The following is a 72089-nucleotide window of genomic DNA, read 5'->3' on the forward strand; positions in this document are numbered from 1 at the left end:
GTATCATGGTGCTGCTGTCTCCCCTGGGCTCTGCAGAGCACCGCTGCAGCACAAATCAGCAGTTAAATGAACGCACACCGTGTGTCAGGATCTGAACTATTGCATTCGGTCAGTTATTGGAAGGGTGACCAGACTGCAACAGAAATTTCTTCTTCTCCGAGGGCAGGCAGCCAAAAGACCAGCGTTTACCAAACAATGTGCAGACCGAGCATCCCAAGCATTCCTCATGGGAAGCGTCAGCCTCTGCTCCAGCCCGTGTGTGACAGGGAGCGCGGGGGGCAGGCCAGGGCGGCCCCACGCCACCACCCTGAGCCACGGGGAGCACACTTGGATCGCTGAGCCCAGAACCAGGCCCTTATGTCCCATAAGGGCACCCAGGGTGTCTGCAGGCAGACGGGTGCTCTGAGCACGGCCCCTCTCCGCATGGTTTTTCAAAAGTTTTTCTGTCATATTTTTTAAATCTTCACTAACCGCTTTGACCCCTCAAGCCCTTCTGTCCCCTCATCATTTTTACATACCCGAGGTCAGGTCCTGTGAGCACACAAAGCCTGCCCTGGAAGCCCGATGGCAGGACTGAGGCGTTGGGCCCAGCGACGCGCTGAGGGGACGCCCGCAGCGGGGCGATGGCGGCGACCCTGCCTGCCTCAGCCGGGCCCGAAAGCTCCAGCCCCGGCCCCGTGCGAGCCCCGAGGTTAAAACAACCGGGCTGGAGGCGAGGGGCTCTGCGGAAAGGCCTCGGGCTGAGCCCTCGCTGGGTGCGGGGAGCCCCCGCAGCGCGGGGCCGGGCCGGGCCGCCAGGGGGAGCGCGGCGGCCGCCCCGCGGGGCCAGCCCGGGCCGGGGCCCGCAGCCCTCAGAAGGACCGAACCGGCCGGGCCCGGCGGCGGGGGAGGGACGGGCACGGATCCACAGGTGTGTGTCTGTGTGTATTTGTGTGTATTTGTGAGTGTCTGTGTGTATTTGTGCAGAGGAGTGTGTGTGCACATACTCACGCGCTAACGCAGATACCTACGATCTGCCCTTTTTTCCCCCTGAGGGCATTTTATTGTTTTGTTAATTCCCAGGGTATAATCTGTTTTGCATTAAGTGGGATGTTAAGCATCTAATTGTCAAGTGCTGATAAGCCATGGGAAATTTTATGACAAGATAGGCATCAGCTGAATGGAGATAAAACGCGTCAGATGGCAAGGTGAGATTTCCAGGTGAGATCAGGCTGCCTACTTGTGAATACCAGAACTGAAGGCATGCCAGGCTGATCTGCAGAAATGCTACAGGTGGAAATGGACAAATTGAGGATTTACAGATCAAAATCTGCTACCACCAACTGCTCCGCATTCCCAGCTGTGCGTGGCATTGATGGTGTGCACCTGGACTGATGGCATCTGTGGGGAAAGGCCGCAAGCTTCAGCATTTGATGTAAAACCTGTCATTTACACCTACAAGTACCACAGCACCTATAAATACTGTCAAGCACCCGTAAGTATCACAGCATGGACGCTAAACATGTTTTTCTGCCCTCTTTTATCTCTTTGAATCAGGCAGAATTTGCAGCATGGCCCCAGCCTGACGGCTGCAGTCTCAGAGCCAGTCCCTTGCCGTCCAGCCCTGCCGTGTGTAGTTCATGCCCTTGTAGATGAACATCAGACACGTTTGCATTTCAAACTGAGCTTATTGTCAGCCCAAGTAATTGCTTGATCGTATGAACAGTAGTGTTACCTTGTGCTTCCTCCTGTATGCGTCACACCATCTCTTAATGTAGGCAGTGAAGTCTCTGAGTAGAGACCCTTCTTCTGTCTGCTGCAGGGCCCCCAAGGCTGTGTGACTCTCAGTGTGCACCATACATCTAGTATCAACATCCAATATTAGGTTGTTACAGGCTATCCTGGGTCCCGGTCCATTGGTTTTACGATTAAAAGTCATCAGTTGTCAGTAAACTGTTGTCTGGAGCAGCACAAACAGAAGGGGAGGAAAATGTGTCCACTCTGCACCGGCTCTTCAATAACAGCTCCTCCATCAGGCTCAGCGTTGCGTCAGCTGGGTCCTGCTTATCTCTGTGACCTCCTGATACTTGCTGCTCTCTGTCATGATTTTGGAATGGCAGAAGTAGATGCAGAGATTGGGTTTTGTGATGCTAACAGACTTTGAGCCTTTTAACCTCAAGTACTATTTGTTTTGCTTGGCACTTCCTCTACAAGCGAACAAGAACGGGGCTGGCTCTCCGGAGCAGAGCTGTGGTTAGCTGCTTCCGACCAGAGCCTGGAAGTGACAGCACGCCTGCCTCTAGCCTGTCCCGCAGATCTCTGATGGCCCTGGCTGGGGAAGTTGCACAGGTAAAAGAATTTACACATGCTCTGAACTTAGTGAGCACACTGGGAGCTAGAGAAGAGGAGAAAAACACTCCTCTGGCAGAGGCCTCTGGCACTGGAAGTGTCAGGGCCTTTAATTCCTTAAACCAAACTTTAGACATCACCCTGCGCTGTTGCTCACCCTGTGCTATCACCTAACCCTAGCCAAAATGATGCTAATTTCTGACTGTTTCATACCCCTCTGCACAGCTGGGAATGGTCATGGCAGGTACCACCCAGGGGCATTTCAGGCCCCAGGTTATTTCATCTGCATTAGCATTTATTTCTCTCAAGCGGCAGCACCTGCTGCTGATGGACTCAAAAACAGCCCTCGTGGGGCACCCAGCTGCTCCAAAACAAGCACCCAGCACCTCCTGTCCATACATTAAATCACGCCAGCACAGAGGAGGCGTTCACGCCCCAGCTTAGTGTGCTCCTGGGCTGCTGAAACTGAGGTTTTCTTGGCAGGTCCCATCCTCAAGAAGTTTTGCATTAAATGAGTGTCCATTTAGTGAATGCTAAACTCATCTTTTCCTCCTCTCTGGACTGCCCTGGCAATTTTCTCCTACTCTCCGGAGACTGGTTGGAATTTCTGTCCTATTTACAATTCTCTTTATTTTTTCTAAAAGATGGCTATTTTCAGGTCCCTGAGATTCCCTGGTTATTCACTGTTGAAAAGCAACTGCCAGTAAGCTTGCTTTTTGTTCTGAATAAGCAGCTTTTTTTCTTTTACTTTCATGTGTATGTGTTTTTTTTTTTTTTTTTTTTTTTCCCATTTCTGCTACAGAAAGTGGGAGAGGAAGTCAAGGAAGCATTTTTTAAATGCTTCCATGTATTTTAGGGACAAAAGCAATTGTCACTTCAGAAAGTATTTTTATGAAACATTCACTGCATCGCTTCTCAGGTGACTCTATTATGCACAGTGCTGCTGCAGGCAAGGTAACGACAAAAACCGAATTACACTGTATGTAAAATTAAGCTCATATTCCCAGCTGCACCAGAGCTGCCTTCAGTTGGGGCGTGTGACAGCCCTGCCTGCAACTGGCCGCTGGTGACTCAGCAGCCGCTGGTGACTCAGCACCCCCAGCACCGGGGGAAGTGCCTCCAGCAGTTCTGACAAGAGCTGAATCAGGCCCTAATTGCATTTTAGCCTTGTAAGTGAAACACTCTTCTGACAGCTGCATTTTGCAGCTCCAAGTCAGTTTTTGTATCTGCTCTAAACTAGCTTCACCTGTCTTTTTGTCAGAGACAACATTTCCCCACTGGCTTCTTGACCCAAAATGGATTGAATTTCAGCACTGGAATTATTTCAGCTCAGATCTTGTGTGTGTTGCTTGCAATTACTATAGGGATCTGAGAGACTTTTGACATGAAATCCTTTGGCTCCAAATCAGCATTTACAAACACAGAACTTTTTTTTTCTTTTTCTCTCTTCTCTTTTTCTCGTCTTTTTTTTTTTTTTCTTTGCCTCAAGGTGTAATGTACATTCTTTGGGTCAAAAAAAGCCATCTACTGCTATTAGGACTTCTAGTACATTGTTATTATATCATTTAACATGAGATCAGGCGCTGCCACAGCGAGTTTAACATGACATGTTTACTGATTTGAAGCTGTCCCTGTGCTGGCTGATGGATCACCCCGTGCGCTGTTCCCTCGCTACAATTCCCAATTCTCCCCATTTACATGCAAACCAAACCTTGCTATCCTAGGTGGTTTTTTTACTGTCAAATAAAATATCTTAGAAATACCTAAGTGCCTGCCAAGCTGTAGCTATTGTAAAGCGCTGTTGCTCCATTAACTAAACTGTTAGAAAGACTTAATCAATTCAGCTGACAAGGCAATCTCTTGCTGGCCTTCCTTTCACAGTAAGCCCTCTCCTAGCCCTATCCCAGTGTGGTGGAGGTGTATGCTGCCTCTCAGACCTTTGCCAGCTTTCTCTAGGATGAAATTCCTAGTGGTAAAGGAAGCTTGTTAAAAAATGTGAGGGGGAGGGAAGAAAAATTTTCAGTTGCTTTATAACTAAGATTCTCTGCTTTGTTGCCCCTGACGTTTCTGGCCGCCTGGCTGCAGCCCAGCTCTGTCTCTTCCCCACGTCCCACCTGCGGGAAGCCCACGAGGAATGGCTCGACACCCCTGAGCCAGCTGTGCCCACAGCTCGAGGGCAAAGTCCTGTTGCAGCACAGGCACCTGAAAGCCACACGTGATATCTGGAGGAGACGTCCTCCTGAGTTACTGACCACCTTTTGCCCTGAATGGAGGTCACCACACACTTGGCATCAGTTTTTGCACTGCCAGGGCTGCCCTTGGTGCAGACGCCAGCCTGGCCGTGCCGTGCCGATGCCAGCCACTCGGCACGTATGTGGGAAAAGCACAGCACACCCACACTCAGAGTCACAGGCTCCGGTCCCAGCTGAGTCAACTCAGCCCCTTATTTTCGCAGAGAAGATATGAGGAATCTGATTGAGCTTATCACGTGTGTACGGGGCAGGGAGTGGCTCCTTGGCTTCAAAGAGCAGATAAGGCCATCAAAGTGATTGCCATCTTTAAACACTGCCTACTTACTCACCAGACCTGAGCTCGGTGGATTCAGACTCCAAGCCTCTCACTCCAGTAACCCAGCGGATGAGTTTGATGCTCCTCTCAGCTCGCAGTGTCAGCGCCGCCCTGGGGAGAAGAGAGTCATTCCTACTTTCTGCTTATTCATCAGCAACACCTTGGTTAGAAGCTTTGCCCTGGGACACAAAACTGCCTCGTACAGATTGCCGGGGGACCCTGAGCCCCTGGGATGGCTGAGGGTGTCAGGCTGCCAGCCTGGGAGCAGGATCTGCCCCCCCTTCTGCTCCCTGGGGACATCACACCGACACGTGGGAAGTAAAGGAGCTGTGTTAGGACACGGTGTGGGGCTCGGCTGTGAAGACAGCCACCTAGGAAGGAGTCCTGTTTGATCCCAGGGGCCCATTCCTACTGCACAAGTGGAAAGGAAAAGCAGGATGGCAAGTTCCCCGCCCTGGGAGACACCACCCTCACAGGGAGCCGGGGTGCCAGCGGGGAGGCAGAAGTGGATGCAAACAAAGTGAACTCTCATGGTTGGCTCAGGGCAGGAGCAGGGACAAGATGATCATCTGCCAAGGGCTCTGCTTCTCCCAGCACCACCTCGCTGGGACTCAGATGGAAAGAATTTCACTTGCGGGCAGGAGGGCAAGTCAGATACAGTATCTCAGCACACTACCCCACCCTGCGCTAGGCTTGTCCTAGGTTTTGATATGCAGTGTGCAAATCTGGAATGCATTCATAAATAAATGTCAAATTCTCAGATGTATTGTCAGCCTTAAAGAAAACTTGCAGACTTAATTAAAAATCCCACTCTTTCTTTGACTCATGACCTGAGTCACATCTGCAGCCTTGCTGCATTTTGAACATGTAACACATGCAGAGAAATAGTCGGTACTTAGCAACTTCAAGAAGCCAGTGAGACGATTGCTCCGGTGTTTGAGAAAGTCGTCTGTGAGCTGTGGCAACAGAGGTTCAACACCTCTGAGGCATCCCTGTGCAATACACTTGGAAGTGATATGCAGAGAGCAGTTTATTTAAATCACAAGATGCCATGAATCGGCTCCCATGGTTCTTACCCAATCACTAGATTTTGCTGCATTTCAGATATTTTCCTGCATCAGACGACAGCACAGACCCACAGGGATCCAGATGCCCAGCAATAAAAATCTCCTCATAGTGGGCTGACACAGGAAACCCCTGGAAATAAATTCCACTTGTTCCAAGATTCCCATCCCTGACAGCTGGGTTTGGGCATCATATCTGACCCCGGGAAGGCAGCCTGGTGCTCGAGGTAGAAGAGAAGGCAGCTCTGACCATTTACCTGCCGGGACACTCCAGGTTGGCCATTTCCCCTTTCCTTCTGGCCTCAGAGCAGCAGCTGAGGGCTGCAGGCAGGACCCTCACTGCTCCACACATCAGCTCAGGTCGTGCTCACAGCCACTGCTGCCCCGCTGCTCGCCCTGACCCCCTGCAGCATCTGCCCCACTTGAGCAGGACGAGAGGCGCTCCGGGATCTCAGCCCTGCCACGACTGATGGAGGCAATGAAACCAGCAGAAGGCACCTTGCCCTCACACACACGGGATGCACTTGCCGGCGCTGTCCTGTGGGAAGGCTTCATCCGAACCACACCAAAGCCCACCACTTCCATGGGCTCAGGACAGGATCTGTCTCAGAGTCTTCCCTTTCCCAGGGCAAGCTCGTTCTGGACCCGTTTTGGCTTGTCACAAAGCCAGTGGCGAACACCCACTGATTTCAGCAGGGGATGTGTTATAGCAGAGCTCACTACAAACAGGGCTAACTCCCTTTGTCACCTCACAGCCCAGCCCCATGGCTGGTCCAAGGGCTTTTTGTGCTGGCCACACCGTGCCCAGCCTGCAGCACCCGAGCGAGGCAGCGCTCTGCTGCCAGCCCTGGCAGGGAAGGCTTTACCCAGGGAGCACACTCAGGCTCTTAACTTCCCTTTAGTCAGTTGATTGAGCAGATGAGACCCGCCAGGCTCTCTTTCAGGCCTATTTTCTACAATAAGAGAGTTTCACCACGTTACTGTGTCTTCTTTGCTGCTAATAAGGTAACAGGCATTTATAGCCGATGTGAATGGGCGTTTATACCTGATGACACACACACAGCAAACAAAGACAACGGGCCAGCTCCTGCCCTGTTGACATCTACCATTTTTCAACACTGGCAGCGTACATGTAAGAGCAAGCAGAACACAGCTTAGTAATTTTGCAAACCAGGCTGTCAACCTTCAGTGCCAGGAAATCTATCTACCTGTTGCAAAACTCAACCTGAACACCACAGCATTATAACATCTGTGCTGCCTGCTCATGACTACGGTTAATAAAAGTCTCCTTTTTTAGTAAAGCAACGTGGTCTGTGTTTAGGGTTGTGTTAGGAGTTTAGCACTTTTCCTATACCTCTTTTTTTCTGAGAGATTAGAGCTCGGTCATAAAAATTTTATTCTGGAGAGATGTTTAGCAGAGACACTGCCCCCGCTCAGATGCAAGCACCATTTGGTAGCAAGCTAAAAATCCTCCATTCTGGCTCCCAAGTGGCAGGACCGTGATACCAGTGTAAGCATTCTTCCAGAGAGGTTATTCGTGGTCCCATCGGTTCCAGCTCACCCCAGCCCTCACAGTGACCATGGTCTCGTTTAAGACTCATGAAGGGCAGGGAGAATTTTCCCATCACCTTCCAGGGCCCTACCAAAAGGTAGCTCTCGGCCCAATTTTCATTCCTTTGCCTCTTAGCTGTGATTTTACCTAAACCAAGCCTAAACTCATCAGGCCAGCTCTGCCCAGTATAACACGTAAGCATGAGCTTCAGTGCCAGGATTTATGAATGGACTTAAAAGCTTTGCTGATGTCAGAACTGAGCATCCTTTTTGGTCATTTTTCACACCCAAACACTGCTGGAGCTGCTTTCAGAGCCTGCTCTGCTATACCGCTTGCGAAGTGCTCAATCTCCAGCCCTTGTTGGCAGCTACAGCGATCCCTCTCCACTCTGGGAATGCATCATTAATTGTGGAATTTGGATGCTAGTGGATGTCCTTACAGTTTCCAGACTCTCGCTGTTGAGAAAGTAGATCCTATAAAAGGACTCCGTGGGACTATTTCCTGCTTAGAAAATAAAGAAAATAAAATCCAGGAATTTAGTCCACTTCGGACCTACTGAAGACTGAAGGTCAGGCTTTAACCTTAGCTACTCCGCTGCCAGTCCACAACACATGCCGGAAAGTTAATGGAATTACTTCAGACTTTCCCCAGCAGAGCTGAGATCAGACACGGGCCCACACTGTCTGGAGATGGAGATATTCTGAGCCAGACTCTTCACCCTCAGCCTTGGGAACATTTTCATAATGGAACATGATGTTTGCAAAAACTAGTCCAGAGGTGGCTTCTCCGTCTGTAAATATGTCAAGAGCAAATTGGCAAGCCAACTGCTCCGTCCCTGGAATGCGCAGGAAATAGCTGTGACTATACTTACCCGTAAAAGCAATGGCTTAATTCCCACCACCAGAATGGTTCCTAACATGTCGTGCTCACGGTAGCTTTGATAAAAGGCCATAACACACTGTATGCCCCTTAAATGGCTTTTAAATCTCAGCCCAAGCGTTTCATTATGAGCTCATTAAAAGATGACTGTTCCCTCAGACTGGCTGTGGTCACACAGCAGAACACGAGGTAATTGGAACCACTTCCCTGATCTTGTATAAATGTGTAATATAGCAGTCAATGTAAACCTTAGCTTCACTTGCCAATGTTGCCATACAAATCAGTACACTAGACTTGGCAGCAGTTCAGCCAAATTTGGCACAAGCTCTAAGCTAGTTCGTTTCACAGTTGTTAAGAAAAACAAATCTGTATCATGAACGTGCTTCAGAGCACTCACATTTCTGTTTTGTTTTCGCAAAAAATAAGGGCAAGATTCGGCTTTGATTCACTTGGGTGTAAATCCAGAGTAACTGCCCTGGTTTTGATTCTTCCAGGTTTCTTTTGGTCTGTATGTGGCCATGAGGTGGCTCTAGATCTGACCTAAGGATGATTCCACCAGGCAAGATACATTTTTTTCACCATGTCATTAGCATCACAAATTTATTCATTCAAACTGATTCACAGTGGAACCAATACAGGAACCAGTATCAGAGCTGGTACGGATACCGGAACACATACTGGCTTAGCAGGGCCCCTGGTGTTGCTAAAATCCTGTGTCAGAATCTAATTTAGCAGTCTTGTTTCAAAAGTTCATTAACTGCAAACAACAAACCACTCTGGCATAAGACAAGACAAGCAAGCAAGAACTAATTTTGTTTTTAACTTTGAAATAATTTTCTAATTTATATCCACCAGGGACAGGTATTTTTTGACTAGTGCTTTTTTTGGTTGTGGTTTTTTTTTTTTTTTTTTCCAAAAAGTATTACTGTCTGTGAAAAGCTATCCTTGTCTTAAATTTGGATTCTTTTTTTTTTTGTAAGAGGAGAGAGAATGCAAATTCAGTACTTACGTTCTGAAATTTCCAATAAAAGAAAACGAAGTTAAATATATCACAGTACAAGGTAATTTTGTTTGTAAAGGATTTGAAGACTAAAAGTGGACAAAGCTACGCTCAGGACTACAGCTTTTTTACAGTGAACAGTATCACCCTTCCATTAAAGTGGGCTAATTTCAATAGCCAATAAAGTAGGTTTAATTTAATTTAGAGACTGATTAATTCCAGCAGTGCTATTTGAATCCCATACATTTAACACAACGCTGATTTAAGGCCTAACAGCACACTTGGCACAGCAGCCAGCCCCTAGCAGCACCGCGCACCACCAGGGAACCCGGCACAGAACGGTGACAGCCTCCCCGTAACATCCAGCAATACATAACTCTTTAAAATACCTCATTTTGTGCTTTCTGCTAACCACGCTGACATTTAGGAAAGACTTCAAACGATCCATAACAACATGCAGCGCTGCACAGAGCCCTCGGCTAACCCTAACACTGCTTGCACTGCCCTGCACAGTAGCGCACAGACACAGCCTGCATTAGAAGTGAGGTAAAACACAGCAAAGCAGCAGAAACTTGGAGGAACACGGCGGCAGTCTGGGGGTGAGGACACATGCCCAGGCCAAGGGAAGGTTTTAACAAGGCACCTTCAGAAGGACTGGGAAGCATCAAACTTCCAAGTCCAGCAGCAGAAGTCCGGTTGCTGCGGCCTTCAGGAACTCGTAGGAGCACGTGGTAGGGTGGAACGAGAGCTCAGCTGAAACACAAGGAGCTTAAGAGAAAGATATTTTCAGCATGTGTCCTGCACCAGAAAGAGTTCCGTGACTGGAACTCGTCTTTAGCATGACAGAAAGAAAGCTACTTTAGGCAAAATAACAGACAACGTGTTTGTGCAGCGTATCGGTAACCTTTGTCACAAGATGTGCCCCAACGCTCAATAATTTGGATCCACATCCCACCCCTGAAATGCAGCTATGCCGGAAGCATAAAATAGCAGCTGCCTAAAATAGATTTTTCTGCACGGCAGTTAGAGGAAAAAAGGAATGTGACAGGCTCGTGCCCTGCCGCCGGGCTTATGTGGACCCTGGGTGGGGAAGGACTGGAGGCTTCCCCTCTGCTGCCACAGCCCCACCGCACTCTGCACTCTCCAGTTTAGCTCAATCAAGCTCCATCTGAATAATTACTTAGGCATTTTGGCCACCTCCTCTGCTGAAGGTGGCTTCTGAACCTCCCTGTTCTCTACTTAGAGACTGTCCTTCATTCCCAGCTTAAATTTATTCATGGCCAGCTTATAAACACTTGTCCTCTGGCCAGGATCGGGGTTCAAACTGATTCAAACCCATTGAAATTAATGAGGTTTTTTTCCCCATTGACTTCAACGGGCCTTAAATTAAGGCCCTGTGTGTGGACAAAAAGGCTCAGGGCAGTTTTTGTAAGAGGAGAGTTTTATCCTGTTGATCTTGGCCTGTCTCTTCAGCCTGCTGTGAACTGTCTGCCTTATTTTAATGCCGTATTCTCATCCTGTCCTAGTGCAAAACTCCTATTGAAATCCAGGACGGTCTTGCCAAGTTGTTATTAATTACCGTGCTTCTCGAGGCTCAGGCCTGCAAACTGATCCGCATGAGCTCAGAGGTCTCTCTTCAAGGATCTCCTTTCAGGATCTGGGCTCCAGGTCTACAAAAAGCAAGCACCAAAGGGACAATCTGGTCGCCAGCGCATGCTCTCTCGGCTCTGCTGGCCGCACTGGTGCCACTGCAGCCCCAAGGAGCACGCAAGCTCGGCGCTGCTGGATTTTAACGGGAGGGCAGGCGGCCAGCAGGGACACAGCCGGGTACGGGGAGCCTTGCCTTGAAACCTTTCTGTGCAAAACAGCCAGGCTTTTGCTTGCCAGAGTTTCAGTACAGTTCAGCTGTGCGGGAGGAGGGCACAGCTCAGATCCCATTCTGAGGATGGCAGAAAGCCGTGCTTCTCTGCAAGGGCTGAGGAAGGGAACAGTTCTGCTCAAGTTGACTTTTTGGCTACAGCACAGACCGCCTCTTACCCTAACAAGCAGCAAGATGTCACGCAGGATGCACGTGAGGCCGAAGTGTATCGATATGTGGGCATTTTATTGCATCTTCAGCACTAGGAAATCCTTCTTTGATTAAAGTGGGGATCTGGATTAGTTTGCCCTGCCTTCATTACCAGACTGGGTGGTGCCAGGACCACATTAAAAGCAAGTTTTGGATACACTGGTGTTGTTCATTTTAGCTGAATGGTGAAAAAAGCTGGAAAAAGCTGTTTTGCAGTGGAAACAGAAAAATCTCAAGTAGTTATTAAAAAAAATTATGAGCTCTTCAATTAGACCACAGGCATTTTATAAGGCAAGCAGGTCAGGACGTACTTTACTCCCTGAACCTGAAATGTTAAAATAATCATGTTAGGTATTTGCATAGAATTATGTAGGGTGAGTTTGGATCTCACTAATCCAGCAAGTCAGATGCCTGTAAAAATAAATAAGAACCTAAAAAAGAATGACATCAGCCATAACTACTTCTGTTCCACATTTGGCAGGTAAAAATCAGCAAGAAACCGACCGCATTATACTGACTGGGCTCTGCGCCTATTTCCCATCATGTAGGGAGCCGTGCCAAACCCCTGACACAATAGCAATTTTTGCCCAATGCCAACTATTCCCAGCCTGGCAGTGCAAACGCGCAGCCGTCTCCTGAGGTCATGGAACTGTAATGGCATCCAAACTGCAACGGGCATCGCTGCTTTAGGAGGTGAAATGGCTGTTGCATGTGAGACCCCTTCCAGCGAGCCCCTGGCTTTGAAGACAAGCTGTCGGAAGACAAGTCACAGTGACACCAGACCAGGGCGCCCTCAGCCGAGTCCCAGCTCATGCCAGGCAGTGGGAGGACATGGAGCAGCAGCCTCCAGAGGGCCTGGAAAACAACTGGGTCAGGAGAACTGCTGGTGCCCCAAGGTCAGGTATCCGTGTGAGCCCTGACATAGCAACTGCCGGTCACGGGAAGTGACAAGGGACTTGTATTTAGATGTGCTCCACTCAGTTGGTGCAGTGATAACAAAAGCACTTTACTGCTCTGCGTCCTTCCATGGGGAAGGGGACATCTGACAACGGCGCAGCAGAATTTAGCGGCGAGCTTGTAATTCACTGCAGTTACCGACAGCTCTTCCTCTCTTTTATGGCCGATCATCATGTCCTCTGTATCGAACGCTGGGTGGAATCATGCTGGCTTAATAATATACTTCTACTGAGACAGACAATCTAAGAAGATGTAATTATGTGTTTAACAGCCAGGAAGCAGCATGCCCTGCACATGTCCTGTCTGTAAGACAGACCCTTGTCTTCCCGCTGGAGCGGCACAGCAGCAGCGCTGAACCTGCCCCGCTGGTGAGGTGCCAGCCCTCTGTAAGCAGCTCAGGAAAGTCGAAGCGTCCTTAAAGCTCGCTGTGGCACGGGGTATGAACACACTGGCAGGCAGAACACAGCACTGCTGAGCAGCCGTGTCCACAAAGCTGCTGGGCACAGGCTGCTAGGGGTAACTTCACGGTGTTGTCACCACAGACGGTGGCCGTGTGGAGCTGGGCTGTGCTCGGGGCCGCGTGCCTCCACCTTCACCACCACCCAGCACCAGCTGCCACCACCGGCACTTTTACCTGGAACAGGACAAGAGGCTGTGCCCTGCGAGGCAGATGAGCACAGCAGGACAGGACAGCTGCAATGTACGAGTGTTGCTCTCTCTTTTTTTTTTTTTTTCATTCCTGGCACCGGTGCTCCCTTCTTGTGCATCTCAGGATGCAGCACGGTCTCTGTGATGCTGCATTGGACAACCTGCTCCTCTCAACCACTGGTACCAAGCTCTCAGGCTGTCTTCAGCAAACCTGCTCCTATCAGCCCTGCTGCAAGAGCAATATTCCTCCCCCTGTCGGGCACCCCAGTTGCCTCTCACTGTCCTTGTGCCCTCCACCACACCACAACAAGGTAACGTGGGAGCAGCCTAGGGCATCCCAATTAAATATGGTAACGAACACCAGGTTGTACAGCCGGCAGCACAAAGCCCTCTGATCTGAATCCCTCTGAAGGGCAGCTTCTGTACAGACTGGACCGAGAGCAAATCAAGTTCCTCTCTGTGTATCCTGGCCCTGGCAGCAGCACTTTGGGTGGATTCAGAAATCCCAGGGCCCAGACAGCAAGCTAGTAAGAAAGGAAATATTCCCACCACCCTCCCTCACTTAAGCGATCCAACCTATATTCTGTGATAAGAAGGAAAAAGGTGAAAGAAAAGCTCTCAGAGCTTCATGGAAAGTGGATTGAAAGTTATCCCGCTGCTTAAAATTTCCTTTTTTAAAACAAACAAACAAACAAAAAGCGCACAGTATTTTGTATCCCCAGGCACAGACCCTGTGGGGGACAGCCCCATCTCGCACAGGGGCAGGTTACCAGCACCAAACCGAGTGCTGAAGGAGTGTGGTGTGACCCACAGGGACTGCCATGGGATTCAGGTAGCCTGGCCAGCAGAGAGAGGGGCAAGAAGGAAATGGCGAGGTGTAGCTGGTAGCTGCAGCGATGCGTATCGCCCTAAGAGCTGATTCACGCGTCTGTAACCCACTTCTGCACAGGACTCCCGGTGGTTCTTTCCAAAGATTAAGCAAGAGTATTCTACTTTATGCCAAAACCATCTCACGGAAGCACTCCAGCGTGCAAACTCGTCAACCAAGTGCAGACACCAGCACTGGCAGGCGTGCAGGAGGTTAGCTCACGCGCAGAGACCAGAAGCTGTGCCTGCAGCCGGTGGGAGCAGGCAGGAGAGGCGGCCGGGCCACCAGCCCCCTGCACTGCCAGGGCACAGCCCCCACGGGATGCTCGTCCATCACCCCCTGCTGCTGCCTCTCCTGCTCTGCTGGGCAGGATGCGAAAGCGTTCCCAGCGCCAAATGAGCCGTAGGCAGGCGGCCAGGAAGATCCTGCTTCAGCTTTCCTCAGTGCTCTGTGATCTTGTACATGCGAGGCTTCGAAAGACTTTTTCTTCCCACTGCACCTTAGCAATTCATTGAGGGGTTTCTACAGGTCTGAAAGGGAACAGATGGACAAACTTGTAGTGTGTGGAGTGCTCGAGTGGAAGAACTGCAAAAACTTCTCCCAGAGACCAGCATCAAGCCACATCAAGAGGGTCGATAGCCTGCGGCCCAACCCAGAGAAGGCAGGGCCAGAGGGAGCTGAGATGGCCACGGGTGAAAGCCGGCGGTCAGGAGAGCCGCGCATCGCCCAAGGCTCTCCAGAAACCCTGCGTGACCCCAGGTAAGTCACTTTTTCCCGGTTTCCTTCTCTGAAAGTGGTGATAAAACTTCCCAGGGCACTCAACTCATGAATGCTAAAAACATTAAAATACAACTGCAAAGATTCTCCCTAAATATGCAAATCTGCAAATAAAACAGCATTTGTAGGGGAGGAGAAGCCATGGGTGGGGCTGAGAACATCCAGATTTTGAAGTTTCCCCCAAGCAATCTCCTCCTCCTGTAGTTTCACGGAAAAGGACTGCTCTGATACACAAACTGCTCCTGTAATGGGAATGTTGGTCACCAGTCTGACAGCCTGCTAGTAATATTTCTACATTTACTAATACTGGACAGAAAGCCATCCACGTTCCTAAAAACCTGCAAGTTTACAAGCTCGCACACAAACAAGCAGTTCCAACCACTGTGCTGTGTTTGGAAGGCTGCTTTGAAAATCTGGCTTAGTATCACCTTTGGTTGCTAAATAAACTTGTCTGGAGATTAACCACAGCCCACACAAAAATAGCTGCAAAACAGTTTTATGGCTCTGAGTAGAAATGGGTGTTGGTAAAGGAGCCTGCTTGATTTTTTTAATTTTTTTTTTCAAAGTTGAAATGTAAAAAAATACAATATGAGCTCTGTAAGCAGATTCCTCATGGTAAATAAATATGCAGAGATTCAGAGAATGCTAAGTGATCATTTTTAGAACATTTATTTTTGGCAGGGTAAACACTTTCAGACCCCAAGCAACTTCTCTGTGTGTACAGAATCCCCAACTGCGAAAACAAAACAAATAGCAGAGCTTCGTTTGCTGCAATCAGGAGGTTTTGCATGACTGTTTAGAATAAAGCTGGATCGCATTTGGAGTAACTTGGAAATTCATTGTTTAGGCATTAGCCTCCAGTGGTAAACATCCTACAATATGTACATAACACAGCAACTATTTTTGTACTTCAAAGTCTCCTCTCTTAACTCGGGAAGGTGCAGGATACACACGAGTTTTTTTCCCTCAGAGGGAACGGTGGCTTTCTTGCTTCCCAGCAGAGATCCCTCGTTGCAGCGCACCAGGCTCCACACAGAAATCAGACAAACACCAGACAGCAAAGTGCACTTGAGACAAAGAACTCTTGAGAAATAGGATTAATGAGGGGACTGCACAGCCCAGGAGCCTTGGAGCCTTCATATTCCCCCCTCCTCTGGGCACAGGCTTTTTTTTTTCTTTTCTTTTTTTGTGTATAGGAACTCCCTGTTGGCTCTTCAGGACTGAATATCCTGCAGGCGAGGCACTCTGGACAAGGAGAGGTGCTCAGCTGGTACAGGAGACCACAGCCCCGCCAGCCCCGGAGCGCAGTCCCAGCTATCATCGTGCCCACCTCATGTTCAGAGATTGCAGATGGAGGAACGCAAGGTTTAGGAGCAGAGTTGACAAATGTGTCTGCTTATTCCGAGCAACCTAGTGGAAATCTGGCTGCTCAACACTTCTGCAAACACCCATCCGACCTGTCCCACGCCGCGCGGCCAGGGGACGAGCAGCCAATATTAGTCAACGAGCTGGGAAATGCCGGCTTGCCAAGGTCACGTAAGTCTGTGGCAGGAGAAGTAACAGGATCAGCTGGCTCCTCTCCTCTTTCTCAGCCACAAAACTTTCTTCCTCCCCTAACAATTACATATGTGGGTTTCCTTAACAGTTTCTTTTTACATTCCTGTTTAAACAGCACAGGGAAAAGGAAGAGGAGACTTGATGTGGAAAATTAGTTTTGGAAATGCTGAGCAGCGCACATTTGCCAACTCCTGTTCCTCCAGTCAATTCATTTTAGCCACTCTTAGCTCTCACCGAAATGCTATTTATAGGCCGCATGTCAGATTTCACAACTGAGACTGACAGGATTTTTCTAAAGGCTTTTCCCTGAGAATTAAAAATGGAAAACAACATGGAAACTCTGCTCTGCGCTGCTGAGGCTCCACCGCAGCTACTCCAAGGCAAAGCTCCAAGGGACAGAAACAGCTTGCTCAGCAGGCACCAGGAGATCACCAGCACGGGGAGATGTGCAGGCCTCTCACAGCTAATGAGGCCACGTGGAGCCTGAAATGCTCCAGGGAGACCCTCTGCAGCAAAACAAGGCCCAGGCACGGAGCGGGTCTTCAGAAAACACAGCTCTGTGATTAAATACCTCAGCTGTTGCTGGAGGTGCCAGGCTGCTCCTTGGGCTTCACCGCCATGTCCTTGGCAGTGTCCACTGAGCTGCAGTGCTTGCTGCTTGAAAGGAGAGAGGCAGAAATGCAGAGCTACACCTTCTGTTACAGCAAAATACCAGCAAGGCCCCCAGCAGGACAGCAATCTCGGTGTACTGTCTGTTGAGCACCCCGCATGCCGTTGGCCGTGCACGTTAAGGAATCACAGTTTCTCCATGGGTATTTCTGAAGCTAACAGGTGTCTGAAGCCAGCCTCCAACTCAGCCTCACCATCCAAACAGAGGGAAATTGCAGCAGGTTTAACTTGGGGTATTTTTTAGGGGCAGATCTGTGGTTACAATCTCTGCTATGGCTATTTTGGTCAGCCCTCACGCCTCCTGACAGCCCTTGCTGACAGAATGGGGATTCAGCGAATATGCATCATCCACACAGAAAATACTGGCTTGACCAAAAAAAAAGTTCTTTCTGTAAAAGCTATAGCACTGCAACATTGTGCAGCATTTTTATTCAATATCCACTTGGATATTTGAGACTGCTGGATGATAATGCAGATCGTGTTTCAAATCTTCCAGGGCCATTTTTGCACAAGAAGCTCTGGACAAGCAATCCAGCTAGCTTTCGGTTTGCAGATCGATGTGCCCAGATATTTGATTACACAGCTCTTCCAGGGAAAGCGGAGAGTCGCTGTGCTAGCTGAGGGCGGTGAGTTCACACAGGTGTAACTGAGCACAGAATCTGTCTCCCAAGGGTTTTCTGGTGCTTCCTGAAGCTGACAAGATTAATTTAGCAATTTGGAAATCTGTTGCCAAGCCCAAGTCCCCAGAAGACTGCATAGCAATAGGAAGATTAAAAGCAGATGGTTCAGCAACCAAGATTTTATAGTCACACTTTTAACAGACTTAAAATTCTTGGGCTTCATATCAGCATCTTCATTCTTCCCTTCAGTTCAGCGTGTTAGTGTCTTCTGAGCACCTCCATAGGAAGTGAAGCCAAGCACACATCACGCTAACAATATGACCTCAATAAAATATATATACCTGTATGATAAGCTTAATAATAGGTTAAAGGAAATGTTGATTCTAGCTCAACCAAAGCACTATGCAATTAGACCATCTCCACGTCGCATTGCTAATTTCCACAAAAGAATGCTGGAATTTAAAATATGAAGAGAGAACATTTCAGGGAGGAGCTTTAGCAGCCGGGCTTGTTGAGCACAATTTAAACGCTGTTGCAGTTGACAAGAGCTTCCTCCAGTAAGGTGAGCTGCTTGCAGAGGACCAAAGGTGGCTCCAGGCCCCAGTTCACGTTCATGAGCATTCACAGGACCCTTTTTGGCTACCCATGTAGAAGCCAAATGCCAGTGCAGGGTCAGCAGGGACACAACTGCCTTTTCTTCATGTCACCTGCACTGAACAACCTCAGGACTTGCTTCCTAGAAGTCATTTCATCTAGATCTCTCAAAGGCACTCTGAGAGGACCAAGCAGCAACTATTTCTTTCCATGAATGGCAATAAGAGGTTTGCATTAACGGGGCTTTCTGGCCCAGGATGCCCCATGACACTACCTGGGTGTGAGGCAGAGGCTGTGCCAAGACAGATTTCCATCTTACAGGTCAGGCCCATGTCAGCACACTCCCCATTTCAGCATAATGCAAGAGAATAAAGCACAAAGCTCGATACCAAAGCCTTCAGTCGGAGAACACAGCTGGCTTGATTCTTCCCATCCTCAAAAACAGACCTGCAGAAGTGTTTCTCATTTCTGGGTGCCCACAGTGAGCTCCTGCTTTCCTCCCTCCAAATGTCAAATTGAAGGCAAAGTTAGTTGCAAGGACAAAAAAATGCACCTGCAAAAACTGAGGAGGCCTGCTTTGAAAATCCAGCCCCCATAATACATTTGGACACATGAATATAGTGGCCAAACCTCAACTCAAGTCTTCCATATGAAGTGCAAGGGATCAAATAACCATCCAGAAAAGATGTCTGCAAAATAACTTGGCTCGTAATATTTTCATTTGGGTTAAATTAAAATAATTGTAAATCTTCAGCGCACACCACGAGAGCTTCATTCTGTGTAACACTGTACATATCCCATTAAGCTTCATACTCAGCTCCATCCTATGAAAATGCTTTGAAAACCAGACTGCGTTGCCTTTCCTCCAGTAGTGAGGCTAATCACAAAACTGCAAGAAAGCAGCCTAAGCTCTGTGAGCAAACCTCCTCCACTGCAGTTAAAGCTAAAAGAGGCAGGGGAAAAGGAGGGGCAGGAGAAACATTCCTTGGAACGAGGTGGAAAAGCATCATTACACACTGATCTCTTTGAGCGGCGTTAAGCCTCAGCTGTGCATGAATTAGAGGCTAGTGCCAAGTTGACTATCTCACACATAAACATGGTTTATCTAATGATCCATCCGTAATGACTTCCAAGTTATGACTTCCCGGGCATCCTGGAGGTGTAAAGAAAGAAGGTACCCAGCCCCAAAGTTTCCTCACACACAAACAATCGAGCTCAGCTTGCTGCAACTGAGCTCTGTGGGGAGCAAGAAGCCTCAGACATCATCTGCCAGGCTTTTTGCTAAATCTGGAGGATCAAGAAAAGCAAAGGAGGTGAAAATCACCTCTACTCACAACTCTGTTAAATCATTGCTCATCACCATGGATCAGATGCTGATAACGTGATGAGAAAGCTCAATCCCCGGGTTGGAATGAGAAGTTACAGCACAGCATGTATGCAGTTGCTTCTGATAGCCACGCTAACCCTGCTGCTGCTCCCTTCACCCTGGATCATCTCACCTGCACCTTCTGCTCCTGACAACCTGAGGGTATTTGCAGACTGGCTGGGGGCAGAACACGGGAGGAAGAAGCGTGCTTGCAGCCCCTGCCTTTGCTGTCCAGGCTCAAGGCAGCCCCAGGCAGGTGACACACAGACACTCACTCTCAGGCATGTGATGAGACCACTCAGCTCCTTCCCAAGCCCAGCGCAGTTGCTTCTGGCCCTGTGGGATGATTCCAAATGCAGACACCACCACAAAGGTACCTTCCACATCCCTGACCACCAGTATCCTAAATACCTGAACTGTTTTGCACCCCATACAGGAAGCTGTCATGGAGACCCCTAGAGAGTGCCCTGCATAACGCAGGAAATTCTGTAGGCTCAGCACAGGGAGCTGCACCTAGCCCTGAGAGTGAAACACACCGATACCCCTGCTGCTCTCCTGAACATCAGCCTGGGTTCTCCTGGCACCCTCAGCTCTTGCTGTCTGTAGCATTGCATCATGTAGGAACTCAGGAACCCTACCCACAGGGGCAAGGCACAGGAGCCGATGATGCCTGGGTCCTCTTCCATGGGCTCTCATTGACTTTGAGAGGCTTGGAAATAATCACACCATTTCTCCAGTCCAGCAGTAAACAGAGTATTAAAATTCCCACCTCACAACTGCATTGGCACCAAGTGCCAGCCTTAAGGAGTGTTAAAGAATCTTTGCTATGGGAGGCACAGAAGGGGAAAGGTTAATGAATAATTGGCACAATTCTGCTCATTAGTTCCTGTAGAAGAAGAGTTCAGAGTAAGTTAAACCCCAACACATGAATTTATTTCCAGAGCTCTTTCTGAAATTGCTTCTTCATATTGGTGCCAATAAATCTTACATTCCAGCCATGCTTTTCTAATAGATACAGGCATAATTTCTTATTTCTAGCTGGCCAGATTCATGATGAAAAAAAAGGGAAGAATAAAGCAAAAGCTGCATCTAGCATTTATCTATCTCTATCCTGCAGCCTTCTTTCTCATTACTCCTGAAGCTCTCGTATTCAAAGGCAGCCAAGCTCTCCACATGCAGCTTTAATGGAACACCTATCCCCCAGCACCAACTGCAGCGCTCAGCCAGGACCACAGCTGCAAATAAAAACCATCGTGCACTTCCCAAACAAGCACAGCAATGACAGTGTGGATAATACCTTGTATCTCTGAAACAAGAGCCATCCAAAGATTTCAAAGTGCTTTACAGACATTCATAATTTAAGACAATCCACATCCTGCTAAAGGCAATGCTGGATCCTCACTTTGCCGACGAAGAACAGAGGATTAAAAGATTAGGGGACTGGGGCAGAGGGGTAAGGCAGCACTGGACAACGTCCTGCTCACAAACCCATACATCACAGCAACTGAATTAGTGACGGCTTCTTCAGGCACTGTAACCATTGCCATATGCCTCTGAAGTTTGCTTTATATCATCAATTTCTCTAGTTTATTTCCTAAGCTACACTCTTAGATATTGTTTTCCTATCGCTATTACCCTCACCTTCATCCCTGACCCAAATATTGCTGTTTCATACCCATTCCAACCACATTGTCCAGTAGTCAGTGGTGCCACTGCAATCCAAGGGCTTCTGCCATTTCCACATCGTGCAGGCATGAGCTGCCTTGGTGAAACAGCTACAGGGTTGTACCTGTTCCATACAATAGATTACGATTTCACTATTAACTCATTAAACATGCGCTACTTCTGACTTTCCTGCCCATACTGAATACTTTCTGACACTGTATAAGCCATGGATTTTGTGACGTAAGCTGTCCTCTTCAGGAGGAAGGTGGGTGCCAGCCGTGTTAAGCAGGGTCTGCTCTACTCAGCACAGGTTGTTTTACTGAATAACCCTCAAAGTTTCAGACCCCAGCTGAAAAGTTTTAATTAATGCATACAAAAAAAGTTTGATGAGACACTGTATCTCCTGACGGACCTCTCCCTGCAGACGGTGGAACTGGGTAGTTTAAAAGCAAAGATTTTGCTCTTCCAGTTGGCTGCTGTAAATCATACCTTTGCGCTCTGTAATTAATCCCAGTGAAATGAAACACAGCAGCCTAACGGATTCACCTGCTGCGGTGCAAAGTGCAAAAAGGCTGATTGAATATACAACTTTAGAGATGCAGTTTGGGTTTTCTGACGTACCTCTTTAATAAGCATCTTGCAGACGAACAGAACGGAGCGCAGGCCAGGCCGGGAAGACAATGGCAACAAAAGGATTCTACAGCTCTAGCTGGAGGTGAAGCAGAGCTGCAGTACGCTAAATTATAAATGAGAAAAGCAGATGTAAAGGCAGTCTGTCTCATGGAAAGCCAAAACCAACTAAAAGGCTTACTCCAGCCAAAGTACAAGCTGAAAACAGAGAATACAGTTTGCTTCTGAGCTGACCTGAAACAAAGGGCTAAACTCACACCAAAGGAGGAACAATGAAAAAGAAACCAAGCCTAGAAAAAGCATCAGGAGCTTGCATCTTCAGGTGCCTCTTGTGAGCCACGCCAAGGAGCTCTACCTGCCACACGAGCTACCTGCTGGCCTCCTCTGCTCTCAGCCAAACTACTCCCCTTCGGCTTGTAATTGCTTCAGGAGAGATCTGTACCTAAGACCAAGCAGAAATTAGTAAGAACTCTGTGGAGCTTGAGACAGCAGGGAGATCCCAAAAGAGAGGGCTTTTCCTGCCAGAAATCAATACAAAATTTCCTCAAGGCTATGCGAACAGTGTACTGTGGACCAGCCAGGGAAGCTCCAGGCTGACAGCTCCAGTTCAACTGTAATACTTAAGACCCAGTTTCTGATGAATATACACCACAAAATGATACTGCAGATGCTGCTAAGTCACTGTGCAGTAGGATCAAGCAGAGACTAAAGATGAACAATATTATGGAAATGAAATAAAGATATTTTGTACTTCAAAGGAATGGGATAAAGAGCTGACAGTCACTGCTGGACTTCAGCTAAGGAATTAGTCATTATTACATAATGACAAGTGCATATCATGCAAAGAAGATGTCAAAAGAAAAAACCATTCAAATCTTGGCTGCACTTTAACTGTATCAATTAAAATTGTACAACACAGTATGACATCAGATAGCAAAGCTTATTCCAGGCATGTATTTATATAGTGCTATTAAATGACAAGGATTTGGTTTAATTGGTGAGTAAATGAAGCTGGAAGTTGCTGAAGTCGACTCTAGCAACCAAGAAGATCACTGGGGCAGAACAAATCGTTTTTCTCTGTTTTGTGTGTCTGCATTTTAAACTTTCCAGACACTATAGTAAATGTAATAATAACATTGTATAATGAAGATTGGTTGAAATAATGAGTTTGGGGTGAGAGGGTGAAGCAGTGACTTGTGCAGCATTATTTCACCAGGGAAGTAGAGAGAAGCCGACAGTTTCTGCCTGGAAAGGGGTGAGGAAAAGTGGATCACGGTGATAAACAGAATGGAAATCCTCCAGAAACAAAGCAGGTAATTTAGATACCTAGGACAGCTTTGCTCAGACTCAAGTTAAAGCTTATTGGTACTGTAGGCAAGAGTCAGAGCTCTAGGAAATGGTTAAAAAAGGCTCAGAAAGAACAGAGAGACAAATCCCGATTTTTCATAGACGTTAATGCAGCACTCACTTGAACGGACAAGGCCCTGCAGCACCATCCTTTCCAACAGAGCCTCCCAGAGACGAGACCAGGAGCCTGCTCCGGCCACGTGCACACATCCTCCAAACGCTGAACAGTGCGCTCAGCATCTCTGTTAGCAAAGCTTCTCCACGGCTCCAAAAGAAGCTGCAAATACCATCTGAACGGCTCCTTGGGCCGGGATAATTTACAGCAGCTGGAAATCTGACCCACCTATTTAATGCAGGGGAATAGTCATGATTTCTTTTCTGCTGTACTGACTAAGATCTCCCCAGCCCTACGCTGAGAACTCTTTAGGCATTGGGATGTCTACCACAAAAAGCTGCATGGAAATCCCCAGCCAGGAAAAAAACCATATGTTTAATAAATGGTTCTTCAGAAAAAGAAAAAAGAAAAAAAAAAAAAAAAAGGAAGATGGGGAGAGGGAAGAAAAGAAAAGGTTTGTAGTTGTGAGATCATAAGAGTCCAACCAAATAAGTGATGACTAAATGTAATCTTGAGTTTCAACAAGATGAAGAAAAACATGTTTTTGAAATTGTTGAGCCTCTTGTTCCCAGCCAACATATATTCTTTTATTGGCCTGCAAGCGACCCTTTCAACTTGGGCTTTCCTCCAGCCCGTGGGTCCATGGCAATGATTAGAGAGTAGAAAATCCCTGCTACTGGCCAGCTGTGCTCCAAATTACCTTACTCAGCCGTGTCTATAAATGTAATTGCTTGTTTCCATAGAATTGCATCAGAACGACCTGTTCACCTCTCACATAATTCATACCTCTGCGATCTCTCTCTGTAGATAAAAATCTCTTTCTTCTTCTGCACATGCATGAAAGAACTGCGAGGACACCGTCAACTCTTCCTTAGCCTGGGACATGGAGGGAGCAGATAACCCAGACACAGAAAAAAGTGAAGAGTGCAGAGCAAAGGTAAATTATGTCCTAAAACGTAAAATAAGAATATGGAAGTAGGGCAGGGCCCAGCGCTGCAGCTGACTGCAGACACCACGCACCAGACCAGGCCGGCAGGTCGATGCTGGGCGGCACAGCACCGGGGGACACAGCACGTCCAGTGGCATGGGGCAGCCCACACCGAGCAGCCCACATGGAGCAGGCTTTGCTGTGCTCCAGGCAGAGGGGAGAGGCAAGGCCAGGAGAAGTTCCAGGACGTGCCGGTGGCTCAGAGGAGAGAAGAGTGCCCCGATGGAAATTCAGCTTGGGCTACAGCATGGGAGGGGATGGAGAAGTCTATAAGGTCTCAGAAGGTGAGAAGTCAGCATTTGGCAAGAGCCTGGGTCAAAAAAATTGTGGCTTGAAGGGAAAGGAAACTCATGGTGCAGTTTCAGGTCAGTCATAAAGACAGACACAGATAGAGAGGAGGAGAGGTGAGAATTCACCTCCTATGCTTTTAAAAGAAAAGCCAGAGAAGGGGAAAATCCACTGCATGTAGCAGCCAGTGATACAAGCAAAATGCCTGGGAGGCTGTTTTCTTGGTAGCAAGCTGATGCTAGAGCTCTCTATTAGGACATAAATACGACTTCCACGAGGATGTAAGTGAACTCCCCTCATTCAAAGGCTGCCGTAGGATGGAGGTTTTCGCTGCCCTCCCTTCCTGCCCCACCGGACCCACCAGCGTTTCCTGCCAGGCCCTTCGCATGGCAGGGCAGGCCCGCTCCTGACAATGACTGAGGCTCGGGACTATTGTAACCAAAAAGTAAAATATGTTCCCATTAAAAAATGTGGATGATAGCAATTAATTCCACATTTTTTGTGAATAAATATCATGTGTTCTGTGCCAGAGCAATTTGGCTTCTTCGCAGAAGCTAACAGTGACACATAAATCTATTTTCCTTGTTGCTCAACAGACCGTCTCACTCTGCAGACCAGATTTTGCACTGGAACAAGGTTTTCTGTTTCCATCTTTCCGCTAGCACCTTAAATGCTGTTCACCACCCATCCTGCTGTCAACCTGTGGGTTAGCCTCTGAAGCCAAGGTGGTCTCATGACTGCTTGGGGTTTTCACCAGCCACTGGCCCCGCTCACTTTGCCTCCAGGAGGAGCCCCACTGTTCCCAGCAGAGATGTTACCTGGCTGGAGGCAGCGACCTGGCCCCGTACCTCTGCTGTGGCCAGTGCCTGAACCTGTGAGCCCTGGCTAGCAAATCACGAAGAAGGTCTCATGTCTGAGCAAAGAAAGGTCAAGCCATTCGGAAAAAAAGTGAAGGTACTCCTTCCTTTTCCTGGCTGTACTTATTTTGTTTTGCATGTTGAAATCAATGGCATTATAAAATTGGAAAACCCAAGTCGAGCTGTATGGATGCTGGCTGTTTGGAAGCTTTGCAGATGTTTGCTGGCCTTACACAGGAGGAGCGTCGCTATTTTATTGACCAATCTCCTTTTTGTTTTGTTTTAATATGGAAAGTCTCAGCAGCACTTCACTCCATTTGTCTTTTTTTCTTCTTTAGTCATATGATAATGTACACTTATAACCGGTGAATCATCCCCTTGAAAAGTCATAAAGAGAAAAATAGCTCGTATGTATGCCTCAGCGGTCAATGAATCATTGACGACAGGTATAATGGGAATAATTATATACTGCTGAGAAACTTTACCCAAAGCCCAGCTCAGAAGGCCAGTTTCAAAACTTGTGAGTTGTGCAGTTGTATCCAAGGTTGCGAGTGCCAGGTTAGGAAACAGCCAGGAGGATTTCAGATTTCTGTTATTGCAAGGAAATATCCTCTCCAAGTGTCTGCTATGTGTTGACAAATTGTTTATACTTAATGAAGCAATAATAATGAACAGTCTAAACAGACATTGATTTCTATGTTTTTAATTCACTTTTAGTGGGAAAATATCCTGGCAACAGAAATATGGATGTCAAGCGTTGGATGCCAGCCACTGTTCTATAACTATGCTATTTCAAGCAGTAGTATGTATTATTTGGTATAATAACTTATACTTTTAGGGTCTAATCCTGGAAGTCCCTACTCTGAAGAGCTCCACTCTTTCAAGCTAAAATTCTGGGATTACACATATGAATGTGAGTTCGTAGCAGACAGTGTCCTGACAAGGCAAGGTTTCAGCCTCTGTGTGGCTTGCCTGCTACCTCCTAGAAATAGTCAGTCAAAATACAAATGGGAGCCAAGTGCTCCAGAATGCAAACATGAGCCCCTTCCCAAGCCAGCTCAAAGAAATGTAGCAACAAGATGACATGTCTGCTGCATTGAGTCCGGCTAGAAAAGAAGGCTTTGATAGCACAGTACAGGGGCATGATGCATTTTGGAGAGCATGTCTTACACCGAGCAGGCAGGACTCCCTAGCACGCTGCATGGGCTACTGACCCTGCTCTGTGTCTCGTGCTGAGCTCAGCCTGGCAGACCCCAAACTTTTGCACACCCACTATCATTCCTCACGGGCAAGGCCGGCAGCTACTCTGTGCTCACACCTGCTGGAGCCCGCTAGCGAGAAAAGATGCACAAGTGTGCCCTCTCGCAGAGAAAGTACCTGTGTCCTCTCCTTTCTGCCTGGCATGAATTCTTTTAAAGGGCAGAATTCCTCACACAAGGAAAAGTAACCAAAGGGAATGTGGATGAATCAGATCAGCTGAGTGCAGCACGAGCCCTCCACGTGCCAAGGGCAAGCAGAAGTCTCCAAGTACCAGATATACTCTCCCTTCCAAACATCCCAGCAGTGCAAGGGAAGGGTGATCAGCACCATCCTGCTTCAGTCACAGCAGTCCAGAGCAGCAGCCCACACCAGTGTTTAAGGCAGTGAAGTAATCTCACCCAAACCTGGGAGGAGAAGGTGCTTACATGAACTTCTGTGGACAGAAACAGGCCCCTTCTGTGAGCAACTCATCTGATCCATCAGATGCCTGTCTTAGGAGCAGCTGAATCACCCTCTGAGGGTTTCCATTTCTCCTTGTCAGACACAAGAGGAGCAAGGCTCCAGTTGTGACCAGCTCAAGCATAAATGTCTGATTTCTGGATGCTCTGAGTTGGAGCAGAAATATCTCACCCTTAGTTGGGAAAGTAGTTGAAAAGAGATGAGTAGCTGCTGTTGCATTTCTGGGAAATGTGAGATATTATATGACCTGTTAATTTATTCCAGAGTTTCCCTTTATGCTTTAACAATGCTGTTCAGTATTCAATTCAAGTCATAATGCTTAATGGCTTGTGGTCAGCTAAGCCTATCCTGCATTTCTGTGCCAGCTTAAAAAATAAACAAAGCTGTGTCTACTGAATGGCACAATTAGAGGGATTTATCCTGCTCCTACCCCAAAACCCGTACCAGGACATAAAAATGCTCTTTCAGTTCAGTTCAAAGAAGATGAAAAATGCTTTACATCCTGCTGCAGAAGACCACGAGGGCTGAGCAGTTTACCCAGATGAGGACATCAATCTTTAGGGGACACAGACACTAGGGAGAGCTTCAAATTAAAACGACTTTCACTTCAAAAACGTCTAGTGGCCTCATAGTAGATTGGAGATTCAACTTGTTGGAGGCTGCACATTTACTTAGGACTTGTTTCCACCGCTGAGTGAACTCAGCTAGCAACACGAGAGTTGTCCTTACTCAAGTACCTTTCATACAGAAAAGCTTAGAGCTTGGAGGGTGCTTTTAGCAGGGCTAGCTATCCTACCTAGGCACAAACAATGTGATGTGACCATGTATGAACCATCCCTCTGCCACTTCAGCTCTACAGCTGACTTGAAAAGAGCTAACTCCACTGCAGAGTTAGCTCTGTGCTGCAATCACTCTAGTAAGAGATAATCCCTGTCCTGGAGAACTCACATCCAAAGCCCCCACACGAAGTGGGGCAGGAGGCACAGAGACACAAAGAGGTACAGCAGCTCTTACACAAGCACATCAGTGGCACAGCTGGGACCAGTGCTTAGTACCCAGCTGTCCCAGGCTGGTGAAAAACAACAACAACCACCAAAACCAACTTGCCAACAACACTGCACCTCTCAGGCACAGGAACAAAACCAGCTTCTTCAGCCTAAAGAGATTTTTCTCTCTCTCGATGTTGCCAGCTCTTAAGCAGAATTAAGATTACAAAATTGTTTGGAAGTAAGATCCAAGGTTGACAATATCTGCTCTAAGCTTTACTCCTAGCTCCTGTTAGCAGTTTCTCACCCCCGGATTCCCTGCAGCCCTCTCTCCCCACATCACCAGCGGTGCAGGCAGCCCGCAGTCAGGCACTGCCTGCGCTGTGCAAGTATCCATGAGCCACACGGCCAAATCCCAGGCTCTAAGGAAGCCTGCAGACCAAAGTGAGGACCACAGCCACAGGCACAGCAAGTCCCCATATCCCATGGACAGAGTTCGCTGTTCTCCTGCAGGTCTCACAGCTGATGGCCAGCCCCAAGTGCCAGTCGCTACTGGAACTCACCTGGATGTGCAATATTAATGCACGACACAGGCAGCAGGTGCCAGGCCAGGCCACTCTGGGTAAGCTCACCAGCGAGCTCTCCTGTTTGGTGTTTGCCCACTCCAGGGAACACCCTTCCCTCCTGGGGTCTATGCACTCGTCTGGTCCAGTCGCAATTCATCATGGCACGTTGCCATTTCTCAGCCCCAAAGCAGTCCTCTAGAGGTACCCAGTCTGCGAGTCTGCTGCACCGACCTCCCCCACACGCTCAGCTTCCTGGGCTAAAAGCTATCAGCCAACTTAAAGGTCTCCATTTCTTCAAAAGCCTACTTTAATTTAATTTCAGCAAATCAGATTGCGACTGTTTAAAGCTGGTTTGTGGGCTGTGTGCTTTCAAGAAGAAACCATTACGAGAGACTTCAGAAAGTTTCCACTTAGGCAGCATTGTTTCTCTGCCCTTCTGCATCTTCCCCACCAGCCGTCCGCCATCCCACCTCCTCCTGCTCTCACATTCCACGTTCAATGGGCTCCTCTGCAGTCAAAAGCTTGCTCTTACCTGGTGGTGCCTTTATGAAAGGCAAATAATTTGTTACATTCAAAAGGGAATTACTTTGCCCTGCCTTTAAAAATGTACAGCATCTTTACAGAGCCCAGCTAGCTTTTCTACCCTCTGCCTGGACATCTGTACAATTATGATCTCAGGATGAAAGTGCATTTCTGAGTATATCATGCAAGGAGACAGGACATTTTATTGTGTCTTACATGGAACTTCGAGTGGTTTCTTAAATCTACCATAATAAAAGCAGAGTATCAAACCATGAGGCCCTTTCTAAAAATTCAAGCTCTTTCCCAATCTGAAGCCCTGTTTCTGCTAAATAGGATGCAGATGGCTGATTCAAGGGATGAGTGTGAGGAAGGGAGGGAATACCTTCAAATATATTTTCAACATGCTCTTCCCTCTGCTGAGCTACATAGCTCAGGTTTGACACAAATGGAGACTTTTCCCATTGCATGTTGTTCTCCTTCCCTCCTGTCCCACAAAAAGCAGTAGGTGACTACTGACTGACTCCTTTGTTTCCTCCTTTAAATGTCTCCAGCACCTAGTTTCCACAGCTACATCCTTTTAACTTACAGATTCACATCTGATAGAATCAAAGTTACTCTGCTGCACCCTCTGAAGCAGGATTTCCAAGCTGCGCAGTGAACATACCTTAATTTGCAGATCAAAGCTGCCATGCTCATTACCTTAAAAATTGACCCGGTCAATATTATACAACACGGATTCAGTACAACCTTTGCACCCAGCTCTATGAAAATCACCTGCTGAATAAACTCATTTAACAGAGAGGGCTCTGAGACTCCTCGGTGCCTGCTGCCAACCTACCGGCATCACTGCCTCATTATGGGGTCTGGGTGACAGGCAGCGGTCATCTCCTGTGACCGGTCATGTCCCGAGGGAAATAAATAAATTTATTATTATTATTAATAATAATAATAAAAGAACAGCCTTTGAGAAGGACCCTTGCTCAAGTTTTGGAAGAGCAGCCTTTCTCTTGAGGAGGAGGAGCAGTGTTTTTCAGCAGGGCCCTGCTTTTGGGTTATCCTACAGGGTCACGTTACACCCCCAGTCACTACACACAGAAATACTGTCACGCCAGAACAGATTTACAACAAATTCTCCTTTGATCAGTATTTTTTTCTCCATTTGTATCATCAGTCTGGGATGAAGTCTCAGTGGTGGTGAGCACTGCTTGTTTGTGGCTGAGGTCCAAGTTGTGCCACAGCAAAAACCCTCCAGTATCTTGCTTCTGCTTCCTCAAGTATTTTCTGAATGCAAAGAAACCAATCAATCTGCTGCCTAATGAGGGCCTGACCCAGAGGCCAAGAAGGCTGATAACTTTTCCCTGGGGTTTGGACGTTAGGTGCCCAAGGAGAGCAGCAGGAGACACGTGCAGGCATGAGGCAGACACTGCGCACCAGCACTGCCATCCCTCAGACCCTTTCCTTCCATCCCAGCACCTGGAGAAATTGCTGAGCTGAGCACGGAGATGGGGGGCACCAGAAAGAGACGGGGACAGGTGAAAAAGCTAAAAGCTGGGTCACTGGGAGCCAAATGGTTTGTGCTGAGAGCCTGGTCCCACGCGTGAGATGACTGGAACACAGCTTCAGCTTGCCGCTGACTGCTGTGGGGCTACAGGACAGGCAAAGCTCCCTGCCTGCTTCCAAACCCACGGAGGTAGGAGTGCGAACATTTCCCTGCTTCAGATGGGCTTGTTGAGGCTTGGAGGTTTGCACGGTGCTGCAAGATCAAAGGATCAGAATAAATTACAAATTCAATACAGGCCCGTGCACTATTTGCAACGTCTGGAGGCGTGACAGACTGCTTAGCTTGCAAAGGAAAGCAGGAAAGCAGAGGTTTCACAAGTCCAAATCCTGCAATTACTTGGGCCTGAACTGGTCCTCTTTGAGATGCTCAGGCAAGGCTGCTACCCCCAGTAAGCATTTAGCTCCCAGGAGACAGAGGTTTTAAGGTTTCCCCTACCAGTACGCTAGAAGGAAAGACACCGAGCTGATTTTTCTCGCTGTGAGAACAGTTTTTCTTAACCTTGTGAGTTGCTTCTCAGCTACCTGCCCCTTGAAAACTTCGCTCTTTCCTTCTGTGGCCCTTCAGTTTGTTGGGAAATAGAATACAAAACTTGGCATTCACGAACTGCCTTGGGTTGTGGCACCCTGAAAGGTCTCGTACTGCCGGCGAGGCAATGACTCTCACACTTGTCCCAATAAGCCAAGGTCTTTCTTGCAGCAGACACGTGCACAGAAGAAAATTAATGTGTTCCAGGAAAGCACGGGGATGAGTTCACAGTTTCAAAACGGGAGTGTTTCTATAAACACATACAGACAAATATATATGCTACGGATCTCTTGTTCCAGCTATCATGAAAGGTCACTTAAGTTAGACAGCTCGACTGGGGACCTCTCCAGGGCGAAAGGTTTTCTCTGTTTTTGTAGCAGCTGGAAACTGTCCTGCCCCTGCAGAACCTGCTGCCACCAGCAGCACAGGGAGCAGGCTCAGTTTCAGGCTTTTCACATTTCCTAACTCGTGTGCCACAGGTGTTCAGACCACATTCGTCTATCCCACTAAAACCAGCCTCCTGCTTGTTGCTAGTTTTTTCCTACCAGCCACACACGACAAATTACGAACACCAAAGACAGAGCTGATGTTCCCATCGATACCCACACATATATCCACATGTTAGGGCTCCAGCTGCCACACCTCTCTTTTACCATCAAAGCATCTTAAAATGGTTGGCAGTGAAGTGTTTGCATAAGATTAAATCCTGATCCGGAGCTCATCAAATTGATGGGAGTCTTTCTATTGATTGAGAAAGCTTCACAGCCTGGGTCTCGAACACCTCACGGTGGTGCAGAGGCACAGGTCGTGCTGACTCCAGCCGGAGCACTCGGCACTTGGCAGGCTCCACAGCCAGCCCTGCCAGCACAAGCAACAAAGACAAAGCGGACGCAAAAATAAGAACAGGTATTTTTTAGAATTCACCTATGCTCCTAATTTAGACACACAAGGAAAACATTTTAAAAGGTGTGGAAAATGCCACGAAATTAAAATGCAAAGAGTTGCAGGGCCCAGAGCTGCTGGGAACGCTTGGGGTTGGGTCTTCAGCAAAGTGCAGTCACCAGAAAGGGCAACCAAGCTGCAGAAACCTGCAGAGAGATCCTGGGAGGGCGGAAGTGACTAAAGCTTTTACATGAGGAGTGCAAGAAAGTGAAGCCTGACTTGAAAAATAAATAAATAAAAGCATGAAATGTCTTGCGAAACCTTGGGAAAGGGGTCAAAGGAAATCCCACATTAATGCCAGCATTACCTGAGATCCTCATTACTGAAACAACGCTAGCAAACAGACAACTGCAATCTCTGGATTTCACTCAACAGCAAAGACAGCCAAGGTTTTATAAAACGTTCCTCAGCTGATGCAGACAGCAAATAAGGTTCTCGGGAATTATGCCAAGTGCAAGAATAAGGACGATAAAACCAAATCTGAAACAACTAGGAAAGAAGTTTACTTGAATACTGCCTGGAAGTCTGACAACGGGACCAAAAAGCAACATCCTCCACCTCAGACAAAGCCGTAGGTAGCTCTTTGTCTTGCAGTCAGAACCGGCTGTCTGGTTGTCAGCTGGCTGGAAGGGTGCAGGAAAGCCTTACCATCGAGAAGCCCAAAATGGAGCAAACAACACGGTGCCTTGGTCTGCTACTTCAGTCACAGGAGGAGGTATTACAAGGCCTAGAGACGACAAACTGAACTGAAAGTTATCGAGACACAAAATACAGCAGAAGCTCTTCACACTAATTAACAACTGTATATGCATGTCATGGGACAATGTATTTGGGCCCTCACCTGAATTCTTTCAACTTGACCTACTCCAGGGCTCCTACACACATCTGTAAGATCAGACATTATTTTGCCTCTAACTCTATGAGGTCCCTTTTGATAACAGAAGCTTAAATTATGACTGGATGTTATTCTCTGAGATCTGTTCCGGTTCAGCCACATTTAATGGCTGCAGAGCAGGAAAACGCTGGATGAAATGCCACGGGCTGCAGTGTGCAGGTGTTCGGGCAAAAGAATCACAGCAGTCCCCAAGGGCCATGAAATCAGGGAACTGTGCAGAGAGAATTGAACGCTTTCACAATTGGAGATGACTTTGGTTTCCTCTGCTGAAAGCCTCAGTGTGCAGCTGGTCACTTCTTACTCCTACGTTTTGCTCGGTGACCCTCAGCATGCCGACAGGACAAAATCTGCTGTGTTCGTGTATGTACACGCATCCATACAGGTGGCCCTTTTGTGTGACACCACAAAGCGAGACAAAAGAAAAGAGATAAAGAAGATCTGATGGAGTGTTTGCAGCTGCTCAGACCATGGGTACCGCAGCAGTGACCCACCGCTGCCATGCTCTGTGGTGATGCTGAAGCTTTGGCTCAGCAGCCAAATGGCTAAAGGGAACCCAGCTTTCAAGTAAACTGAGACCCAGGACCCAGGGAGCTCTCTGCATCCCTTCTGCCAGGCTGACACCAGTGCGTAACACTGCCAATGGACCCGGCTGAGCCAGCAGTTCTACCCAGAACGTGTCCTTCCTCCTGGCCATCGAAGAAAACCAGCTGTGTGCAGTAGCCTTTACAGAAGAATTGTTCTGATTTGGGAGAAACATCTCTATTCAAGAAAACACACAGAAACATGCTCAAAATTACCCTGTTTACCTGCTGCCCTGAGTACAGGAGGTCTGAACCACACACGTGAGAGCTTCTTTATGCTGGCTGTCTGGAAGCACGCTGGCAAGCCAAGGAGCAAAGGAATACGCTTGTCTTCCTGCCAGGGCTTTTCAGGAAGACAAAAACAGATGGACAAAAAGACACCACTGCGTAGCATTATTATATAATATAGCAAACATAAAATAAAAAAATGCACTGACAGAAGACTGAAGCAGGAAAACGTACAGTATGCTGAGGTGAGGGACAAGACACACTGCATAGTCTGATGGAACACTTCCCATCCTTATGGCATCGCTCACCCTAATATTCAGTGAGAAACTGGTATCCTCACAGCACAGAGAAACTGAGGCAGAGAAAGTTTCTGTGACTTGCTGACCATCCCATCGGGTCTGGGAAGGTGCCCAGTGGGGCGGCCTCGCTGATCTCTGCCCCATTACACCAGCAAGAGGAATCCCTTCCCAGCCAGCAGGGCACTGACGCTGATTAACAGCCAGGGCCAGGGCCAGGGCCACCGCTCTTTGCTGTGACCACAGCTCAGGAGGCAGAGTCCTGCAGATACCTGTTTCAGTGCAGAGGCTGCCTCGTTCTGATAAAACATTTAGAGCACAGTACAGCAAGCCCACACAACTCACAGATCCCAAAGTCTCATCTGGAATGAATCAGTATCAATTCAGACTTTATTTAAACATATTGTTTAAATACAGTTTATCCCTCTTGATGCTGGGTTGAGAAGTTCAGTCTTTCAAGTATTTCTTTCTTACACTGAAATTTTCTTCCATTTAGGAACAACTTGAAAACACATGAACGCAGAATTAAATGCTCAGATACCTTAATCCTATTATCAGTAATCTGCGATGCTTTTCACAGGCCATTAGGCTGACATGTCTGTGTGGGGCTGTGTGCACACCGCGCCGCAGCAGCCCAGCTCTGCCTGGGAGCAATGGGGACCAGATGAGCCCGCAGCGTGCTGTGCCACATGCACAACGCGCACAGCCCCGGTATCTGGGAGGGAAGCCGCCCAACCTCCCAAGCCAAGAGAACTACAAGCAAAACGTACAGCTCAGCAGCCGTAAGATCCTCTCATTTTCACATTTTCTTTCTCGGTGACAAACAGCATCTTCCTAGAAGTTCAGTTTCACTTCATGTAAGTTTGTTCTCTGAGTTACGTTGCTTCTCCTCAAAAACGTTTCTCCTCAAAATCATCTCCCATTGTTCCCTGCATTAATTCCTTCTTGGTGAAATACCTAGTATGGTCAAATGAACAACGAATGGCAAACTTTCTAAATTTGAGCATAAACTTCTCCAGGAGTAAACCTTTTAAGGACTCTTTCAGGAGATAGAAGCTTAAATCCCATTTTCAACAGGAATCCAGGGCCAGACTGTAAGGCTATGCTGGCATCCGAAGATTTAGAGCGGTTCCTATTTTTATCCTGAATGGCTGTAGACCCTTCAGAAATCAGGCTGCTATAAACCAAACTCTGCTTCCACGCAGACTGAGGGAGGAGGGTACGGAGGTCTCTGGAATAGCTGCACAGCCCCATCCATCCACACGTGGAAGGAGGGAACCATATGGGAATGTGGAGTTGGGCCTTGAGAGCCCCACAGCTGGGCTAGCGGGGCTCCAGTAGCCCAGGAAAAGTGTTCTGTGCCACAGCTCTGCTTGCCAGAGCTGGGCTGGCTGCTGGTGTGCTTCACTGGCCCCACGTCCTTCAGAAATGGTTGGTCAGAATCTCACCCCACACCTGCCAGCCTCTTCTTCTCCTTAGCCCAACTGAGGGTCATGTCTTTAATAAAGGATATCGAATAAACAGCTCGCAGAGGGTTTGTACACACTCACCAGCTGCTGTGCACGTTTACAGGGGAGCTGTATGCTGCAGGATCTCAGTGTCTGGAGATGCCATCCAGCCGGCTTGTCCCAGCCATCCGCAGTCAGCAGCAATCTCCAACCAGTTACTGATTGATAAAATTTACTGAATTTTTTTTGAATGATTATGAACTAAATGCACTTTTTAAAGGAATGACTGAGTGGACTGCAGCCACGACCATTTTCAGTGGTGTGAAGGATCTCAGGGGTAAGCACGACGTGTGGGGCTCTGCCTTACAAGGGTTGGAGGAGTTTTTGTCTGTCGCAGCAGCCGGGATCAGGCAGAGCAGGCACTCACACCTCCTGTGTCACCGTGACAAAATGCTGGTTGCACCAGGGACACAAGCCCAGCCTGACACAGGACACCCTTTATCAAAATGCTCTTATGCTTTATGTAGAGAAGGTGTAATGAGCTACAGACCCATCCCCCAGCTCTGGGTCAGCAGACCACGCACTTCAGTTTGTCCCATTCACCAAAGCAAACAAACGCTGAGCAGCAATACGACTTATAAACCCATGCCTCAAAGTAACCACATGCTTGAGCATTTTCTGGGTTGGACCTGGCCGGCTTCAGGACCACCAGAGCACCTCCTGCCACCTCCCAGCACAGAGAAGAGCACCTGGGTCTGGAGAGCAAGTGACCATTGATTTCCATAGCACTTTTCCACTTGGGAAAGCATTGGCCAAATCCAGCTCAAGAGTACCACCTAGCCTTTCTACAACACGTTACAAACAATAACCATGAGCCCAACATCACCAAATCAGGCAGCTCTCGACTCTTGTACCTGTGCTGTAAAACACACATTTAAAAGGCTGATGACTAGCTCTACTGCAGCATTAAGGAGAGAAGAAAGGCCTCTGCCATGTCCCACACGGCCTTTGCTGACACAGAAGCTGCCCTTGCCCTCCTCCTGTGTGCTCTGCATCGTGCTCCCTCCACGCCAGCCGTGCTCTGCAGGGGATGCTCAAGCTTTTGCTTGGTGTCCCACGGCCTTGGGGAGGGAACTGGCTTCTGCAGTCCATTCCCCATGACGATGGACTGAAGGGTGGCATGTTTCAGGAATAGTCACAGTACAGTGTGACAGGTAACACTTAGCACCTCCTAAACCCCCAACCCTGCAGCTCACACACCCTTGGACTGGTACCTGGCCCCTGTGCAGGCTCCCTGTGCCCACCAATGAACACAGTCACTTCGGAGCTGAAGTCACCAACACCCACCAGCAAGCAGCACTGTCCATTTAGCCAAGAAAATCAAGAATGTGAGCCCAAACCAGGAAACACAGGACACATCTCACACCGAGGGGTACCTACAGCCTGAAGCCAAGGTTCCCGCACGTCCTGGTCACGGGCAGTGCGGTGCTCGGTGTGCTGCCCCTCGTGCTGGCCGCAGGGGACCCCGCTGAGCCCCGATGCAGCCAAGCTGCCCTTGCAGCACTGCTGCCACGAAGCTAGGGCAGCCAGACGGCTGCTGGGCATAAGTTTGGAGGCCTGCTCAGTGCTGTTTTGTGCCCTGTGGACTTACTGGCTCAGACCTCTGATCGCTCAGGAAACCCTACTCCAGCACTCGGTGTAAACATACCCAGAGTTATCCAACCTGGAATCTCGCCAGACCTCTGGCATGAAAACCCTGTTACTTGAAAAAAAAACACAAATAAAAAAAAAAAAAAATCAAGATGATCTGAGTGAACAAGAAAGGACACGTTGCAAAGGCAATGCAGGAGATTTGGGTTTTGTTCTTAGCTCCACCCAGCCCCAGTGATGATAATCCTTTGTCTGCCTTTTTTCACTATTTAGATTTTAAGTTCTTAAAGATAGAGACAGTCTCTTGGTATTTGTTTATATAGAGCTTATATATCAGTCCCCAGGATTACTGCAATGATTAGAATAATCTTTAATGACCACAAATCACTGTGACCCATGTTTTACGAATCCTTGGAGCACAGGTCAGAGAGGTGTACAAAATGAGGCTCTGAGCTAATTACAAGGTGTAAGATACACACTACAGCATTTCTTCATGCAGTTTCTGTCCATTATATCCCTATATTTTTGGCTTGACAGGGCTATAACCTACTTGCTAGAGTTACAGAAACCAGTAAATGAGCCCTAGTGTGACTGGGAACTCAGCGCCCACCTTCCTGCCAGCAGGCTCACATCTGACAGAGAATTAAAAGTCACTTCTCTCATTACTTCATCCAAAACCAACAACAACAAAACAGAGACAGTGAAAAATCCAACAACGCTTCCAAGAAACTAAGACAGACGCAACCCTCTTGGAACTGGAATCTTTAAACTAAGAGCAGGATGTCCAAGCCGGGGCTGCTGACTCTGTGTACCTGGGGCACACACGGGAGGAAAAGAAGAAGGATGCCAGGAGTGGGAGGGACTCACTGATTGGCATCTGGTAAACCCAGAGTGGCACCTGGAATTTGCTTTTCATCTCTGAGCATCAGGGAGGAATGGGGGAGGAGAGGAAATGAGCAGTGAAAGAGTCGCTCAGCCCAGGCAAAGCCTGGTCCCAGATTGAGCCTTATCGCCAGATTTGTTTCCCCAGGATTGCCCCAGGACGGCTGCCCACAGCTCCTCTGACTTCACTCATCTGCTACAGATTACATTTGCATAGTCCTACAGCTAAAATATATTAATAACTGACTTCTGTAGGGACAAGTTTTTCACGTCAACAAAACCCTGGCTCCAGTTTCCACTCAGTACGTTCTGCAGAAGTGGCACCACGATCACTGTAAGCCCAGTTTTTAAGGGAAGTTTGGATACTGTTCTGCAGCCCCCGACCTCTCTTCAGTAACTATCCCCTGGCTGTGAGTGTCAAGTCCTTCAGCAAATCCATCCCACAGGTGCTCCTTCAAAGGCCAACAGAGTCACCAAAAAGGCTTTCATTAACTTTTTGCAGGTTTTGAACTCTTTGCCCTAATGCTCTGCGACACCTATTTCGGCTGCTCCTGGCATGCCCGCAGTGTTCCCCTGCCCCTCGCACAGCACCGACCTGCTGCTGCACTGACTCACGGGGAGGCAGAAGCAAATCCAAACAGCTCTGTTCTCAGATCAGCGCAGATGAAATACAGGTTTGCCTGTGTGTGCACTGCAAAGCCAGGATTTGTTTAGAAAAATGACTCTGGTTTACTTCACATGTCCATCCCTATATGCTCTCCCTCCGGTTGAGATAATTAACCTTCTCGAGGAAACATTGATTGGTCCGTAATATTTGTTCAGTCCTGTAGAATGAAGCTCATTTTGGTTCTGAAGTCAGTCCTATTCAAGTAAAGTGTTGTTTGCATTTAAGATCTTACTGGCTGTTAAGATGAATCAAGGTGCTTGGGGCTGTCAAGTTGAAAGCTTAATATCTTCAAATTGCTGCCCAGGTTACTTTGAAATATTTATGTAATGTACCTTTTTTTTTCTGGCAAATTACCATTAATGGGAAAGGAGCTTAGTATTACCTAATTGAAACAGCAAAGTCCCTTTAATGGAAACAATTATTCATTATAGCCTTTTTCTTCTTATTATATTTTCCTGTAGTATCTTAAAAATACCTGCATTCCAGCAAAATGTTTTATGTTAATCTAGACTCTGGTTCCATCTTAGTCATTTTTCTCAAAGCTACTGCCTTGAGGAACCAGGCAAAGCAATAGATAAGCACTGATTTCACTCTTCTGACAATGCTTTTGATGTGAAAAATCCTTTTGCTAATGTAGGCTGTTTTTAAACAGGCTGAAACCACTTCAGTTGGAAAGCGTACTATCATGGTATCAATCCAAGACCTATTGAAGCCAAATGGAAAAATTCCAAAAACTGCTCCTCAAAAGGGTTAAAAAGTCAACAGCAAATATTTTCATAAGGAGTTACTCAATTCTAACCAATTATCATAGTCAGAAAGGTCACAGGCTTTCTTCTAGCTACCTAAAATACTCAATAACATGTTTATCAAAGTTCATTTAAAAAAAAAAAAAATCTATTTGGAAAAAATAGTGAGTTTTCACTGAAATAATGAACAAAATACTTCCATTCTGAAATGCATATACAATGCCTCATCCTCTCCTTGAGGAGCAAAGTTTCCTATTGAAAATCATTTAAGAGAACTGCAGGAAACTACGGAATCTAAATGGTAACAAGGAGGAAGGGTGATTTGTGACAGCGCCAGCAGGCAGGACATTCATGAGATCTGGGATAATTTCCCAATATTGCTGCAGACTTCCTGCATGAACTCGGGCAAGCTGCTTACCCTCTGCTCAGTACCCACCTGTAACAGAAGTACCAGTGCCTCTGGCCTGCCTCTGCCCTCTTCAGGTGCCCATTTCCTTGGAGCAAAGACCAAACTCCTATGCTATGGAAAGTTTAAAATTGGTAGGTCCCAATACCGGTGTTGATAAAGCTACGGGAGAGGTGTGGAAGTCAAGGGGACAAATCTGTTTGCTGCCATGTGTTGCACTTTGTGCTGTTCCCTTCTTGCTCTGTCAGAATGTTTTGTTGTGATGTTTGGGACTTTTTAATTTACTCCAATGCAAAACAAGAGGGAAACGTTGCTTGTGAATTACTTGCCTTTGCTGATCTGGGGAAGATTTCAGAGAAGGTGAAGCCCTAGAAGGATAAACTCTTGTCACTGAAGGATTTCATGAGAGGAAAGACAGGAAACTCAGCTCTATGCTAACTAGTTGCAGGAACAAAGCAAGGTCTTCGATGCATGGATATGAAAGTCAATATTATTGTCCTCTAGGAGAGCAGAAAAAACATAGAGAAAGAAAACAGAATAAAGTTATTGGGAAAAAAAAACTAAGCACTGCACCTCTTACAGGCACATTGTAAATAATCAGGCAAACAGCCAGCTCAGTACATGTTCTAATTTCTTCCTTAAGCTGATTGCAATGAATAGGAGGATGATGATATTTTCATATGAGAACAAAATAAAATAACACCAACAAAAAATGGCACCCCTCCCAGGAACAGCTGCCTGTTTATAAAAAACAAATCCATTAAGGCTCTTGGAGAAATGGAATACTCCAGTTCCGTCAATAGTGACCAGGTAAGCAGCAGCGAGATCTAAAAGCTATGTAGGACTGCAGTAGAGCAGCAGCACTTTCAGAGTCGAGTACTTACCTTCGACATTATTGGTTCCAAATCAATCTCACATGCCCTGTATTTACCCATCCGTACTTGTGCCCTGGCCTCTCAGACTGCAGGATGGAGAGACTTTTTTTAATTTTTTTTAAGTAGATGTCTAGACAGTTGTCTTCGCATCAGACAAAGTGATCAGACAGGAAATTCAAAGGCAAACTGATGTGAGATGCTACAAAATGGAGGTGTTCAGGAGGGGGACGGCAGCTCTCCCAGCGTGGCTGCATGGCCCACCTGCAACCACCACTCGTGTCCCACCGCCCGTGTCCGCCCCAGCCTCGCCTGCGCTTGAGAACTCGGAGGAGTCAAAGGAATCGTTCAGTTCTTGTCTGAGCCCTACCAGAACCAACGCGAGGTGCCCCCCGTAAGTCAGTGCCGCTTCAGTGGGGGCCACGCTGAGATCCGTCACCCACCTGGGCCTCGAGTCAGCATTAAAAGAGAGAACCTAATGGAAGGAAGTGCAGCTCCCATCATCGGTAGTTATTGAGTGGAAAATAGACACTAAATTGAGCTTCTGCTCCTTCCTCTTTTAAACCCAGAGTGTACTAAAAAAACGGAGAACTTTGAATCACCTGGTGATTCATCATAGCATAATACAAAGTATTACGTTCCCTATCTGGTTACATGGAGAGGTGACACATGATCAGCTTCAAGACCAAAGAAAGAATCTGGCTACATAAATAAAACAGGTGTGAGCTTGATTCATTTATTTTCAGAGTAACCATGTCTCCATATGAACTTATTACAAAGAATTTGTAAGAATTATAGATCTTCTTGGACCTACACTATCAAAACAAGAAAACCTCTGATACCTACTTCATTACTCTTCTGATTTTTCCTTTTCTGCCTCAGGATGTATTGCAATCAGGATGGGCAAATAAGAGATAATTCAATCAAAAATTGTCAGAGCTGTCAAATGTCTGAAAGGGGCGGATTTCTCAGCTTTTCTTTGCTTCTTTTTAATTTACGTATTATGTAAAAATATTAATTATATTTCCCTATTCTATAATGGAAAACATCTATAAGCTTTGATAACATTTTAAATGAAAAACTAAACTACAGTCGAAACAACCTAAAACATTCAGTTTTGAAGAATTACTTTTTGTTTTTAGATAAAATGGGCATTTCTCAATTACAGTCTTTCCCAATCAAGTGTCCATTTTGTGTGTTTGCCCGTGCACGTGTCATACTTGCAAAATTCTAAAAACCACTTAGGAAACAAAAGGGAAAAGAATGAAGAGAGAAGAGCAACAGATGGAAAATGCCCCCTCCCCCTGAGAAAATCTACCAATTCATCGCAAATCCTCAGGACAATCTGATTTATAGTGGTGGTCTTAAAGACATAAAATTCGTCTTTAAACACAACCTTCGCTAACTATGGAGCACTTAATAATTAAATGAAGACTCCTATTGTTTTAACAGGAACACCAAATTAATGTGACTGTTTTAAGGCAACAATGATTTCTGAATTGCTGTCACCCAAACGACAATATTTGAAGAGACTCTAGGAATAACTCTGCAGAAGCAATTGCTTCATCTTCTATAAAAAGTAGCTCAAGGCATTAAGGAAGACAGTTTTCATATCAGACCAGCTGAAACTCCCAGAGCAAACACAAAATGAGGATTGCTCACGGACCTTTTAATGGTCCCATAACATTTTTTCTTGCCTTTTTTGGTTTTCAAATAATATACGTCGTGTTTTATGGCCAATAAACTTTACTGGAATTTTCATGGCTAACGGTCACTCGTGGTGCAAATCAGAGCTGGGGAGGAAAGAGGATGCTATTTTTGTGCTGCTTCTGGCAGAAATGGCCTCTCCTCCGCCTGAGGAAGCGAGCTGAGACCAGGTATGGCCTGGCTCTACAGCAGAGGCGGCCTGAACAACCGGAATGAGGGGGCAGCTCCGGGGCTGTGTTCTGCTAACCACTGTACACAGGGGGAAACCCATTCTTTCAACACAAAACCAGCAAAACAATTAGGCACATACAATTTATGCCCCGTTTGGAGAGGCTGAAGAGGAGATGAGTGGCAGGTCAGCTTCAATTTCAGCCGAATTGAGTCAAATCCAGTCAAGAAGAGAATTGCAAAATCAGAGCAGAGGCCGAAAATGCTCATTTCCTTGCTGTAACTCCGAGAGGGGCAGGCACGGCTGCAGCCTGGCACTCCACACAGGCACTCCACTTGGCAAAGATGCCAGTTATTTATTCATTCCAAAAATAAAGTAAAAAGAAGATTTTTAAACTAAGTCATTTGCAGCTGCAGCTGTTGCTAATACCTCAAACAAGAGAGTCCCGCTTAGGGCACTGCCTTAGCAGCAGCAACAAAATAGGACAAAAATCATCCAGCACCTCAGGAGGAGTATTAAATGGCCTGGTGTTTAATGAATTTGAAATATTATCTGCTGTTTAGAGAATCTGAAGTACAAAGATCTGAAATTCAAAACATCTAATACCTATAGCGCATAAACCAAGGAATCGCAGACCCAAAGCATTAAGCAAGGAGATGCAAGGCTGCGTCGTGTGTCTCAGTCCCAGCCTGTCACCGCCTTGCCATGGGGCACAGCCACCTGGGTCCCTGGGTGCTCTGCCAGGCCAAGCCCCTGCCTCTGCTGCCTCAGTTTCCTTCTCTGCAGCAAGAGGTAACGCTCGCCGTGCAGCCGGCCACGTGGGCAGCCTCGGTGAACATTTGGAGCCAGCGAGGAGCTGGGGTAGGAAATAGGTGGAATTCCTGAGCCCGTCGGAAAGGCTGGCGGCAGCAATCCCACAGACTGCGTGGAAACAGGCGTGTTGCTTTGTTTACCTCAAGCTTTATTTTTTTAAAGCACCCTGACAGCTCTGAGACTCGCTCTGGCTCAGACTAATCTATTTTCCCCTCAACACCTTGCAGCGAGCCGTCTGCCAGCTTCTCATCCAGACCAGGGGTCACAGGCACCCCGAGGGATGTACCTGGCTGCCGAGCGCCGTGTTGGCCATGTGGGAGCAGCAAGCTCTGCATGGTCTGACCCGCTGCTATCAGCTCAGGGCGATCGGGAGCTCCCCTGCTCTCAGGTTTGGGGCACAGTTGACTCCCAGGGTCAGCACACGCACCTCCGAGTCCCACCTTGTCCACAGTCAGGCAGCAGCAAGGCTTTGAGAAGCCAAAGCAGCTGAAATGAAAAGCTGCTGTTCTCCTGTGTTAGGTTTTGTATGGGTGTACGATCGTTTCAGCACAATTCTGCACAAAATTAAGTCTGGCCAGTGAAGATACAGTGAAGATACTATTATGCACCCAGGATTCATGAGCCTCGTGTTAGGCTGGAGTTATCTCATGAGCATCTCAGAGTATTTCTAACACTAGCCATTTAAAAACATGAGTCAGGCTTGTTGTAGTCACAAATGGGCATTTTTTCAACGTTTCAGTCATGTTTTCGAGCTCCTTCTGAAGCAACAAAGACAAGAAACTTGCTGGGTTTTTATATAAAAGCTGAGTCTTAAGCAATATCTTAACCCTGTCTGCTGGGACTTTCCGCACAGCGCCAATTAACACAGCACTCGTGATAAGATCCTGAGAATGGATGCTACAGTTTTTGTAGGATAAACAACAATGAAATTAATCATTACTATAATTATAGCTGCATGTGGGGCTGCAGATGCCTCGCATAAAAATTACTTGTAAATGGGAATCCTTAACTTCTCCCAAGTTTTGCTTAATCTCAGTTTGTTTTCTGTTTAGGTTGTAAACTTGTTTGGGCTGAAACTCTCACTCCTGTTCATGCAGCATCTGGCACGTGGGGATGGTGAACCCGCGTGGAGCTTCTCAGCACTGACGTGAGGCAGAAAGACCTGTGTGCGGGGAGTTTTATTTTGGCTCTCAAAGCATGGGCTGAAGTTCTCTGATGAGAAACCTGGGGATACTTATTTCTGTCGGGGAGGCACTGTTCACATTCAACTTTTTTTGTTGTTGTTGTTGGAGAAACAATCTTTTTTCTGGAGGTTTTGGATTTATCAGAACAAAGCCAAGACAAGATTCTTTCAATGCAAACAAAAAGAACAAAAGAAATCTTCAGAGTTTGGGATTTTGTGGACAACCAGCTAGAAAAAAACATGCTTACAGCAAAATCATTTTCCAGATGTTTGCAGCTCTTGTAGCACACATGCCCCCCATCTCAGGAAGAAGGTTTTTTATAAAAGGAGGGGGGGATCTGAGTTGTGACAGAGACCTCTAAGTATTAGCACAACACCAATAAAACCAATAACGAGACAGCTGGGCTTTGTTGGCGTCATGGAATAGGTGGAAAGCTAATTGTCACCGGAGGAGGAATGAGCAAGTAGGTTTGAGCTGCATGATGTTGGCAGAGGTCTGGGACGAGGAGGAAGAAGAAGAGGAGGAGGAGGAAGAAGAAGAGGAGGAGGAGAAAGAGAAGGCCCAGCTTCTGCCATTGCCCGTGCCACGGGGCCCTGGCAGCAGGGCAGGCTCAGCTGGCACCCGGTGATTACGGCGTAGCACCATAGCTCCATACAAGACACACAGCCAGCAGCTCAAGTTAACATTTCAGCTTGAAAAATCCCAACGTTTCTCAGGGAAGGGCACAAGGCAGGATTTACTAATTAGGTCATTCTTTATAGACATGTTTGAATGGTGCCTTGGGTTCTTGTAAAACTGCTGCCTAATAAAGTAATTTATAATTAGTATACTCTTGTCACTTAGAAAATTACTACTTAGTATGTAGGATTCACAAAGTCTAAATTATATCCAGTACTTTTTGCTCAAATTCTAACTTACATGTTGGTATGAAATGAAAAATAAACACTGAACCACCAACCACCAGGGCTGGCAGCTCACAGCATCACCGTCCTCCTCTGCTCCAGCAGCCCAAGAAGGATCAGGCCCAGGAAGGAGTGGAGCACAGAGAAGAGGTCGGTAAGGTTTTAAAGACTGAAAACCCTATGAATGAAGCAGCGAGCACACCAGGTCCTCCCAGTTTTCTCAGCCCCTGAAATGAGAGGAGTGCTACCAACACCTCTCGGGCAGAGCACCTCATCTGGCTCCTCTCAAAGCTGGGATTTCAGCTGGGAGAATTCAGAGCATTTCCATCCCCCTCCGATATACATCTGTGTTTATTATTTTTTTGCCTGCAAGACTGACAATGAGCAACCCTGTTCACATATTTTCTAAAAGAGAGCATAGTTTGTTTATCTGTCAGCTATAGGTGCCAGTGCTTAGTATGTGTGGGGCGACAGGAAAATAAATGGACTCACTATGCTGCATGGAGATCCCCTTCCCTGTCCCCCACGAGTCCCCCAGTGCGTTGTCTCGTCTCTGTTCCCACAGCAGCCTTGCAGCACACAGCGCTGTGCCCCTGCTCGATTTGCTTGGATGCTCAGAGGGCACGCTTTCAGAGTGTGGGATTTTCTTTTTTTTTGCAGGACTTGACCATTTATCACCCCAAAGGAAAAAGTTCTCACTGATTTCACGAGGATAGGCCCTTTATAAATGACTGAACCAGCTTGTACAGACAGAACAGAGTCTGTCACTTCAAATACTTCCTCACCCAGAAGCAACGGAAGAATTTCATCAGATTTAAGGCCTGCAGCAATTTTTCTTCCTGGCTTAAGAACTGGCCTGAAGGGATGTGAAGGTCCCTGGGATGTATTTATGGAACAGCCAGAGCTGTTTCTGAGCATTCAGTTGTTAGACAGGAAGATGGACAGAAGCAGTGTTTTCCCTCAAATGAATTTTTACACATAAAATATGAAGAACTCCCAAATGAAAATTCCAAGTCAGAAACCATCACATCATAACAAACAAAACAACCCCACACCTTCAGGAGAAAACTGAAAAAAAATTGTTTCTGGCTGAAAGACATTGAGTTTTGCATTTGTTGCTGAAAAAGCAATTGCCAAGGGAAATAGAAGTAAACTGGGAATGGCTCTGTTTAGTTGAAAACATAACTTTCTGCCTAGGAAAGCTGAAAATGAAAGCTTTGGTGAGCCTCTGCCCTCTGCACACAGGATATACGAGTACTAATGCTGCTGGAATTTGCTTCTTTCTTATTTCTGAATGACCCAATGCCAAAATACCCCAAAAATTAGGACAAGGAGAAAGCCAAGCAGCAGGGATGCACACACAAGACCACAGGAGGAGCAATTATGGGGCAGTGGTGGTGGCTCAGCTCGGCCAAAGCAGAAGGGTCCAGGTGGGAACCAGGCTGCACCCAGCAGGCTCAGACCCACAGGGACAACCCTGCTCCCTGCACGAGCCAGTAGGAAACTGTTTATCTGAAGCTTGTCTACGGGATAAGTTCATCAAAAAGTGGCGAGACTTACAGGATGGAGAGAGTCCGTTGCAGTTCTGCCCTGGATGTCAGTAAGCTACTGCAGCCCCGGCGCTTGGTGGGCTTTCAGCATGGCAGGTAGGGACCAACAGCAATGCAAACAGCCCCCAGTGCCACGCTGTCTGGCAAATTATTTGCTAACACACAGCCACACAAATGAAACCTCCTGTTAGCAGGCAAGGGGAAAGCCAGGACTGGGGCATGAGATCATCTGTCACCAAGAAGCAAACCAAAGCAGCACAGATAAGCAAAACTGGTCTGTCCATCTGGCTAAAATGATGAAGAGATTTGATCTCCCTTGGCAGAGGGAGCTGATACACGGCTCCCAGGCACGGCTCAGTTCACAGCAGTGTCAATGGCCAACATCAACTGAGCCCCCCCCCAGCCCGTACTTACGCAGGGGCACGCCAGCCCTGGCTACAGGTTTGCCCTGCATGCTGCCCCACACGTCAGGGCTCTTCTGCTCTGTTTTTTATAGGGCCCAGGACCCTGCCACCCTGCAGCAGGGAGGGACGCCTGGGAGCTCTGTCTGAAATGTTTGCTGCACGGGTATTCGGCTAAAAAAGAACTAAACACAGCTGAGGCTCAGTTTTCCCATCCTTAAGGGAGTTTTGTAAAGGTCTGTCAGTCACATCCTGCTGGATTAAACTAGATTAAGCATTTAGATGTCCACTCTCCCTTCATACTAATACAGACAACTCTTTCAGTGTTAATGTACAGGCTACCACCAATGTGAACAAGAAAAAAAGCTCTGAATCGGTTTTCAAAAGTTACTTACAAGAGCCAAGGTCCGGGGGGAAGGCAATTCAGCAAGCAAAGCTAAGAAAAAACATTCCCAAACTGTCAGCTTAATTAGCTTCAGCACAATATTTAATGTGGTTGAACAGCATGGGATGGTTTGGGAAATTTAGCATCAACTGCAGCAGGCATGCAGTGCCTCAGTGAGAAACGGATGAAATCTCTTTCTAGTACACAGCAAACTTGCTGGGAAATGTTTTGTTTGCTGGGAAACAATATCTGGCCGCAGGATGAATCTGCTGCCCAGTTTTGGCCAGTGGAGGGGACTGACAAGCCCGAGGACAGCGTTCGTTCCTGGCTGGCCTTCCCACGAGACCGCAGCGGCCTTTCTCTGCGTATCTCAGTCCATTATGCGAAGCGGAGCTCTGAAAAGCCTGGGAAGTCCCACCTTGAAAGGACTTCCAGTCTGGTAGTGTGAGATTAGGACATTTTTCAAACAGGAGGGGATCAGACCTGGGGCTCCCGGATTGCAGCTGAGCATCTTATCCAGTTAGTCACAGCGCTGAGTAAGTGCCAGCACTGCCTCTGCCTCTGGCAGCTTTGCAAATTTTGCTTCTTTTTTTTTTTTTTTCTTCCCCGTAAGTGCAACAGCCCAAAAATGGAACAACCTATATGGAGCTGAGTGGTAAATGGAACGTTATGTTGGGCACAACAGAGATTTGGGGATTTTTTCCTTTAACTTGTTGGTTACTGAGCCAAAAAGGCATGCATCTACACAGGTCATCAGTGAAATATGCAAGTTGTTGAAAAAAAGTGACCATTCAGCCTAAGAAACTGGCACTATTATCTCCATCCTTGCAAACAGTAACAAGAAATCTTTAAATGGTAAAAACCCTGTTCCTGGATATGTAAGGACACAAAGCCGCCGAACCCAGAGTCCAACCCAAACTGCCCCCCATCAGCTGGGATTCCTGAAGAGGCTTACAAGGGGGATCAGCTTTAAAGATCACTGCAAGACCAAGAGCCTTTATCTCACAAACCGGCCCCTATTTCCTGAAGTCATCCAGAAATGATAAGCTCAAGCAATTTATCATCTCTACAGTTGCTTGAAAGAACCATTCTATTAAAACCGAGATTAAAATGGCTGAAAACTTCTGGTGGGAAGAGGGAAACTACCACTGAACAGAAACACCAAGTCTCTGCTAAGTGAATCTGCAGCCACAGCCGTGCATTTGCACTGTTTGAGGATCTTGGCTGCAGAGCTGTTTCAGAGAAGGTCAAAGAACGAGTCGGAGAAGCTGTGTGCTAGTTTCCTAATAAGCTTGCCTTGTCTCACATTTCTGCTCATTTCTTTCATACCTTCAAAGTTGTTATAGCAGCTCATAAAGAGAAAATAAAGATTACACACAAGCCTTTGCCCTTGAGACCATCCCTGACCTCTGGTTTGCCATTTACATTTATTACAAAAGAGCCTGAAATGTTTTGGAGGCACGGAAAGGCATCTGATGGTTACAGAGGGTTTTGCACCAATAACGCTCCGCTCGCGGGGTTTCCTCAGACCAAACTTTGCAAGGATATTGAAACTCCCTCGGTCACAGGCAATAAATGCAACTGTGCCAAGGCTGGGAGGAGGGGAGGAGGGGGATGGTTCCTTGCACACCACTGCTCTCTTATCCATCTGGAATTAGGAAAGCACGCCTGGAAAGAAAAAGACAACAGTTTTGGATAAGCCAGCCCAATTCCTGGGCTATGACATATTCATTGTATGCACGCGTGCGAGAGACCGCAAGTAACTTGTTTGACTGCCTTCAGTCATTACTTAAAGTAGAATAAATGAAAAGATTGACCATGGCAATCAGTAGCAAAGGACTTCTTTAACAGTTCTGCAAGCCAACCTTATCTCAGCTGCGGGAAGTGAAGCAGTCTTGAGTTCAAAATCAGGATTTAAGAGGATTTGAGAGCATTCACATCTGGTAAAATCTGACCCAGGATCAATGCTTCCCTGCAGGCTTGTGCCACTGAAATCAACAGGAATGACACTGGAGATGTAAGCGTGGTCAGCTTGGAGCCACAGCAAGCAGAAGGCAAGAGCGAGTTGTTGTGTGCTCCCGAAAAGGAGCCTCTTCCCTGCTTCCACCCCTCTTAGCTTCAATTTCCTTCATTAAACTAGCCAGGATTGGCCCATGACTCTGCAGAATAGCTATAGCTTCCTTTTAATCTGCCATTCACAAACTGCCCGTTGCTACCACATGCTGCACTACAGCCTAGAGGAGAAAGACAAACTGTTTCTCATGAGTGTTCATATATTCATTTCAATTCAATTTAACTGTGAGCTTCATTATGACCTTGTTAGCACTCCCTCTCCTGTTTACTTTCCATTAACATTCAGGCTGTCAAACTTTATTAGCACAAATGACCATAGAAAGACTGAGCTGCTTGAATTCTCGCAGTTTGAAACAGATTTCGTGGGTGAAATTCAATCAGTCCGGTAAGCGAGGGGACCTCTCTACCGTGTGCCCGTCTTCTGCTGACTGGCAAATCTTGGAAGTGTTCACAACCAAAATGTGATGACAAGAAGAAGCCTCGTGCCCACGTCAGGGAAACAGCAACGACACACTCCCAGGCAGCCAGCCACAGGTAAGCTAATTTTGGATTTCTTCATGTCACAGACTGAAGAAAATGTAAATGGGAAGGAACCATTCATAGCCATCTATTTTTTCAAATTATATATTAAAAAAAATAAGGAAAAAAAAACTCAAACCCAAGTATATTCTACAAACAGATACAAAGCAGGAAAAATGTCACATAAATTATATGATTCATGGAGCTCTGCAAACCACACAAGCATTTTGTATGCAGCCCACACTATCACCTCTGTCTCAAGAGAAGATGACTTCTTTACTGAACTCACCCTTCCCTTTAGTCTCAGTTAGATTTCTGGTCCCCAGAAGAATATTATAACATATGGTTGACTTTCTCACATAATACCTAGTTCACAATCTCACACAAAAACTTCCACAATATATGTCATTTTGACACGGGTTTAAACATGATAAACAGTGTAATACAATCTCCAGCTGTTTGAACAATTCTGGTCATAAACTGCCTCTCTGCGTTGTCATCGTGCTCACTGCTACATGGAGCTTTGTTCTCTTTTATTCCCTACATTACTTCTACTTCCACTCCAAGACATTTGGAAAGAAAAATGCATAAATGCAACGTTAAAAGCAATATTCCCTTGGATCTTCTATCTCTATGCAAATGAGAACCTCAATTTCATTTTGTGTTTGTTTGTCTGGGGGGCTAAAATCAGAGATGAACAAAAATGTAGCTTTTTTTTTTTTTTTTTAATCTGGTTAGGTCATTTGGAAATGTTGTGTGTAACATTTCAACAAAAGTTTGCATAAAGCATTTCAAGAGTGGAAGAAAGTAAATGAAAAGAAAAATGAGAAAACTTAAACTATTCCAATTTTTCAGTTCAAAATATCCATTTCATTATTTAGTTACTTTTATTTAAAAAAAAAACTTTCAAGGGTCAAAAAGCTGGGAAACAAAACATTTTTTCTATTTATGAAGTTGCCACAGGAAAAAATGTTTTGTTTTCAGTTGATTGTAATGACTTTTTTTCCTATTTTTTTAGCGTAGCCTAGAAGACTGGGACAAAACTTCCCCCTTTTTCTTGTGCAGTTCTAGTAAAAATAAACTTAACATCTAACGGTGAAGCAGATGTGGATTAGGGAAGGTTAATACCCACTGGCACGTCGGTTTCTAAGCCCCACTTCTGGAGGTTCCCAGCGCTGGTCAGTTATGAAACCCAATCTGCCTCTGTGCAAACGACACACAGCCCTGGCAGAAAACTCCTCTGCTTTGAATGCTCTTGTGACTTTTGCAAAGCCTGGAGAATAGATGCTTTGCTATTGTTCTGATGGGATGGCACAGGATATGCTGGAACACAGAAGAGGAAATGAGATGGCAAAGATGCGAGGCCCATGAAGACAAGCCCGTATCTGAGCCTACAACCAGCCGCAGCAGCCAGGGGCTTGCTATGAACCCTGTCCACCCGTTACGCTCTTCTGTGGTGCTCCAGCGTGGCTGCATATTCAATCCCTCCCTGCCAACCCAGGTGTGGAAGAAAGAATACATTTTAATATCATAAGAAACACAGAAAGAATAGAGAAGAATATTTCACTTCATTAGTGGGCTTTAAAAGCTAAGATCTAAGATAAAGATGAAGGGAAATTTAGGGCAGGCTAAGGAACGAGTTCCCCAGGGAAACGGTAGAAGCCCCATCCACCAAGATGCTTAAAATTAAACTCAATAAAGCATGAGAAAGTACGTGGTGCTAAGCAGCATCAGCAGAAGGCTCAGCCACGTGAAGTGTCTATTTCGCTCCTGATTTCTGTTCTCTTCTCACCCCTGCCCAAGTGCCCTGGCAGAGTCCGCTCCCTCTCAGCATCGCTGTCACTCCTCAAACAGCCAGGGGCAACTTCAGTTATTTTGATGGGTTTAGCTTTATGGTAAATTCCTACCCATAAATATAGATGGACACATCGTTACAGGCTTATCCGTGCTGAGTAATACCTTGCTCTGGTCTCGCCTGTAACTTCACACTGCTCTGAGTAAGGGAAGTCACTGCACCACTGCCTGGGGAGCGAAGAAGGAACCAGGACCTCCTGCCTGCTCCTCCCCTCCTGCTTTAACTCTGCCACGAGGCACCACGTGGGGCCAGCCAGCAGGTCCCAGGGACGAGCTCGCCCCACTCCACATCAGCGAGACCCAGTGGCAGTCACGGACAGCAGGCCAGCACTGAAGGCAGCACAGACAGGTGCCTGGGCGGGTAACTTGCTGCTCACTGGGCGAACCTGGGGTGAGACTCAGGTAGCTCTGGCGTGCAGATATGATGGGGTTATTCCTAGTGTAAGAGAAAAAATTACCCAAATCAAATAGATTAAAAACCATGTTGGCTCATGCCAGGAAAGCCATTAATATAACTAAATGCTGTTGACAGGGAAAAAGATAAAAATCACATGTCAAAGCCGGGGAGGGGAGGATTTGATTAAAGATGGCCTAACTGATTCAGCAGCAATTAAGGTAGCTCTTCAAGTGGTGCGGCTCACCCTGCCAGGAGGGAGGCAGCGGGTCTGGCTCCTCGCTCGCACCAGCGTTACGCTGAGCTGCTGACACAGCTCCACGCAGAGTGGAGCAGAATCGGGCCCGAACCGTCTGTGGCAACGTTACAGGATCAGATAAGACACCTCAGGAATGCAGCAGTGAGTGGAGCACTTTTGTAATGCTTTCATTTCCATTCTTGGCTTATTCTGTCCCAGCTTTCATTAAGAGACGAAACAGTGGTTGGAGGAAAAGTTTTTACATGAATTAGTTTAAAGGGCAGGAATTACATTCGCATTTTAATGGTGTGGAAATGAATAATCTGAATAGGGAGCAACAAATGTGGGAGGGGCTGCTCCGTGTTTTCCGTTTACCAAATGAAAACAGCGCTCGATTTTCTTACTCAACCACCTCTCCAGTAACTGGCAGCCATCTGCTAGATGCTGAGACCCTGGCCCTGCGAGGCATTCAGATGTCCTCTGATGCCACATTAGTTAGCATTTGCCCCTGGGGTGCTGAGTGGGGGCCCCAGCCAAGCTCAGTCCTGGCTGTGCTGGGCTCGGCACAGCCCCTGCCCCACACCGTGCCCCACTGATGGGGCCAGAAAGTGAGCTCGACACTGCAGGTGATGAGCCACAGGATGAGCAAGTAGTGCCCTGTAACACAGGGCAAAGTGCAGCTGCCTGCCCACACTTACAGCATCACCCCATCACCAGGCTGGGAGAGCTCCACAGCCCCGGCACAGCATCGTGGATACGTGTGCTGAAGAGTTTGGTTGGGTGAGGACCTTGAAATAACTAACAGCAAGGAGAGCTTCACCTGAACATGGTTGCAGAATCATGTCCTGAGCCAAGAGCCTCACTGAAGTCAGCAGGAGACTCTCATGGGCATCAGATGAAATCCCTGCTGTGCCTGGCTGTGTGTTACAGCAGGTACACTCAAACAGCTCGTGTGTCTTACAAGGAGTTATCACCTTTACACTGTGCATATGTGGCAAAAAGCCAGATGGCTTCATGCATGATTCCCTTTAAGCAGAAAAAAGGAAAACCTCCAAACAAAGGCCCTGGCTCATCCATCACTTCCAATAAAAATGAGTCAGCTACAGATATAAAACAAGCTATGGAAGCCATCAGGCCTTCCTTCTCTTTGGAACCTCAGAAAGAAAGAAAAAAAAAAAAAAAAAAGAGCATTGATTTGATGCAGGCCAAGGTTACACCGTATTATTTTATTTTTAAGCAACTGGGAAATGTGGGGCAGGATATTACATACAAAACCAGAAAATGTTTTTACTGTGTTATTGTTATAATGACTTTGTTATTAATCTCATCCAAGCAGTGTATTTGCACACTGAAGTATCAGTATGGTAGATTTTTGGACAGTATCCTGTTGGGATGCACCAGGTTTGAAAACTTCAGCATCACCGAGCTGCCGTGCCCTAACAGAGGCACTACAAATTCCTCACCTTTGCAGACCAACCAAGCTCCAACAGTCCTTCCCCCAGCATAAAAGCCAGACCAGATTTTAGGAAAATGCATCAGAGGAACAAAACAAATCACAACACTTCACAAGATAACCTATGTCATACTGATGAGCCTAAAAGTGCTTCAGAATTAGTTATTAATTCCAAATGCACCTGCTAGGTAGTCAATATTTACACCTCCTTTTTATCAATACACAAACTGAGGTCCAAAGCATTAGGGTGTTGCAGTGAGTCAGTGGAGAGGCAGGGACAAATGCCAGAGGTCCTGTTCCAGTGGGAGTTTGTTCATCAGATAAACATGCTCTGCATGTTTGCCTTATACCTCCATAAACTAAGGGAGACAATATGTTTGTCTGGAGTTTCACAATGAGTCACAGAAAAAGCCTGAAAAGGACCCCAAGAATTACCTAAAAACAAAAAAGTAATAACAGTGCTGTACCATACTGACACTTGCAGTGCAGCATTCATCCAGAGGAACAGTAATGAGGTCCTGCATTTTTATTTTTGCAAGGAGAATCCCACAAACTAAAAGGCCACTGTAATTGCACCACTCACGCGCAGGACAAGAGCCTGGAGGCAGCTGTTGTATCTTATTTGTGCCCCATTTCCAATCAGGCTCCTGCCTGAAACCTCAAAACCACACTACCAGCCACTTGGAAATAGGTAACAGGAACCTACAGGGCAGTGCTGCTGGTTTAAGAGCAATAAAACACTACGTTGTACTTATGCCACCCACTGAGCTCATTTCTTCAACCTTTTCTACACAAAACCTACCTGCTGACTTCAGGGGCAACTGTATACATGTATTGCTGCAGCATCTGAATTATAGTGCCTGGAAATCAGAAATAAATCCTTGTGTCCAGCACCAGAAATTCAGTTTTGTGGTTGTGCAGGTTACCAACCTGTACATGCACGAGCCTGGATGGGTGAGCAGACAAAAGCAGCTCCCCCCTCACACACACTGATCGGTTTCTCTTCCGAAGAGAAAGTGGTGCCATCACGTCTGGGGAGGTCTGTTGGTTGGGTTTTAGTATAACAATTTTGGTTGCACTACAAATCTTTGAAGAGAAACAATCACAAAGAGCAGCCAAATAAACTCCAGCACAACTGCCCGGTCCCCAGGGAGCTCTTTATCACAAGAGCTGAATGTAGTTAGAGAAGTTAAGGGAAGAGCAACTTCTTTGCTGTTTGCTAGCTCTCCCAGAAGAGAATGCCACATGGCAGAAACAAAAATGATGGAAGGACGGGTGTGTATGTAATAGTGCCATCTGGTGATTGCATCCTGAGCCATAGGCATGTGTCTGGCACATGTGTAAATACACGTGTACTTACATGACAGACTCGGTACGCACCTGCCATGGCATCGTAAACAGTATTTTTAATTATTCCTAGCTGTGGCTCTGGTCTTAAGGTAGGCCACTGGTAAAAACATTCTGTAATTCTCTAATTCTTTTGTTGTTGACAGAGCTTCATGCTAGGAAAAAAAAAAAAAAAAAAAAAAAGTGCTGGGTTGACTTGTTTCAGGAGTGCTGATTCCTTTTATATATCAGTATTCCTTAGGGGGATGAGGCCTCGCCAGCTGAATGTCAGTCTCATGATTAAAAGAAGCAATTTTCAGCCAGCACACAGGCACGCCTTCCACCTGAGAAAGACCCAAGGACAGAGAAGGAAAGAAACAGGTACAGCTTAGTTTACTTACTGAAGTTGCTCTGTAAAGAAAGCCATGAACAATGAGGTCTAAGAGCACAGGCTGTGAAGAAAATAAAGTGCTTTGGGGAGACCTGCAGAGTGATCTGGAGCAGACAAAGGAAATTTGGTGTTTACAAAGGGCAAAGACAGGAACAGCAATTGTGCGAGCTGGGAGGATGTTCTAGGATGGCACAGAACTATTTAACTGATGGTCGTTAATCTCAGCAAGGGAAGGAACTCTTCTTTTGTGCCATCTGTTTCTAATTACTGCCCCACTCGGCTCTGGGCCCAAATTGAGCAATTCAAACTCAATTCCAAACCACCCAAAGTGTGAAAGGTTTTGGAAGGCACAGGAATTGGAGTATTGGGCAAAAATTGCAAGGTTTATGGCATTTACACATGAGCTCGTGCACAAGTGCCAAAACAACACACACGAGCACTCCCTTAAGTCATACACAAGCACCAAATCAGTCCACCCATGCACACCTAATTACTTTATGCAGGAATGCATAAATTGGTGCATGAGCACCCACTAAGCACGCACTGGTGCCTAATCAGGCTGTTATTCCTGAGTGCACAGTTAACTCATGCATGAGCTCCCGATTACTTTATGCACAGGTGTCCAACTGGTGCTGTGTGCCTAACTGGTATGTGCCTGAGTGCCCAAGCCGGGCATGTGTGAGTGCTCAAGTGCCTCATGCATGAGCGCCCAAATAATTTGTGCTCGAGGGCCCTGTTTTATGCATGAGAACGCAATCACTACATGCATGAATGCCCAATGAGTTTATGCTGGAGGAACCAGGGATCCCATGCAGCAGCCCCCAGGCACCTTGTGCATGAGCACCCCACGGGCTCCACCCCAGTGTGGTGCTGGGCACGCACAGCACCTTTTGGCTGCCGGGGCTGCGGTGGTGCCTGTGCCGGGTGCTGGCCCCAGCCAGCTCTGAAACTGCTGGAAGCACCCAGAGCACCCCAAGCACCCATGAGAAGAGCCTCCAGCACTCCAGCTCTAACATAGTTAAGAAAGAGCAGCAGCTGTGAGCAGTGGGGCCGCAGACATGCTCCTGGAAGAAGGCACTTTGTGTGCAAGGCGCACACCCCAGGGGACTGTCTTCAATACGATTCATAGGTATTTTTACCTTCTTTATATGTCTTTTGCAGAAGTATCAGAAACATCACTTCTGGAACCAGGAACAGACGCTGTCTAGAAGCTCTGATACCTGCCCCACTGCTTGTGATTCTGCAGCACTCCCCCAGGAACTCGAACACAGAGTAATGACTGGCGGTCTCTAGAGAAAAGCTTCACTCAAACAAAATGCATTGGCTTAAGAGGGATAAAGGATGAAGCTCTACAGCCTGTGCTGCCACACGGGAGCTCAGATAAGATGATACGATGACATACAGCGGTCATAAAATCTGAGGTCTTATCAGTCCAACTTGGTTAGGTCTCTGAATAAGCCTAGCACCACTGGTAAGTCCAACTTGCACAGCTTTCCTTGTTCAGGCACAGGGAAAACAAGGTGGTATGTATAAAGCCTCACTCATGCCAATAAAAATGTACTACAGGAATGAATGTATTTATTAACTCTCAGCAGTGATGGCAATGGTTTTGGCTCAGCTACAGTTTCCTGGCTTTGGATACAGGGTCACAAATCTCTGAGATTGTTGATTCTTGCCCTGAAGTAAGGAAATGTCTAAAGTCTGACCTGGAGCTGGCTACCCCTGGGGACAGAAAGCAAAGCCTAGCACCCTTGTAACAGTATAATAACTTTTTTAGCATTCAAACAGAAAAAAAATAAATATTTGCAAGAGCAGTGGAAGGGGTGGCTTGAAGATGTTTTGGATCAGCTCTTTACACTTTCAGCTGCATGCAAAGAAAGGAGCCAGGCAGAGCACCCTGCCTGGGAGCTCCTGCCACAGCCTGGAAGGGGAGGCTATTTCTGAATGCTCGCAGCAGTGTGCTGGTGATCTGAGGCCTTTCAGGAAAAGGCCAGTGCAGGACTGGCTGCAAGGCTACAGGAAGCATGTGTCTACCTGGCTTGCAACCAGACTTGCAAAAGCAGAGTTAATATTTACAAGAAATAATGATTTTTTGAAGTAACTGGAAAAAGTTATAAATTAAGTCCTTTTAGTATTTAATTAGATATTCAGAAAGTTACCTTGGTAGGATGGCAAGGGGTCCTTCTGACTACCCTGAAAACAGCAAACGTGGGGATAAGCAAATATCACAATTATGCATTAGCCCTAGCCACAGTCGTCTCATAAACAAAAAGAGTCTTGCCTTTAACTGAAATTCTCCCTGGTCCCTTCTCTGCATGCCTGAGTTCTGCTGCCCTTTACACCCAGACAGGACATACATCTTCTTGCACAGTCAGTGTTTAGCACAACAAGAGGCAGATAAGTCACTGGAGACTACTCGCGCTCAAAACCAACAGAAATACATTCAGCATTTGCCTATGGCCAATCAGCCTGGGTCACATCACACAGAGCACTTGGGATGTGTTAGAGCAGGCACACCGCCCCAGCTGCGGTGCTGGCACATCACCACAAGCAATTCATTTGGGAGTCCCATTTCTAAAGGTGGCCTAGGATTTTAGGAGCATACTTCTCAGTGAAAGCTGATCAAAATACATTCCCAAGGCCCAGACAGTTGAACTTTTACTTCAAAAAAACCCGATGCCTAGTGATTCCTATCCACAAACTTTCACCCTAGGTCATGTCCAACCAAGAGCAAATGGCGGGCACAAGGAGTACATACTGGCTGGGTCTGGCCTGAAGAATCTCTTCTGAAAATGGGTATTGGCCTCTTAAATCCCTGTGCTGCTTCATGTACGTGGCTGAAGAAGGCAATTAGTCAATGGGTTTCTGTAGGAGCATTTGCAGAGATTCAGCCCACACTCTAAGCTGAATTTGCCAGACAAGGTTGACTAAGGCTGCTGCTCTATTATCAGACCAATATTTCCCAGCACAAACCCAGGAGAACTCAACAGATTTTTCCTAATGCAGGCAGGAGCTGGGCTCGGAAGGTCACCAACCTCACCAGCCTGCCTCATCCTACCCAGCCCTAAAGAAGAGGACTAACCGATGGATTCTGTCAGAAATCTGAAAGATGCCAATCTCATTCACACCTCTCCATTAGATCAGTATCTGGGAACCTTTCCCCCATCTGTACTCTGTCCACAGAAGCAACAAGCTTTACATTTCTCCAAGTATAAAAGCTTTTTCATTTCTTAAGCAAAATCCATCAGCGTTTAGCATTTCTTCATGCGCTGAAATCCCCACTGTTGGTGCTGAAATTTAACCTATCAGTGTTTGCATTCAAGGAGCTCATCAAGAGCCTGCGGTTAAAACCTCAAGGGGAGATAAGGCACCTGAACCCCTGTGAATGCCTGGATTTATAGGCATTGGGCAGAATCGCTTTCTGCCCATGGTACTTAACATAAACACGAGCTGTATGAAGAGCCACTGAACAGCTCCCCCCACCTTTTTCAAGAAATGGCTTTCTCCTTCTGTCCTGCCTGCCTACCTGGGAAATCCTCAGGGGAACCTAGCAATAATAGTGTGAGCTGCCAGCAACCTGTTTTGGGCAAAGAGCAATATTAGCTAGGAAAAAAGTCAAAATTATAAATTATGTAATTAGGATAGGTTGTGATGTCATCAGGGAGGTGAAGCATCATCAAATACATTGGCCCAGCTCGTGAATTGCACACCAGAGTTTTAAAGACATGGATAATCTTTACATAACTAAATGGTTGACAAATCACTGCCGTCTTAGACTTGAGTGTGAGTTGCCAGATGAAAGAGAGAAGAAAAAGATGTTGCAAGAAAATCAGCAGGATGATTTAGCAGTCTACTCTCTTCAGTGTCTTTTAAGCAGAGTTTTGCAATTAGGTGAGAGGATGCTGCGTTACATCTAGACTTAGTGTGGAGACCCAGTGCTTCAGAAATAACAGCCTAGAAACAGAGGTTCACCCCAACACATGCAGATACAAGAAAGCCCACACTCCTGCCCCACCTAAAGACTAAACAGGAACATTCAGACCTTACACTTGGGGCTCCTTGTCCATTCCTGCAGTCTTAAGTATTTGCCTGACCCTGATTAGCGCAGCATCTGATCACTACTTAGCAGTGCAATGCAGTCGAGCTGTATTGATCCTCACAGTACTGCTGTAAGGTAGAAAATGCCTTAATAACAATTCTACAAATATTAAAAGGGGGCATCAAAAGATTAACTGGCTTGCCAGAAGAAACCAGTAGAAAAGCAGGGAAGTGAACACAAGTTTTTCAGACTTCACATCAATGTAATGAGTTTGCACTTGCATTCAGCACTCCCTCTTTTAAAGATATCTTGGCTATAGCTATTAATTTCTCTCTATATCCTAACAACTGGTTTGTTTGTAGAAAAGTACGTGTGTGTCCCATGAACCATGAGGAGGTTGTTTCATTTTTGGTCACAAGCTCTAAGCATTCCAGAGTCAAAAGTAGCATTCAGCTCTACTATGCGTGTTTTTTGTTCCAGAAAAGGTTAGCTCTGCTCTTGTTTTGAGAAACTAAGCATGCTTTTGCTTTTAACATTCTTACACACGGTGTTTGTAAGGGTGTGTTTGGCCCCACAACAGCCCTGGATCTGGCAGTGGCACAATATATCCTCACTGGCAGCTGAGCCTCCTGACAACTGGGAGCCAAAGGCTTAGATGAAACACAGATCTGCTCTGTGCAAGAGCCTGGACTCTTCTCCAGGTCCGTTACAAGGCAGGTTAACAAGTGGTACACTGAATTAGTACAGAAGAAAATATTGTATGGGGCTGGAATACTTCAAGCATTACAGCGAGGTGCAAGCATTCAGACTGGTACTGCCAGTGCAGCTTGACCCTTCTCGAGGCATCAACCAGGGGACAAAGACATCAAGGAAAACATTGGGCATCTGCCTCCATGCTGCATGAGGATGCGCAAGGCTGGCTGGGCAGAGAGGAGCACACAATGTTCTCTTACTGTTAGAAATGCTGACAGCGTCCTGCTTTGTCATCAGTGGAACACTACCAGTCCCCTGGCTGGGCTGCTGTGTGCCACCCTCCTCCTCCCTACGGCTTCTCCTCTTCCCAAAGGAAGGGTCCATGGGAGCACGGGGAATGCAAAGAGCAGCTCGGAAAGGAAACGCTGGGGCTGGGGCTCTGGCGTTTCCCAGCTCCACAGCCACACTTCAGAACATTCCTGAATAACGACCCCAAGAAGAAAATACAAGTATCTGCAATGCAGGCAGTACTTTTAAACATCATCCCAATCCATACAAGTTAAAAATAAAAATAAAATAAAAATAAAAAAATAAAAAATAAATCTGTTTTACACTGATGTACCTTTTTATTAAAGGCAGTTGAAGCACACTGGATGTGTTTCCTAGTATTTCTCAAAATAATTATCTGACCTTTCTTTTTCATCATTCATACTGCCAGCACTATTTATTGCTTTTCAAAGCATGCAGTGGATATTACATCAAATGCTGCCATAACATATTGTGAAGAGCTCTTTGCTTTCCACGTCTGAAATTCCCTGCTCAGGGCAGATCTCTGGAAAAGAAAACATCAGCGAGAAGCTAAATGCTTGTCAAAGGGAAGAGAATCACGCACTCATACTTCACTAAACCTGCTTTTATCAGAGCAAACTTTCTTCCGCAAAGAAATATTCACAGCTCTGGGAAAGGAAACACACTTATCGGATCAGCACTGTTTGCAAAGGAAATGACAAATGGTGAATGTTTATAACTTAAAGCGTTTTTAATGAGCTTAAGTGCTGTATTCTAGTCTTGGAGGAAGAGTAAAAGGACTTAGAAAAACATGCAGTATAACAGAGATTATGAGATTTATTCATTCCCCTCAAACCACTTGGTACTTGTATATATTCTTTCACCATCTTTGCCAGTCCTGCTTTATGGCACGCAGGATAATTGCAGTCTGGCGTGGAAGGAGAGCGCCTTTGGCCAGATGGAAAAGCGAGCTGCTCGTACCTATGTCACCTCCCTGCTGGATTCAGTAAACCCACAGCTGAACCAGCAGCCACTGGCCACCAGGCTGCTTGCTGTATTTAACTCTGCAGCATGGTTCTTGCATGACAGCCGCTGAGCGCAGCAAAGCGTGTTCCAGTTTTCCCGTTTCTGTGGTGAAACACACGGGCTGCGTTGCAGGTAACAGTGCAGATGCATCCAAGTTTGAAACCAGCTAAAGACAGCAAGTTAGAACAAGAATCTGGGAGTGTAACAATTTCATTAATCATCTTCGTTATCTTGACATACATCAGGAACTTATTAGCAAAACTTAGGAGCTAAGCAAAGGGGTATGAATGCCTAAAAAACTGCAATTAAAAGAGGACAACATACACCCAAGGGAAGATCAAATAAACACTAATCTGCTAAAGAAAGAAGAATACAGCATATTGGAGGATAGCTCCCTATCACCAGGATGTACCACACAGCCAGATCCTTCTGCCCCACAAAGCCCAAGGCAGTTCCCCGTAGCCATAAATGCAGGACCGAAGCTTGAGGGCTCGGAGCCATGCACGTGAGCAGGCAGCCTGCCCGTAACATGGGGTAACCCTAAGTGAACAGTGCGAGGCTGAGCCAGCAGCTGGGGCAGTCTGAACGGGCTTACTCTCAAGTCCTGGACCTCAGCATGTCACCAGGTTGCTCATACATCCCTTAACATACATCTGTTGGCCTCCACAACAGGTACACTTGCAGCCTGACAGAAGCTCCAGTCCCTGCTGCCGCTCAGTGTGAATGACAGCTGGAGACAGGCTTAAGGAAACTCCAACAGGATTTTCTGGGAGAAAGGCTCCCAGACAAGCATTGGAGAAAAATCTCTTGCACGGTATGTAAAATCTTGCAAATTTGGATTAGGTGGAAAGCCAACTGCTAAGGGATTTTTGTTGGTTTGTTTCGAGATGTAGGTTAAGGCACTGCTCTTGCTCAAATGTCTCTAGTGGAGAGAAAGTCATGGGATGAACCTGGTTTTAGCCCAGTGAAACCAAGGACTGTCTGGGTTTACATGGAAAAACTGAGATTTGAAGGAGCACCGAGCCACTGGGACTCCCAAGGTATTGCAATGGCAGGCACTGAACTCAGGGCAGGTCATTTTGTTGTGGAAATCCCAGGCAACATAAGCTTGGCCGAGCCATGCTGGCACATGCCACAGTCTGACATTCCTGAACATTGCAAACATTTCCTTTGAATGCCAAGTGACTGGTCTTGCAAGGATTTTTGAAAGCCCATAGCACGTGGAGCCTTATTACTCCCAAGACACGAGTACCACTGGAGAATAGGGAGGTGCATCCCCACAACTTCAGTGTGAAGTAAAGGTGGGAGGGGATATTCACAGCAACACAAGCTGAGAGGCAAGGCAGTCTCCTGCACTAAGATTTCTAGAGTGGGACGTCTGTCCCTCAGCAAACAACAAGCAGGGTTTCCGTTAAGTTCAGAACTGAGAGGATGCATGCTTCAAAATATGCTCCTTAAACACGGCTGCTGACAAGTGCACTTCCCAGTAGTAAATCGAAAGAACCAGTTGGGCTACACCTGATCAGGCTTCCAAAGAGAAAATAAAGCAGCAGATGATATATAAGTCAGCTTATACATAAAGACAATTAAAAAAAAAAGGCAACTCCCACTCTGCCTCCTTCTCCAAGTACCCAACAACTGACTGAAATGCTTAAACATTTCAGATCTAACCTCATATTTAACACTCATACCAGTTTACACCACCTTGGGGGTATATAAAATGGCCTAAATGTGAGTATAAATAATTATGTGTAGTCAAGAATTCAGCCTCCCTTTGCCTGAGGTGGAGAAAAAGCATATTCATTCCAAATCCAAATTCATTTTGGAAATGAATTTTCATGACTGATCAGCATAGCTGCTAATCAACATATCTACAGTCTAGCCCTTTAGCATGAATGCCAAGAACAGAGGGTACTTATGACAAAAGATGATACAATCTGCATGTTCATTGAATTTATCAGTGTTTGATGGATACCCTGTGCCCTGGGCAGATAATTAAATGTGATTGATTGGGTTTGGAATGGACCAAGATGAAATCCATTTCAAAAATCCATTTTTGTTGTTGTTGTTGTTTTGTTTTGTTTGTTTGTTTTTGTCCAAAGCAATAGCCAAGAGCAGCGACCAAGCCCCCAGCACATGATCATTTCATTCATTGTGGAATTTCATTTCCAGGTTGCTGTACTTAGCACGTCAGTCAGAGTGCTGCAGGAAGGCTGCTGTGCCACGAGCACTGCAGGTCACACCTGTGGACATGCACTCTGAAGATGCAGCTGCAGAGCATCTTGCAGCAGGGACAGCAGTGCCTCTCAGCCACTTCAACCCCTGACAGACAAGACAAGGCCACGGGAGATACTCATGCCTCAGGTCCTGGAAGCCATTTACCTTAACATGTTGGAATAAAACTGTGGTTGGTTCAGAACATAACAGATAAGCAGTACAGACCGTCCCTGCTGCCCCAGCACCAATCTCCCTGTCGATAATGTTCAGCTCCTGCTTTTTAAACCCCTACCACACGTCCTCCAGCACCCTTAGCCTAAAGCAGGACCAGGACATGCCTCAGTTTCCCCAGCAGAGAGCGATAAGCTACAGCAGGGAGGAAGCCCCTACCTGTCAGAGCCCTGTACAAGTGACTCCCCCACCCATTACCCTGCTGGAGCTGCCAGACCAGGAAAGCACAGAAATGTTTCATATGACTAGAAAGACAAAGGAAGCAGACAGGCAGATGTACACAGCCTATTTCTGCATACAGCCAGAGCTTAGCAATTCTCAAGCACCAACTAAGGACCCCCGAAGGTGCGTATGTCTAATATAAACCTCAGCAATTTTGCACAAGCTTGTTGAAGCATTTAGCAGCTCAAACCCTAGAAACTCCAACTAAAAAATACAAGCCAGTGGTGTCTGAGTAGTGCTCATGAAGACACTATCAATAACTAGTTAGGATTCAGAATCTGGCCTGTAGTACTTTTTCCCATTCAACTACCTGCTCATTACAAAGGACTGGCTCACAACTGGCAGCTTCTTGTTAGTGCATTCTTGATAAATCCCTCTTTGGGGTCTACCATTTCCTAGACACTAATGAGATCGAGGAAGATCTGGAGAGATAAGGCACAGCTGCACTTTTCTTTTCTGCCTCTTGCTCAGCCCTTACTTTCTGCAGCCTCACCAAAAAAAAAAAGAAAAGGCAAAACCCCAAACACGTGACAACATTTCTAGGGTGACCTAGTTAGTTACTGTAGGTTTGGATCCTTTGCATTCTTGGCACCCAGTGTTTGCAACTGCATACATGAAAACCAGCACACAAAAACAAGGATTATTTTTCCCATGGCACTTCAAAATAAAGTAAAGGTTGAAAACTGCCTGGAAATTCACACTGAATGAACCCATCTGTCTGCAATCTTCAGGCTGTAAACAGCAGTGCTGCTGGCAAACAGGAAAATGATTATTTAAAGGGAAGAAATATCCCAAGCATGGTGTTTTGCTGCACTGTGCCTGTGTTTTCATCCAGTACCAGAAGACTGCAAAAGTAAATGAACACCTACTAATTATTTAAATCTAGAAATAGAAGGGCAACATCTACTGGCCTGATTCCCATGTCTATCTACTCCCTGGAAATAATTGACTGTGAACTTCGACGCTAGTAGCTCTCACCAGAGCTATGGTACATGCTCTGTGACGGGGCTCAAACTTGGCTCTCCCTGCTTGGCTTGTTATGGCAAGTAGTGAGACGTGACAAACCTCGTTTCTGGCTCTTCATTCCCATCCACTGACCTCAGATCTTGTAACATATTTGCTACGTAAAGTCACCCATTATTCAGTAGCAAGGATTAGCTGCTACAGCTAAAACCTGGGCCCTGGTTTCAGACCTAAGTAAACAACCATTAAACTGGGAAACTAAAAGTCCTGCTCCAGTCTATAACAGAAAACAATTCAGCAATCACTCTGGATTTGAAAATCCTGGGTAGATGTGTGGGCCAGGCTCAGCACATCCACCTGACCCCAAGCTGCTGGCCGGTATCACATCTGCATCAAGGCAGCTGTGCGTGCACACTTTGAGCAGGTACTTTTAAGAGAGAAAAGCTCTCCCCCAGCCAGACCTGGCTCTGTGTATAATCTGCAGCTAGCTTTTTTAGCTGAGCACGCTGCTGCATATCCACTTGGCACAGCCAAAGGAAAGTGCACTTTATCCTGCATCCGTCAGCATCAGTGACAGGCAGATTCCACATAAGGGCATGAAATAGCACATATCAGGACAAGGTACTCCGAAGAAGCGCGTGAGATTTAAGCAAGAATTTCCCTCTTTGCTCTTCTACATCCCTGCACAGATGGACTTGAGATGCTGCTAAGGAAGAGTAAAGATTTTTCCAGAACTGCCTAAGCAGCTTCTGCTGAATGACAGCAAATTTTCTTCTCCCTGCACTGTTTCAAACGTGCTTACAACTGCTGCGAGCAGCGCTGAGCATTCTGCAGCTCAGCTGAGCTCTCTTTCCAGTTGGAAGTCCCTGCAAAGAAACGCAAGCTCCCCCTGTCCTGAAGGAAGAAATTCAAATAATATAGCAGCTCCTCCAGCCAAAGCAGAACTTTGCAGAGGCCAAGGTCACGTACAAAGAGGGCAAACGGGACAGCAAGTGCTGGGCTCTGCCGCCAAGCGACCCAGTGCCTGGAGCAGTGCATCCAGCCAGGTGGCACCTCTACCTGGAGACCAGGGCTCATGCTTTATCCTGCTCTGAGAAGCAAACCTGCCTCTGTTGTGAAGTCCTGAACACAGTCACACAGCAACCTGTTCTTTTGTAAGCAGCAGATAATTACTCAAACAGTACCAAAGCCAACAGTTACTCTTCTGGGGCTCACATCTCCCTTTATACAGGGAGAAAATATTAAATAACTTACTCATTAAATACAAGATTAAATGTGTGTTTGTAAATGCACACACATATATACATAGCTCTGCTGCCTGCTTCTCAGCTCCCAGGCCATTCCACAAGTTCTCAAACCCCGCTTCAGCTAATCAGCTCAGACTATATAAGGGCAGCCCATTTCTGGAGTAACAGATGCTCCTCATTTATCCTTCAACATCACGCCTAGCATTGTCACAACTGGATGCCAGAGTCCCAAACTTGGAGAGCTGCCTGGCAGAACAGGGATGGCCACGGAGTGCACTTCAGAGCTGCCCTGCCACGCAAAACAACGGGAACTAGTAAAAAGGAGAGACGCAAAAATCAAGCCAGAAATCACTGCTCACTGACACACGCTGCAGGGAGAAGCCAAAGCTGCATGGACACTTAGTAAGGGTTGAAATCAAGGCAGAGGAAAAGAAGAACCAAAAATAGTTTATTAGTGAATCAGAAACATAGAAGGAGGCAGTGAGCAATGGAACAGCACGTGGAGGAGCCCTGCTGGAAAATAAATGCACGCTATCATGTATAGAACATAGAAGCGATACTGGAATAGAGCTACTCCTAAACAAATATTTCTATGAATAGAAAACATTTTAAAGTAATTTTCTTCATACTGAGTCCACATGTTTTGTTGTTGTTGTATGTTTGTTCTGTGTGACCATTCCAGCAAATAGGTTGTACGTAGGAATGCTGGAGACAAGAACACTTTAATCACATGTTGGCGTATACTCAAAGAACTCATGTGCAAAAGCATTTTCACTGAAATTCTAAAAGTTACACTCATCCAATCCAAAAAGAGAAAAAAAAATTGCATGTGGACAGCGAAACAACATGTTATCTGAATTTAAAATGCACTATCACCAGCTCCGACTGTCCAAACACCATCAGGGAAAACCTTCACTTTCCGTTTTTCTCATGGAAGCTGATATTAATGAATCAAAAGAGCACACTCATCAAAATAGTAAGGCATAAACAACCATAGAATTGACCAATCTTACACATCTTTTTCCAGCAATTATATCCATTGGTCTGATAAAAGGCACTACTCTCCCAGCAAAGCCTTGTATCACCATAAGTAGGCAGGAGGAGGGAGGAAGAATGAATTAGCCTGAATGCCCTGGTAGAAGGCTCAGCATTTCCAAAAGGCAGACAAGCTTAGCAAGAACTGGAATCCAGTTACTGGAAAATAACTGAAGATCTTAGATGAGATATTCCTTGAGTCTCTCTGAGTCACTTTCCCAGTTGCTGATCCCAATGGCCTTCAGAGTATGTGGCAATCTGAGGAATTGATAGCACATTGTCTTTAAATGTCAATGGCACACTGGCAGTAGAAATTGGAGGCATTTTTGCAGCCCTACATCATGCATAATGAATGTAAAGCAAACTTTTTTGAAGCAATTTGCAGGGTTTTTTCTATGTGGGACTTGAAATAAAAACATTGATTTGCTTTATGAGGAATCACTGAATTATGCACTAGTCTTAGCCTATCAAGCTTCAGTAGTTAAGCAAAGATTTCTAGACCCGCAGCAATTCCATCCTGGAAAGGTTTCTGTTAAATTAATTGACAGCAGGTGCATTTCTCAGCCTATTCCAGAGCAAAGAGCTGACTCAAAGGTATGGAAAACACAGGCCCTTTCGTCAGATAGCCTGACTGACAGACATGAAAAATGGAAAAGTTCAGCCCAAGCCTTCTCCCCAGATGCGGCTCCTCCTGGAGCTCCTCCTGCACTCACGCCCAGCGAGGTCCCCGGGGAGCTGCTCGCGCCTCCTCGCCGTCCGAAAGCCAACACGGGCTGAGCATGGCCAGAGCCCTCCTGCGCACGTTGAATGACTTGAAAAGCAGCAGAGTTTGCTTTAATATTTTCAGATTATTTGGTTCCATATTTAACAGAAGTAGTGGAGACTTCAAAATATGAAGTGAGTCATATACTGGAGGTTTTATTTGCTTCTGCATTTTTATATATAAATAGGTTAAAAAAAAAAAAAAAAAAAAGCAATTTTTAGTATTTATTTCTCAACACAGATAAGGGAGTTACCATGGCTACCAATCTCCAGTAACATGGTTTAAAAGGACAAAAAAAAGTAAACCAGACTGAAGCTTGAAATAGTCAGGTCACCCTGCCCAATATACACACCGTATTATGATAGAAACAGAGGACTGTAATCAGTAGGACTGGAAAAATACAATACTGAAAACAAAACCATGGAGAAGGAGTCAAAAAGATACGTGAGCCACACATGCATCTTCAGAGTCAACATATTTTCAACCACACAGACATCTCAGTAGGACCCGAAATGCCCTACATTTAAAGAAAATGCACAAAGGGCCCTGAAACAAATTCAAGGATAACTAATTCATCAGGAGATTAATTCAGCTCTGTGGGTAGCATGTTCAGAGTAGCCTTGTCCATGGGAAGTCGGGTGTTTGAAGGCTCAGGTACTGGTTAAAAACTGCCCCAGCTCCTGGAAGTGCTGTGGTCCAGCTGTGAATGACCCTGAAGTAAATCCATGCCAGTCCATGCCCTACTTTCCCCCAGTCAAAACACCAATAAAAAACATTTCCCAAGACTACAAAAATATTGCTGGACATTCTTGGTTTTAACATACACGGATGCCCTGGCAGCGAACCAACAAAGGAGAGCACAGATGAGGATCTGCCAGCAGGATGCTAAATGGCGATGCGCTGTACTAAGGCCAGAGAATAACGTCACAGCTGTTCTATGGAACACACGCCAAGGATGGACCCCTATTACTTTACCGATGAAAAATCGATTTAAAACTTCCACGCCAACACACATCGCAGCACGGATGGCTCAGACAGGCAGAAGCCCAACTCCAACCCCTCCGCTTCAAAACCGCAGTGGCCCCCCAGCTCCAGCTGCTCCCCCCCTGTAGGGCCCACGCAGCGCCCAGGTGGCAGCCAGCACCTTCCAGCCCCAAACCTTCAGTGGCAGCTCCTCTCGGTCACCTCCAAGAGCACATCAGCTGCTGCATTACTATGGGAATATTCATAATGGGTCATTCACCCAAACAGCAGGAGCACAGGCACACTCGTGCACCTCTAGGCTTGGAAGTAGAGCCAGGGAAGCTGTTTCTGCTGGAGCTTTTTCATCCTTCTGTTTTTATCAGAGAAGAGTGTGATTGTCTTCAAAAAGGAAGTGTGCTGTTTCATGCACTTGATTTTCTGCTGTTCTGAAGGCCTTCAGACAGATGTTTAATTTGTTTTGTTGACAGGGTACAGAGGACTCTGCATAGCACCCTTTCCACTACAGATTGGCTAAGATATATTTTTGTATTTCAGAAGCTGAGCAAATAAGGTGTTAAATAAAGGCCTGAGAAGAATACAAATGATTCATTTTATATTGATACACACATTGTTCACAAAAATGTAGCCTCATTTAAACAGTGTAATACATTTGGAGAAGGAAAAAGAAAATTTCTGGCTGCTCAGCTTAATGCATTTTTGCAATCATTGTCATATGAGCGAGCTGAGTATAATGATAATTTACTGAGAAAAATAATTTGTGCTTATGTGATTAGGACTGCTTAATATTGAAATGATGAATATAACTGAGGGCCTCAGCTTTTGCAAACTGATCTTCCCGCTCCCGCTCCTCCAGTATCATCCCTCTGTTCCCTTTCTGCTGCTATCAAGTATTAAAAGAACATTTGCCCGTCTGGCCACGGGCCCACTGTGTGCATGTCTGCACAGGGCTCAGCTCAGCGGCAGCGGGGAAGGCCCAGTGCTTTCACGCAATCTGCCTCCCAATTTGTCACATTCTGAGTTTTCTCACTCCTTTAAATCATATGAGCAAAGAACAACACGATGCCCCCTTGGCAACGCCAGCAGCATCAGCACATTTTAACAATAGTTTGTTTGTGTGCTTTTCAACCTCATGATGGCCTCTGCGTGTTTGACTCAAGAGCTTGATATTTGTTGAAAATTCTGAAGCGCCAGAAGCACAGTCTTTGTGGAAGAGTTAGAAATAGGAATTGTTTCCAAAAGCATCAGGAAAATCTCTCTCTGAAAGACGAGGGGACAAACAGTTTTATTATATGTTTAAATTTTAAACAGCCCTAATTATACAAGCAAAAATTATCTTTCTGTCCCTCACTAAATAATCCCCACATGCCACTCAGCCACAGACCAATGAGTTGCAGAAGTCCTGCATCCTGTGCAATGCAGCAACTTGTCCTCCAGTTACTAAAGCAATGCCTCGTGCAGCAATGTGACACTTCAAAGCACGGATGTTATTTTAATGAAATATCACGACAGCTCATTAAAGAAAGATGGCAACTATCATTAAATTGTGGAGCTTCTCCTGTTCCCATGTTCCGTATACAAATGAATGCTCACTTTCTTCCCAGAGGTACAGAGTTCAGCTGAGACAGATGTCTGCTGCATCAATTGTTCTAACAACCACCCCTGACAGCCAGGCTCCAGTACGAGGCTCTGATTACCACAGCTAGACCCAGCTTATGGGTCACTTGGGAATTCTGATTAGACCATATACATTTTTCTTAGAAGGCAGAAAAACAGGATGGGATGAGTAAGTTTTGGCTCACCAGAGGCTTTTTTTTTCCCCCCCCTCTCCTCAGGATGGAGCTGCTCAAGTTTCTAATGAATACTAATTTGTAAATGGCTGAACTCAGATGGAAGAAGTGTGAGGGACAAAAAACAGCAAACAGGAAAAGCAAATAATTTGTATTTATGGACTAGACATGCCTTCTGGAAAACAACATGGGGACTGACTGCAGCAGAACCAGACACAAAGGAGGAGCACCCGACCAGCCCACAGCTCAGTCAGAAAGGACACAGAGGAGATGTGCAAACACTCCGTGCACAAGTCTCCATCCAGGTTTGAGGACACAAGTCCTGGCAGTCAGCAGCA

The sequence above is a fragment of the Aythya marila genome (genome assembly GCF_965140915.1).
Source record: "Aythya marila genome assembly, chromosome: 18".
Lineage (NCBI taxonomy): Eukaryota > Metazoa > Chordata > Aves > Anseriformes > Anatidae > Aythya > Aythya marila.